The 72,089-nt window shown below is 41.4% G+C and overlaps 3 protein-coding genes across 3 annotated transcripts in view; 2 read left to right on the forward strand and 1 right to left on the reverse strand.

The window, feature by feature from the left end:
* Nucleotides 1–4,167: 4,167 nt before the first annotated feature.
* Nucleotides 4,168–32,118, forward strand: LOC308322230 (sodium- and chloride-dependent neutral and basic amino acid transporter B(0+)-like; the record flags this gene model as incomplete). Its single annotated transcript, XM_080773423.1, has 15 exons — nt 4,168–4,197; nt 26,380–26,524; nt 26,690–26,821; nt 26,983–27,147; nt 27,640–27,754; nt 28,291–28,423; nt 29,126–29,266; nt 29,350–29,489; nt 29,886–29,971; nt 30,177–30,302; nt 30,594–30,712; nt 30,830–30,929; nt 31,056–31,165; nt 31,567–31,734; nt 32,020–32,118. The coding sequence occupies 15 exons, from the start codon at nt 4,168–4,170 to the stop codon at nt 32,116–32,118; spliced, it is 1,809 nt and encodes a 602-aa protein (XP_080629549.1).
* A 12,306-nt stretch (nt 32,119–44,424) lies between these two features.
* LOC308322231 (integrin alpha-6-like) lies at nt 44,425–61,559 on the forward strand (the record flags this gene model as incomplete). The annotated part of the gene is made up of 25 exons (XM_080773424.1): nt 44,425–44,433; nt 47,519–47,524; nt 48,821–48,951; nt 49,471–49,592; nt 49,728–49,807; nt 50,146–50,416; nt 50,870–50,989; nt 51,583–51,796; nt 51,947–52,143; nt 52,909–52,997; nt 53,699–53,832; nt 54,366–54,449; nt 55,684–55,765; nt 55,983–56,104; nt 56,504–56,657; nt 57,317–57,400; nt 57,489–57,568; nt 57,668–57,742; nt 58,690–58,792; nt 59,873–60,049; nt 60,168–60,269; nt 60,437–60,547; nt 60,758–60,862; nt 61,130–61,255; nt 61,488–61,559. 25 exons carry the CDS (start codon nt 44,425–44,427, stop codon nt 61,557–61,559), a joined length of 2,850 nt encoding a protein of 949 aa, XP_080629550.1.
* Nucleotides 61,560–66,410: 4,851 nt separating this feature from the next.
* Nucleotides 66,411–72,089, reverse strand: part of gpc2 (glypican 2) — a gene marked incomplete at both ends in the record, with an annotated part of 11,122 nt that continues 5,443 nt past the window's right edge. Inside the window, 6 exons of the mRNA XM_080773427.1 lie at nt 66,411–66,691; nt 67,349–67,521; nt 68,210–68,346; nt 68,494–68,640; nt 69,544–69,674; nt 71,082–71,247. Of these exons, the coding sequence (XP_080629553.1) occupies nt 66,411–66,691; nt 67,349–67,521; nt 68,210–68,346; nt 68,494–68,640; nt 69,544–69,674; nt 71,082–71,247 (1,035 nt within the window). The remainder of the gene's footprint in view (nt 66,692–67,348; nt 67,522–68,209; nt 68,347–68,493; nt 68,641–69,543; nt 69,675–71,081; nt 71,248–72,089) is intronic.

Here is a 72,089-nt window from a genome sequence, read left to right on the forward strand (position 1 = left end):
GAACCGAGTTGATGGATGATGGAAGTTGGAGATCCATGCCCCACCCGGCTATGCAATACCCGTTGTACCCGTGTCAGACCCGTTCCACCCATCTGTGTCCTTTTTATGCCCATATATAGAGATATCTGTATCTGTCTCTCTGTGTCCCTTATATGGAGTTCTGTGTCAGGCATGCCCAAATATGGAGTGTTGTGATGTCAGAACAGGCCAGCTCCATATATGGAGCAAGGTGGTTCTGGACAACCGTGGGTCCGACTAACTCAACACCGGGCAGTGGGCACTGCACAAGATCTTTAATTCGAGTGTAAAATGAAACCAAATTTGGTTTAATGTTACTCTCTCAAGAGATAAATTATTGTTAAACATCTACATTACATAATTTACAAGAACACAATTAGAGCATGTAGATTAGAAGAATTGTTATTTCGATCAACGTTTGCCAACGTCTGATGTCCACATCAATACAGCATGGCATTTTGGACAAAATCTTATCTTATCCATTCTTTAGTTTTGGGTCTGTCTGAGGGGCTAAATGGCACAAATGCCGAATAAATAATGGACCTTGATATGAAAAGGGTTGAAAACAACGATTGAAAACTATATTGTGTCCAAGATAAAGTCACCTCAGGAGCCTGTCAGTCAAATACATTGTTCAAATTAATTGAGAAACCTGTGAACATTCCCATCTCAGAAGATTACACTTCTTGAGAAAGCATGGTGTTTCTTCTTTCTGTCGACGTCTGCTCTCGGCAGGTTAGCTTGAACAATTTCCAATTGAGATGTCTGCTCTTACACCTTCACTAAGACAGAGGGAACTAGCAGGGTTCAGGAGATGACTAATGAAAGTAAATTGGGCATCACAGTTCACACTGTGATGGTGTGGAGCAGACTGTGTGTGTGTGTGTGTGTGTGTGTGTGTGTGTGTGTGTGTGTGTGTGTGTGTGTGTGTGTGTGTGTGTGTGTGTGTGCGTTATGGCGTAATATTTGTTGAGTTTGTACTGTAAATAAATAATCTCATGCAAATTTAAAATATATGGCTATTTAAAATAGCCATATAGCAAGTAATTGAGAGGGGGGAACTTCAACTTGAGGTCACCCTGGAACACCACACAGGGTGACCCCATAATAAGGGCCTAACAACGAAACGAAATATGTCCCATTAATAACCATGTCTATGCTTTTGGCTGGGATTACAAATGCAGTTAGACTGCCAAAGTTATGCACTTTAAACCGACTGATTTTCTACAGATCAAATCACTGAGAAATTGGTACTGTATGGCCAGAAAAGGGCAAATAAAACAGCTTTATAGATTGCAAGAACAAGACATACTAGATGTTTCCAATACCTGAACAAGAACTACTGTAGAACAAGAAATGTATTTCAGGATGCCACTGTCTATCTTAACATATTAGTCAAATTATGGCTTTTAGATTATTACAGGGCAGCATTAGAGTTGGAATTAAGGGGGATTCATATTTACCAGACACCATTTGGAAAACAAATCCCAAAATTGGACCAAATGAGCACATTTCAGAGTCCTATCTCTGTTTTGTCTGTTATAAATGCAATTGTCTGAGCCATTATTTTGATTTGAATGAACTTGGCCAGTAAAATATAAAATGCCTGCACATTGCTGGCTTTGGGATAGTAGAGAACAATACATTGCTATGCTGTGCGACAGCCTCTGGAAAGCAGAAACGGGACATTGCCAGCCGTTTGCAGCAGGGAGAGGGAGTGTCACAGCCTATAGACAAATCCACAGAGGCCTTGCCCTGTAGGCAACCAGGGGCCTATTTCACGAATCTTGGATTAACTAATCCAGGATATAGGCCAAAGCCAGGCTTTTTAAATCCTGATCTTTACAGCCTGGTTTATTCCGTTCCACTAAAGCCAAGCGAGGCTCAGAATTGGCGGATTTGGCGAGCCGGGATCAGCAAGCCTGGCTTAATAGACAGTCTGGCTTGTTGTCTCTAGACCCCTTCTGTGGATCAAAGATTTACTGATCCTTCTTCTTCATGGGGTATTAAGGCAGTTTGCATCCTTAATAGTTGCATTACAGCCCCGTTCTGTATATCTCATTGTCTTTACTAATCTATTCAAGACCAACTGATACAAGGACTTAAGCTTCTAAAATAAATACTGCTGCTGTAATTAAAGAGAGAACATACTCTCAATAGTGGATAGACTGAATGATTAACTACCCCAAAAATATAGTTTACATTTTACCACTACTATTAACTTAAAACAGAATTCTTAATATTGTAAGCATAATGATATTGTCGCATTGTGATATTTGGCCATAACTCCCTCCTCTGAGGGAGCTACCTTTGGGGAAGGGGGTTGTTTTCCAGACAGGGGCCAGACTGGTGAGGGTCATAGGTTCATGGGTTAGCATGCCAAAGTTTGTTCTATTGCCATTGAGAATGCATTGGGCGTTTAAGTTACATAACTCCGAAACTACAAAACATTTCAAAGTAAAAAGTTCCAGCATGTGTTTCCACAGTAAGCTGAATTTTACAAAGTGTGAATGGAGTTTCTAGGTGAAAGTGATTTTTTGAAGTGCCACTATGTATCTGCCTATAAATGTCTCAAATTTGAAAGCACTATATTTCTAAAACTATGAAACATTTCAAAGATTCCTTTTCAGGCACACATGTCCACCGTAGGATGAACCTAAATAGGTTTGAATGGGGTTTCTAGGTGTAAGTATGTAGGACTAGTAGTGGGTGAAACGTTACAATATGTTGTAAAACAATGAGTAATGGTAATATTTAGTGGTTTTCACTTTTACAAAGAATAATATAATATAATAATTATTCTTAACCGTGCACTTGCACGACAGCAAACCTATTCATGGGGAACATTCACCAAAAGCAGCTGATCTACAAGCTCACAAGCTGTCATGATGTTGTGCAGCCTATATATTTTGGTTATTTGATTTTATATAGTGCTTAAATTAGTCCTTTAATGCAGACCGATACAAATAAGGCAACATAAACCCATAATAATTGAATACATCTGGAAAACATCATTGGTTTGTGATCAGTTTGACTGCTTAATGAACAGTAAAGACATCAGGATTAGGTTAAACCTGGCTGTTAGCCTGGTCCGGAGCAGGCTAAGTCCAAAGCATAAGTTCCCATGGTAACTTATGTAGCATCACTTTCATGAAACCGAATCAAGCCTCAACATATCCAGGTTAACTGGTTAAATTAATCTGGCAAGATCAACCAGCTTTCATGAAACCGGTTAAGCACTGATCCAGGATATATTAAGCCAGGATATATGTTAAAGCCCGGCTTAATCTCTAATCCAAGTTTCGTGAAATAGGCCCCAGGGAGCAACCAAAGTGGCCGCACCCAGGGCACCCCTCCGCCTATACAGGGAGTTGTGTCATGATCGAAAGAATGCAGGATGAGAAAATGTTTTGTACGACCTAGGAGTTGAAGGCCAGAAGGTGAATCACCCTGTTGAAGCACTATACCATGAGCGGAGGCAGATTTGAAAACTTCAGGTGGCAGTTCTTTCTTGACCTAAGTTTCACAGCAATCAGACATTCGTGATTTGTGGCATTTTGCGTGAAACCAGCCACATCATCATAGCCAATCGGAATGGAAAAGGATTAAGAAGAATCTGACGGACACGGCCTACTGGGAATGTGAAACGTTCCATGCGGATCGGTCCAGTGGTGCTTGTGGCTCTTCGTACAAAACGGGTCCTTCACGCAAAACATGAAAGCCAATCATAGCCAATTTGAATGTAATCTGAACAATCTGACCGATACTGTAGATCTTGATCAGAATGATCACATGACTACAGAGATTAAGGTGTACCAATTTAGGTGAGCAAACAAAACAAAAAAGCAAAATGGCAGAAAGTCTTGTCAGGTGGAAATGGGAAGTTGCCACATTGCGTCACTCATGATCCAAGGAATCCAGGGAATGCCTCGCCAGTCTGTGGCCATGCAGGCCTGGCGGATATACCGTAACAACACATCAGCACAGAGTATAAAACAAAACAAAGCACAGAGTCTAAGTACAGAACTTGGGTGAACTGTGACCGAGTGGTTGCGGAGTCTACAGTATATACCGTGTGTCTCTCTCCATTGTGGTGAGTGAGGTGAAGCTGTAGCATTGCTGTCTGCAGGTCTTATCTGGCTGTGAACCATGGAGCTCTGTGCTGCCGTCTCTGGCATGGTAAGGCCTGTCTCCCCAGATAAACACTGCAACAGGCGGCCTGCTGTGTGGACTGGCCACGGACCAGCAGGCCGCCTGTTTGCTGTGAGCTTTTTAATTATTTTCTTGACAGATACGTTTATAAACGTAGCTAGGCTATTGGGACCTACTGCATGTATGCCAACTACCCAATATAGAGAAAATCTCGCACACACACACACACACACACACACGCACACACACAGTACTCTCTTACACCCTTTACCACTGGCGAATCTTCGCACGCACATTCCCACCAACCAGGCCAAGGAAAATCTAGTTAGTATGACCCTACAGAAGGGCATCAAAGTGTCCACTGAGAAAACTAGTCCCTGAAGCATAGACGAAACGAGACAACAGACATATAGGCATTTAAATATCTGTGACACGGGTTATGAAAAACAGAGTTCCATTGCATAATGTGTAACGTTGTGTGTGAACACGTTTTCTTCATATACTGTACATGTACTGTATTTCTGAATTTCTTGATGTGAAGAAGCTCTCCTTTCCTTCTTGGTTCTTCTTTTGTTTTGTCATACATCACTGTTGCTCTAGGTCTCTTGTGTGTCTACTGTCTACAGGGCCTTATGGGAAATAGCTAGCAGTGTGTTGGACCGGGGAATCACAGAGGACCAGAAGGCATCTGTAATGTTCAGCCTGTCACTGACACTGCATACAGTAGACAGTATTTCTCTCATGAGACTCAGGTGCGGCCAGGAATAATATATAAACAGATGTTACAAACAGTATTGCAGAGGGATTGTATATGTTAAGTAGTTTCTACAATCTACACCACTGGCTTTGCTGTTATATTATAGATTACATCCATGCTCCGTCCATAACAGTTCAGTTCAGTATCATTGCTATTATGTTCATGGAGAACAGCAACAAAAATGCTTTCGAATTTCCTGACTCCAACTTGGTGGAACATTTTAAACTTGAAAACATATTACATGAGAACAAACAACATGACATCTCTGAGGTGAATTAATGTTGTTCTTGCACACCACCTGTCATATATGGAAACTTGTACACGTGTGTGGACATTGAGAGTCATTGGAACACATTACACCACCATTTAGACTATTATGCATTCTGCACCGCTTGAACTGTGATTTGTTTCATTTCTTATATTTGTTTTCATTTGTTTTGTGTGTGTCAGCACAATACACATTGTGGGTTTGTGTTTGTGCTTGTGTGGTAAGAAATTAACTTGGTCATGGTGGCCCGGCCTAGACTATAGCAGGCAGGAATAATTGTTGCTGAGCCAACTACAGCACTCTGGGAACAGTATAGTCATTTCGCTCCAGCAGGCCAGTTAATAGCTTTGGTGGATGCAGATTTTGGAAACCCATCAGTCAATTGGACCAAACAGATGAGCGGACAGCTCTCTACCATAACCACTGTATGCAAGGAAGCAGGAGAGAGGACTATATGGCACTGTGAACAACAGCATGCATACAGGCCATTCTGTCTCTGCATTGGGGAAGAGTGGGTGGGTATAGTGGGTGGACGGGAGGGAAATGAGGGGTGTCTATATCTATGTATCACAAATGTTGACATGAACAAGGACCCCACATGGGAGGGGATTTTTTTTTTTTAAACCCAAAATATTTATAAAAAAATTAAAATAGAATAACACTGTTTTCAGGAGTGCAAGGTATATTGCTGAAGCTTGGAACAGAAAGCAAAAAAGTAATAGTAGGCCTACGTGGGTACAACCTATATCCTAATGTGTTTAGTATTTTATTTATGTCAGTGGTTCCCAAAGTGGGGTCCGGGGACCCCCAGGGGTCCTTGAGGGAGTTCCAGGGGGTCCCCAGCTAAATGATAGTTTGGAACCAAATGGACACTGAGAGTGTACAAATGGAACCAAATGGACCCGTTAAGGTCTCAGGCTCTTAGGGTTAAATCATAACATTGATTTTACAATATAAATGTGGGGTCTCAGAGATAGAAATGCCATGAAATGGGGGTCCGTAGCCTAATGCATGTCAAACTGGGGGTTCTTGAAATTAAACGGGTTGAGAAGAGCCGTAAATATCTTCTCTTAAGGGGGTCTCTGGCATATCTTTTCAAATGGGGGTCCGCAGGCTAATTTGTGTCAATTTGGGGTCCTACAGTACATGAAAAGGTTTGGGAACCACTGGTTTATGTTCTTATTAAACAGAGATTTATCTAAGGTGTTCTTTGTTGGCTATTGCAACACTGATTCTGTCTGGCATCCAGTTTAAAAATGTCACAGTCCTGTCACACACAGTGGTGGAAAGTAACTCAGTATATTTACTTAAGTACTGTACTTAAGTACAAGCTGTGATTTCTGCATGTGGCAGGAATCATAATGGTGCTACTTTGCCTTGTAATGCAATGACCTTTGTGTAGTCCTTTGAGACACGTACTGTACGTCTCAGCTCGACTATTAGGCCACTTTGGTTTATTCAATTTTAATTAAAAGTTTTACTCAAATAACACATATATGTGGGCAATTATAATGCTATTGTGGAATTACATTTTTATTTTCACACTCATATTGCCATTTTAGCATTCTATAGCTCTATATAGTGCTGGGCATTATGAATTAGTATTCATGGTGTCTGCTATAGTGGATGAATTATTCATGCCCTGATTTAAGCTACTGCTGGGCTTAGTGTGGAGAGGAAATACTGCAGTAAAGTAAAAACATACCATATAAAGTACCAACAGTAAAAGCACTCAATATGCAGATTGTCCCGTTATATGATCATATAGCACTGACGAAGGTCTTAGGACCGAAACGTTTGCTTTTTAATTGCACTTTGAGCACAGAGCACTTTATGAGCATGATAAAATAAAATAAAAAATATTTTCTTAAGTCTCAGTCTAAGGAGTTTTACTTCTATTCTTTTTCTGTCAAAGTTTCCCTTATGTTATTGAGACTACCGTTACCGTAGTCAAGTTGGAAAAAAAGGACGAAAAAAGGCGCAACAATTTTCTCAGTGCTTCGTTGTTTTCAAATAGGAAAAGCATATTAGTTGAAAATAGAAGATCTATTGTACAAGCTCAGAATGCGTCGTATTGTGAGCTTGTAGATCGGCCATTTTCAAATGGCTGAAATTAGGGATGTCCTGATCAACTTTGCTCCCGGTCCGATTCTGATCATTTGATTTTAAGCATCTGCCAATAGATACCGATTTTTACAGATCCGATATTTATATTTTATATAGAACACGGTTATCCCATATCACAATAGTACAATATCCCAAATCACAGACAATTTCCAGTCTAATATCATGATATGGATATAATATTGATACTAGGGTAGGGATGTCATGTGGCATGTGTTTGGCTCCTGATCCAATTCCGATCATTTGAAAATGATGTGATCGGCCCTGATTTCCGATCACCCGATCCGATCGGGACATCCCTAGCCGAAATGTATAGGGTGGAGTGGTTACTTTTGTAATAATTAGGGATGCACCGAAAATTCGGCCACCAAAAATATTCGGCCGAAAAGGGCTAAAAGTTTATTTTCTGCCTATTCGGTTTCGGCTCAAATAGGCCGAAAAGATATCACCGAATAGTAGTAGTACTAGTGGTCCTAAAGTTGTGAATCGATATAATTCAACTAAACTGCGGGAAAAACACAGATGTACAAGCCCAAAGCGCTGTGCATTGCGACGGGTAGATAACTTGTAGATCTGCTACTTCCAGCGCAGGAAGGGCGCATGCTTATGACGCTCTTTGACTATGCATCAGCAGCCAGTGACGCTGCGACAGTCACAACACACGAGCAGCAGACGGGGTGCACGGACAGATCCTGCTGCGTTTACACGGGCAGACACAAAGACGAATGGGAATATCATTTGGAGCTTTAACAATGAATGATAGACTGTATCGTTGCGTCTGCCCGTGTTTAATGGTCAGGGTTTCCCCGTCCACAGCAGGCAGACCTGTCAAAACTATGCACTTCCAAAAAGTCAGAGACATGCCACCACCTACAGTATAAATTCAAACCCACCTCTAGAATATTGCTATCTCATTCCACTTGAATTAATTTTATTCCATAGTCCTAGTTTTTCTCTAATAAAGTTGTTTTTATTTGTTTTCTCATGTTCTCCTTGAAAAGTGTCTTTAAGTACTCAGAGAAGCATTATATAAATAATATTATTATCACTATTATTATTACTACTTGTTTTATTGCCTATGCTTATGTAGAAAAGAAAGCTCACTGCTCAGGTCAAATAGGCCTACTCAGGTCAAAACCTAACTATTATTCATTAAAATATGTTTTGTGGGTGGTGTCAGGTGGTATTGTCATTTGGTTCACTGAAGTTTCATGTCTTCTGTCATGTCTGTCATTATTTTACCATCTTACTGCACCCTAGCTCCTGCTAAATAAAAAGCTTTAGAATTATTCCCTGAAATGCATCGTTGAGATAATGTCTCTTTAGACCACTTCAGCGTTTTTGTTATTCTATGTGTTTACATCTGGGTGTCTGTGTATATAAATAGTAAATACACCTTCAGACATCTGTTGCTGGCACAGCGCTGTTGGTTCCTTGTGTTGGGTGAAAGCCTGACAGAGCTTCAATGTGTCAGTGGGGACTCATTAACTGAATAAATCATGTGTCACCATTTCATTGTCCAACAAAAGTTCCATGTAACAAATGAGTGGCAACTAAACAAAGGACCAAATGATCCCACCCAAACAATCCACTAGGCTAAAGATGGATTCAAGTGTGTATGTGGCCAACCATAGGACAATCAATTAAAGGACCACTTCACCACTTTTCAACCTATCTTCATATAATAGGTCCTCACTAATAAAATGATAAAATGGCACAAGGGCTGTGGGCAGTTCAGATTAGAAACCTGTCCACCAGTGACATCATCATTAGGCAGATATTTTTTTAAACAAATTTTTGTTATTTTTATTATCGTGAGAACGATAGCTTCCATTTTCACATTGCAACTTTTCAGGACTAGAAAGCCTGCAGTTTCTATTGGTTTGGATTCCCCATTGATGATATCACTGCATGGTGCCCACAGCCCTCCTATGAGACACAGACTTGAGATGAAAAAAATTGTGCCATTTTATCATGATTATTAGTGAGGACCTATTATATGAAGATAGGTTGAAAAGTGGTGAAGTGGTCCTTCAAGAGAGAGGGCTGGATTTACTAGATATATAAGATACTTGAACAGCCCGCCCATCTGACCTTTACCAGTACCATAAAGAAAGGCTATAGCCATCGATGGTGCTCATGAGCAGTCCTTAACCACACCAATAAACGTAGTAACGGTGCCTAACTTTAATTAAAAACCTATTAATCCACACCAAACCCATGCCTAACCCTAGCCAGCTGCAAGCCAGTCCAAAAACATGGCACTGATATTGATGGTTCAAAATCCACAACGTTATGAAAGAAATGGAGGCAAGGACAGCCATGATAGAAGGAAATGGCAGAGGGTCAGAGGCAAGTCATTTAATTAATTTTCTGAAATGGAAGTGTGTGTAGTGTCTTGTAAAGTGCACAGTGATGAGGTTTAAAGATGTTAAATGCACATTGGGATTGAGTTGATAAGTTAAATGTCACTCGTCAATCACATCCCAGTGTCTTGTTGGTTGAGGTCTGTATGATTTATGGTTGACATTTCCCTGCACACTGAATTTGACTTTTACTCGAGGCCAAGAAACTCATTTCTGATGAGACGTCAACCCTATTCAAGCACTGAACTTGAAGAGGCAGCTTCCACCAGCGATGTGGAATGTAAAGCTCTTATTGTGGGTTTAGCCAGAGGTTATTTAATAGTAGCCTACTCACGAGGAGAAGAGAGGAATTATTGGAAGTGGTGGAAAAAAGTACTCGGATTTTTTTTTTTACTTAAGTAGTCAATATTGAAATACTCTAGAAAGTACGGAAATTCTACATTTACTTGACTAAAGTAATGTATTGGCTTCAAAAGAACCAAAAGTACTCCCATTTAATGTTTTCAAATCACCAGTAACAACCACGTTCAGTTATAGCTAAAAGCCTGGGAACTGTTGTGACTCAATACGTGTGGTGACTGAATAAAATAATAAATGGTCAAACTTACAACTGGAATGGACCTGGATTCATTGCGTGCGCGTCATACAAGCGTCTATTTACTCTCATGTTTAGCTCCTCGCGTCGGCCTTTAAACCGCCGCAACAAAATGTATAATAAACTTTAGAAAAAAGCAGATCTACAAACTCACAATGTGCCGTGATGCATTGTATTGTGAGCTTGTAGATCGTCAATTTTAAAATGGGCGAAATGTATATACCAATAGGGCACTAAGGGCAGAAGTGGTTAATGTATTTGTATTTTTACTATTTGTGTTTTGTAATAATAATCCAAATCTACGAAGTAACTAAAGTTTTCAAATAAGTGTAGTGGAGTAAAATAACAATATTTGTCTGAGATGTAGTGGAGTAGAAGAGAAAGTACTGAAAATTGGAAATACTTGAGTAAAAAAATAATCTAAATTGTACTCAAGTACAGTACTTGAGTAACTGTACTTCGTTACTTTGCACCACTGATTATTGGGCATCTCTGACATTTTCCATGATCTGGGAATGTTGGAATGACATTGCTGATACAGACAATCATGACTGGAGAGGATAAATTACTCAATACAACATCACATTGCTAATGCAGATAATCCCAACTGCAGAGGATCAATTATTCCCAGTGATTCTCAATGTGGGATCGGCAATAGGCTATTAGTTGAACCAATTTAAACCAAGCCAATCTACAAGCTTGTGTCGTGACATGTTGTGAGCTTGTAAATCTGTAATAAAAAAAACACATCTTGTATGTGGGTCAGCCAAATCGCAGCAAATTAAAATACATACATCAATCTGGGGGGTCCTTGACATGAAAACATTTGAGGACTGCTGAATTTTACTGATCATTCTTGATGCAGAGTATAAACAATTTGGAGGCGATCAATCATTTTGATCATTCCCAACATCACGTACTGATGCAGCGAATCTGACTGGAGGGGATCAATTAGTCTCTCACAACCCTCTCACTCACTTAACAGACTTAGTTAGGCCTACTGCTTGTGACGTAACGTTCCGCCAGAGGGAATCGAACTAGCAACTGCTTCTGGCGGAATGCTCCATCTGATAAGCTTTATTATTGATATCAAACCGGATCGCTGATTTCTATTTTTTCATTATTATTTTGGCTTGGCCTTTTCTTCTTTAGCGATCCTCGACTGGGTTGCGCAACCACGCTGCCGTCAACCGACCGGACGCTGACAGGCTGACTAAAAAGCTGAATAACTCCTAATCTACGGAGCTCTCCATGGTTTGGATCTTTCTAGAGCAAGGATGGCTATATTTTAGCTCGCCAGCATTGACGTTATTTATTTAGCATTAAGATGGAAGCCCAAAACAGGATATGGGTCCTGCGTGTGCAGCCCTTAAATCGCCTTGGCAGTCTGAGGTTGGCTGTGCGTCCAGCAGGTGGCAGTATATGAGTTAAGAGATTCTTTATATTGTACCTCTGGTGTTTTCTATTTTTCCTCTTCTCCTCAATGAATGTTAATGATGCAGTCAAAGCTACGTATCAGAACTCTCTCTCTCTCGCTCTCTAAGCAGGGAGGTCGTGGCAAAGTAAATAGTAGATGAATTACATTCTCCTCATCTAGCCTGGCTTCTTTCTTTGGTCAAGACAAAGCTCTCTTATTACTCAGTCGTCCGCAGGCGCAGTGTCCTTGAGCAAACACAGAATACATTAACTGGGGTCCCTGGGTTGTTTATTAGGTCTCACTTCAACTGAATGCGTGTGTGTGTGTGTGTGTGTGTGTGTGTGTGTGTGTGTGTGTGTGTGTGTGTGTGTGCGAGCGAGAGAGATACTGTATACCCACCCGGAGGGACTATCTGTCACTCACGATTCAGTTCATCTGTCACGGTTCATTTCATCTGTCTAGTCAATCTTCCCTCTAGTGTCCAATGCACAGAAATGCATTCATTTTACAGATGAATCGAAACACTCATTTGTAATTCATGTAAAGTGCAATTGTACCCTGAAAAGCAACTGAAAAGACAATTCAGTCTTTTCAGTAGTCAGAGAGTGCACACTGAGTGTAGTATATTATTACACCAGCCACACGCTTATAAAGGTGAGTGGCACTGTGAAATGAGTGTTACGAGTCCCAGCATTTCACTTAAACGAAAAAGGTTGACATGCTTCAGATTAATAACAGGTTTGTAGGCATTGGAGCAGCAGGGAGAGAGGAGATTGAGATTGTATAAAAGGATGGAGGGGGGAGAGAGAGAGAGAGTTGAATTTAACAAATTTAATATTAAGTATTATGAAGAGCTTGTGAGTTGTGACTAAATAATAAGTACATTTGATCCAATGGAACACGTGGTCAGTAACAGTTTAGGACATGCACCTTTTATGTAACCTGACGCTGCCAGATCCAAAAAGCTTGCTACACAAATTTGTTTCACAGCTTATTGGGATCTGGGATCGCGGAAGCAAATTCGATGACGGGGCTGTTCCTTTTTTTCAAGATACATGGTAGATGATTGGATGGGAGCGTCTGTCTATCACCGTGTGGGCGTGCAAACACAACCAATCATATTGACGTGTCTATATAGCTTCACATCCGGTTTCGCACATAGCTCACGCTGATTGGTTCGGTACGAAGCAGATCTGACTCAGGGCTCAACTCCGTCAGAGATCCCAGATGAGTGTTGTGTTGGGGAATATGTTTCCCCAATACCGCCCTCATCTGGCAGCGTCAGGTTACCTTTTATGCCCATCAGTGACGATTTGCCGAGTTTGCCGATTTCAATTCAGGCAGACATTCCTATCCTGCGCTACTAACGGGTGCAAGATCGTAATAGGCAGAGTAAGCACGAGCTGTCTAGAGCATGAGCCGGCCATACAGGTCTGCCCATTTTCTACTCTGTGGCCTTTGGTTCTTTGAGATGAGATTCTGGTCAGTCCGTTTCATATTACTAGCCCCTCCCTCTCTCTCTCTATCGACTAATTGGACCTTGGATGAGGATCATGGCGTCTCTGTGGTGCTCCCGCGGCTCAGACTGAATTAAAATGGAGGAAGGGAGAAAGTGAAAAGTTCAGTGCTTCTGACGTGCACTCATTAATTGGTGAGCATGTGAGGTCAACCCTGTCTCCCAAGCCTAACGTTCTGTATTAACGTTTCCGACAACATTACATTATCAAGTAATGTTTTTCTCAGTGAAAACGTTGGGGCAAAATGTGCTGGGCTGGATTCATACCATCTCCATAATGCTTTCCTCTCAGGTTGTGACCGACATGGGAATGTTCCAGAGTGAGGGAAGTGATGCTAATGAATCTGCAGTGTTTCTGATGCATGACGATTATGGGATGCAGAAACTGACGCAGCGACGCTGAGTGTGCAGAATTGATGGTTTGGTTAAGTACCCAGTGGTGGAAAGTAAAATTTACTTAAGTATTGTACTTACTGTAAGTAAGTACTTTTACTTCTACTCCACTACATCTCAGAGGAAAATATTGTAGGCCTACTCCACTACTATTATTTGGAAACTTTAGTTACTTTGTAGATTTTGATTATTATTACAAAACACACTAACCACTTTAGCCCCATATATATTCCGGCCATTTGAAAATAGCAGATCTACAAGCTCACAATGCATTGCGATGCGAGGCATTGTGAGCTTAATCGGCTATTTTCAAAAGATTGTTGATACATTGTAAAACGGGACATTCTGCACAATGAGAACTTCTACTACAGTACTTTTTATCTTTATCCCACGATTTTGTAACCCATTTTTCACCCCTGTGTCAATGATCTAATGTGATCCTGGGCTCTACACACCCTCCGTCAACCTAGTCCCCATATATGGGGGACATGGGGAGTGCAACGACTTGAACTCATGCTCTTTCCGGCACCCCAGAGCTTCTATATTGAAGGAATCCCGGCATCGATTGTGTTAAAATGGACTTTGAAAGTTTGAAGTTACAATGGGAAGGGGACGGGGCAGCTAAAATCAATATCAAATATCTAAAACTGAATCAACTTAAAAACTGCCTGAGTAGATGATAAAATGACCAAAAGTTTTTGTTTAAGTTGTCAAAAAATTACTTTTTCCACACTGCTTAAAAAACCCTTGACCAGGGTCCCCCAGGGGTCTGTAGTTCCCCCCCGCCTTTTTCCTAAAAAAATACCAATCTACAAGCTTCTAGGATCTTGTTAATCTACAGTTTTTTGCCAAATGTTCACCTATTATAGCATCCCCCCCAAACAACGTGTGTCTCGGCTAAGTATTCTGTGCTGTTCATTGCTATCTGCTGAGAGCGTCCGAGTCTGATAGACACCGCTGTCAGCCGTGTGTTAATGTTTAGGCCTATTGTAAGCGATGCTTATGCACATTTGCTGCCAGGTAACATGAACAAATAGCAGCGCCCACTGTCTTGTCCTCATGGACTGCTTGTCCTTTCCGCAGAGAGGACTTAATTGTGGCATTATAAAGGGAACAATCATTTTCTCTTTCATTATCCTTGTGACTGTATTGATGGTATATTGTATCTGGTTTGAGTCGACTCAATTGACCTTGTGGCTGTGACTGATGGCGAGAAGCCCTTGCTGGTGACAGGGGTTTAGCTATAGAGGTTAAGAAAGAGCCTTTATTATTATTATTATATGCTCTGTATGAAAGCCATTATCATCAATATTCATGTTACTGGGGAAACTCTCCAGATAGACCATGCTAGGCTTATATTAGATTCAATCTAATTATCAGAATGCATTCATTGCCCCAGACTCACACATATTATCAATCTCTGCTCCTGATGAACAGGTCGGTGCCTTAATTGGTTATATTTGGTCCTCCCTCGCCGTGTGTGTGTAATTTATGTTATGCCCAAAACCCATGTGTGATTGATTCAGAATTTAACCTCTTTGTGCTTGCATGGTGCCTACCTTGCTCTGACATTATCTGCCATTTAACTATCAAAGTTGGGACACGAAGGACAGGAGTTGGACATGCACTAACTTGCACTAAATAGGGCCCCTATAGAGCGTTGCAGTCCCGCCCCCTCGAGAGACCCGGAAAAGAAATCCCGTTCATTTTCCTCATAGACTCATAGAAAGTATTTATTTAAAGACGTTTACGCCGTGGACAAAGCCAACTCTTGTCGTGATAAATCATGACAACAAACACAATTTTAGAATTAGAAAGTAGAAAAAAACGGCAGGTTACAACACTTTTTTTGTTGTTTTTCTTCTTTGTAATTATTTGTTTGGTCCAAAATATTGTGTGTGTTGTCATGATTTGTCACGACAAGAGTTGGCTTCATACGACGCTTAAAAGGTCTTTAAATAAATACGTTTTGAAATGTCTATACACACACACACACAGGAGGGGCTAGCGCTCATCAAAACTTTTAGCATTTTATCATGAGTGGGAACCAATTATATGAAGACTAGACCTGTGCCCGTCGGCCACCGCCCTACTTATTACCCAACAAATTAACAATGCAAGTTGGGAACCTGTAGTATGCAATACATATTGTCATAGCAACCGTCTGTCTGAGTCACATAATATGGAGATCTCTGTATCAGTCTGTCTGCCTGTGTCTGAAGAGTGCATTTGACTGTGAAAAGTGGACTGGTTAAGTAATAAAGTTCTGGACAACCGTGTGTCCGACTGACTCAAAGCTGGGCACTGCACTCCCTGTGGGGGTGTGTCATGGGTGGAAACTGTTACTTTTCAGGATTAAAATTTTAAAGTAGCTAAAGTGGCCTGGGCCCTGGCTCAGCACCCCATTTCGAGCTTGTGGACATGCTACTTTTTAGGCTTTTGAACAAAACAACAAAAAACACAACAAGTTAGAATATGGAGATTTCTGCAAGACAGCAACGATATGTTTCATTGCTCTGCTGACTCTGTCCGTGAAGCACCAGCAGCTCCATGGAGGTATACAGGAGGACACATTAAAGAGGAACTCTTTAAAGAGTTTCTCCTCCTGTTCCGCAGACCAACAGAACCGTGGCTCATCAGACAAGTCAGACTTGGTACTGGTGCTACCATATTTCACTCCTGGATGATACCAAATACCACCGCATGCACTTTAAACTGAGCATAACCTTTAAATATAATTTGTTACTGCCTCTTAGATCCTCTAGCTTGAATTTACAAAAGGAAACTGCAAACTCACACATAGGATAATTTAAGTGACAGAGTCACCGAGAGCCACATACAGTACTGTACACAATGTACGGTATACCTGTCACAACTCACCACCTTCATCAGCAGAAACAAAACAACATACAAACTGTAGATTTACCTCAGCATTCAATTCCAGAGCCAGAAACAGTCACTGAACATGTTTCATTGCCACCCAGTCATTGGGTCCCAAAATGACAGCAATAGCTTGAATCACATAATCACACACCGCATACAACACAAGCAGAAGCAGCAAAAAAAAGGGGCCAAAACAAAGAACAAGGAAAACAAGGAAAGGTTCCTACCTTGATCAGTTGTGTAATATAAGTGATGCACGATCAAACTCCTGGAAGCTCCTGGTGTCAATTGCAGTGACCAACCGACCTCATTCTCCTGGCTGCCAACTTCTCACTCCCAATTGGTAGCCACTAGCCACACATCCCATACAGATGGTGTAGCAGAGCTGACTGTAGCACATCAGTGGTCAGGGACTTGGCTTCAGGGTCCAGCACTCACAGCCGAATAGGAGAGAAGAAAGTTTTCTTGGCAAATACCACAAGGCAAACCTTATTGGCACACTCCGACACAACTCTGGTCAGGACAGGAGCACTGTGCCTTCTCTACATGGTCAAGCAGTTGCCATCTGTAATGAATAATCTAGCCTAAATCTAGGTCTGTTAACAGTAGTGAAGCCAAGTTCTTCCTCCGCTCCACCGACAGTCCAGGACTATAATGAAGAGGAATTTAGGAAGAGGGTGTGGGCTCCTGCAACACCCCTGCCACATTGTCAAACTCTGCAATGTTGTCATCTTTGGTCATCACCGTGGCTCCTGTAGGAAAGAAAGAAAGAAAAAAAGATTTCGCACCAGAAGATTTCGCCATTCATTTTTCCATAGACATTTCAAAAAGTATTTAAATACCTTTTAAAGCCTCGGACAGAGCCAACTCAAATCATGACAAACACATTTTTTTTGGGCCGGACAAATTAGAAAGAAGAAAAAATTAAGAAAATAAGTGTTGTAGTAGTGTTGTTTTCTTCCTTCTAATGATTTGTTCGGCCCAAAAAATTGTGTTTATTGTCACGATTTGTCATCATCCGAGTTGGCTTTGTCAGAGGCTTAAACGGTCTTTAAATAAATACTTTCTGAAACGTCTAAGGGAAAATTAATTGGAAATTCGCTTCCGGTGCCCTCGAAGGGGGCGGGACTGCGACACTATCCTCTCTGTTTATTGAAGTATTAGGATTTAGTAGTATTTTAACTTGCTTCCAACATACTATCAGGTCTGACTACAAAATCTACATTGTGCAGGGGGATGTAGTCTATAGGTGTATATGTGAAGATTTCTCAAAACTTAGTATTTTTACATTTGATGTTTTATGCATAGAGTAATTGTTATATAAACGTATACCGGTATACAAAACGTTTATCTCCATATTTCAATGTTATTTTTTATTTTCATAAATTATTGCCCCACTTTGTCATACAACAGTGTCTCAGAAAAGTAGCAAAAGAAGAAAACAGCCTATGAGCTTGTAAATCTGTTATTTCTGCTACATAATGTGCACACGTGTGTGCGCACACACACACACACACACACACACACTTTATAGGCAGTTAAGCTCTAGTACAGTACAGTATAGTTTAATGTCATTATCAATCAATGCTATGTTCCAAGCAGAGCTGAGCTAAGAGCTAAGCTAACTCACCTGTCCAGTCCTGCACCAATCAGTTGGAAAGAAAACTCCCAAGCAGTTTGTCATGATGATGATATAGTATAGTGTTGTCTCTTTCAACTGACACAAATGTGTTTTAACTGTTAGCAGTATGTTTAACTCCCTGACAATAGGCCTATACTGACAGTGACAACTATTGTCAACTTCCATGATGAATGCTACATACATAGGGAGGGAGTGTCTGGAAAATAACCTACATTGACACACACTCTCTAGGGAGTGTCTGACAATAATTATTTATAATAAATAACAACTAAGAGAAATACTTTGTTTTAACTGAGCAAAGTTTGTTCAATTCTAGGAAACAAAGAAAGTAAAATAAAATAGTCAAAAGTAAAATAAATAAATAAATAAATAAATAAATAAATAAATAAATAAATAAATAAATAAATAAATAAATAAATAAATAAATAAATAAATAAATAAATAAATAAATAAATAAATAAATAAATAAATAAAAATAAAATAGTCAAAAGTCAAAGTCAAATAAGACATACACTATATAAATAATCCATTAACTTTGGGGGTGCTTGACATGTAAAAGGTTTAAGAAACACTTGATTAATAAGTCTGTTGTCCTAAACTGTGTAGCCTATAGTCAGCGGCTTTGGTGCCCAAATGCTGATTATCAACACAGATCTGCTTTCCCATACTCGTGGGTGAGTGGAGAGTGGAGAGTTCTCTTATGTGGCCCGTACCAAAGATACTACTGTATGATCCCTTCAGCAGTAATATTGTTGGCTATCATCTTTTCTTTGTTGTATATAGTGGCCAGCTCTCTTGGGAGACAAATTTATTGTGAGTATTTGTTGTGATTCTGCCATTTCCCCCCCTTTCCAGAAATGACATAAAAAAACAATTGGAAGCAGTACAGCACCGACCATGACGGATTACCTGAGAGGTGCATCATGACACTGCATCTCACAATGGCAATGTGCCAGTGTCCACTGAGCATGCATTTTGCCCATTGTGACCTGAGGCCCATGATATGTTGACCCCGATCTCACAATATTTGGTTGGGATCCCCAGAAGCAATGATTTGAGTTTTTAAAAATTGCTTTAAGCTTGTATATCTGCTATTTTAGCTAAAATGACACATGCTTTCCCAGTTGTAATTCATTAAAACAACAGCTGGCTAACAGAACCTTTGATAATGGAGAAAAACCACATTTAGTTATTGACTTCATTTTGAATGTTATTGGCCACGCATGCAAATGAATGCATGGTTGCATTTCAGTGGGGATTTTATTACAGTGTTTATTAGAAATGACCTTTATTGCATGAGGGACATTCACTCTATATGAGGAATCTCCATAGCGTTTAATACGTTTAATAGCGTTTTATTATGTATATCATTCTGGATACGCAGGGTTTAACCATACATCTTTCCTTACACTAAGGTACATCGACCAGTTCCCCTGTAGTGAAAATGGAGCAAGATCCAGCAGGACAAAAGACTCACCATCTCTGGTTTACTTCCTGTATCTGTGTGAAGTATAACTTTTAGGAGACCAGAACCAGGTTAATTGGATTACAATGGAAGAGTGAACTTGAACGCAGCTTCTGAACCATTATTTAGCTCCATGCTCACTGAACTAAATATTGGACTCGAACGTCTCAAGCCACACAAGATTTCCAAGATTTTCATACAATTCTTCTTTTCAGAGGACGTCCCTCAGTGAATGAGAATGACTCTTTTTCGCCTGGAAATCATGAAAGCCTTCTTTTTGTCTGTCCCCAAGACATCTTTAGAATTTCCCTCATTGCTAATAGAGTATTCATAAGATGGACTACTGGTAACTTGGTAATTTTGCTTTAAAAGGGTATGTGTCACTGTGTGACTCATTATGGAAATTTGGTTTAAACATGGTCACTCACTCTCACAGACCCAAGTACATGTACTACAATTCCGAGGCCCCGAGTCCAAGCCACTGCTTTCTTCTAACTAACTAACTCTAATTTGGAGGAGGTCTAAAGGCCTCAGTGTTAGGGCTCAAAGGAAGTCGTGTATTTTTCTGTTTAGTGCACAGAGCAGAGTCTGTTGCATTGCATACATACCATTGTTGACAGATTCTGCAAGAGAAAGAAGAAACCCTGGTCTATGAAAACCTAAACAATCATATATTAATAATATATTAATATAAACAATAATATTATTTAAAAGCAACATTACAGGAAAAACAAGCCCAAAGTTGCTTATTATAAGTGAACATGGCAACACTGAAACATACATGATTTTTTTTTTCTGTTGTTGTCCAGAATCTGTTTAGTTGCCTTTTTTCCTCTCCTTGAACAATGGAAAGCAGTCAGCATTTACAGGGAAGTGATACATCATCAGTATAGCATTTCAAAAGAAAAGCAAAACCACTTTCCCTGGAACTCTTTAAATTGGTCTGTGTCTATATATTTCGACCACTGAAATCCATCTGTGAGATTGAGACCATAAAATGCTACATTTTGAAATCACAATTATAAACGTTATGAAGGAAAATAATTGAAATATAGCGCTCAACACACAGTAGCACTCAACATGCTGCATAACTAACCAATCAGCGAACTGGGACAATAGGACATTTACAGTTACCGAATATATACTGTGTGTGATGGTACTTCCTCTCAGGCTGCAAGTAAACAAATTGTTGTCATGTATTACGGAGTGTACCTCCTCAAACAAAACCCTCACCACCAATCAATTTAATGCATTTAAATTATGCTTACAGGGTCCTTCCATCTGTTCAGCGCTTCAGTTTGGAAGTATGCTTGTGATTTCATGGTGTACAGATGGCTGTGCTGTAGGGAAGGGCCGTCCCCTGGGGTTCTATAAACTTGTAGGGTTTTAGGTGACATGATTTTCTGTGGAGGCCGATGCTCTGGAGACAGACACTGACAACAGCTGACTTGACATCATGGCATTGAATGCCGCGATTACATGGGAAGGGGGGGTAATTGGATTCACAAATCAGCTGACAGATCCTGGTTTATGGTGACACTGAGCTTCAAGGGTCGTACGTCAAGCCCTGGTGGGGGGGGGGGGGGGGGGGGGGGGGGGGGGGTTGAGATGTGATGGGGAGCTGGAGAAAGTGGGATAGGGGATCATAGAAACTGTTTTAATCTTTAGAAAACAACACTTGGGTGCACGGTGGCACAGTTGGTACTGCTGTCGCCTCACAGCTAGAAGGTCCTGGGTTCGATTCCCGCTCGGGACGCTGTGGGTGCTGGCGGCGTGTTTCCTCCTCCACGTCATCAGTGCCCATACCCGAAGGCGGGGTTGGCGAAAGGGCCCTTCTGTGTGGAGTTTGCATGTACTCCCTGTGTCCCCTAGGGTAGGTACCCTCACAAAAAACATGCAGTAATCCTGGTCACTAAACTGCTTCCCCCTGGCCAGCCGGGGTGCCTGATGGAGGGGAAAGGAACTGGTTGGAATAACGTGTTCCTTCCACGCGCTACGTCCAACCAGGGAAACTCCCCCTGTCAGGTGTAAAGGAGCAACTTGGACACTCAGGCATGAAGGAAGCATGAGTTCAAGTCCGTTGCTCTCCCCTTGTCCCCCATATATGGGGACTAGGTTGGTGGAGGGTGTGTAGAGCCCAGGATCACATTAGATGATATTTGACACAGGGGTGAAAAATGGGTTACAAAATCGTGGGATAAAAAATATATATAAAAAAAATAAAACACTTCGGCAACCATAGGCTATCTTTACATAATTAAAACCTTTGTGTCAAGCCCTAGATTAAGCAATAACAAAAAAGCATGGCATACATCACATACATAAAAAGTAGTTATCATGAAACATGGGTAAGCTAAGAGCGTAACAGTGGAGTATCTATATAATGAAACTATATATATATATAAACTATGCATACTATACTATATTATACTATAATGTACTATAAAGTGCTATGACTACCGGTACATAAAATGCAATTATAGTGCTGTCTACGTAACATGCTATAAGTCTGTATATAAAATGCTATCTAAGTGTACATAAAGTGCTATCTAAGGGGCTATAGGGCAAGTCCTACGGGGCATGATGGAGTCTGAAAAGGTGGGTTTTCAGACTACGGCGGAAGATTGTGAGTGAGGCTGCAGTTCTGATTGCAATGGGAAGTGCATTCCATAGTTTTGGAGCCAGAAGGGAGAAGAGTTTGGGACGTGTGGAGTGTTGTCCCGGCGTTTTTAGTGAAGGTACTTCCAGCTTCCCTGCGTTGGCTGATCTGAGTGCGCGGGAGGGTTTGTAGGGTTCGATGTGAGGTATCGTCTCCGTACGGTCAGAAAGAAGTTGTTATCCAGCCCTACAGTATGAACACATAAAAGGACATGTATATAATCTACAGTTCAAGAGTTATAGGCCAAAACCTGAAGCAAAATGTTATAGCACCACCATGAGGCTGATTCGAAACATTTCGTATAGAGGTTCTTCCTTGACCTACTGGGAGTGTGTGAGCAAAGCTTCACACTGATGGGTCGCCGGTCCTGAATATATAATAGGAATAAAAGTAAAAATGTAGCCTAGTTCTTTTTTGACTGTGATGAACAGCTATTGGAGTCTGTCTCCTTTTGGCTCTCTTCTAATCTTCTTCTACGACCTGATAATGAATGGTGTTGTTGTGACAGAGGAGCCGGTGGTCCTTAATGGAGTGGATGCATTTGTTTACACAACTTCCTCCTTGCTCTGCTCTGCAGTGTCAAATTATAAAGCCTTCTCTCTGCTGTTAATTCCGCCCACATAAATGAATTAGAATAGAGCTGAAACTCCTGTAGGGGCATTCATTATTATGCTATTCCTAAAGTCTTTGATCAAAATGTATGCGGTTATGTAATGATCCATCCACCAGCTGTCTAAAAAGCCGGAATGACGTCGGGCATCAGCTTCTTCTGTCCGCGGCTGTGCGCTAAGGTGTGCCTGTTCTGTAATCAATCAGGTGTGTTTGGAAGAATGTGTTACCATTGTTTTGGCTTGGCATCTATTGGTATGCCCATATGCTGACCACGGATATGCTCTAAAAGTAGGAACAAATTGGGATTCTGAGTGGTAGAAGTTTGGGGACTCCAATCTTGGCTAGGACATAACATGTACAGATTGCAGCTTTGTCTTTTAAGTATAAGTCATATGAGACTTTGCTATCACTAATCTCTGGCAGGCCGAAAACATGTGCACGCACGCATGCACACGCGCGCGCCGCACGCACGCACACATACGCATGCATGCAAGCACACACACACACACACACACACACACACACACACACACACACACACGCACACACACAGAGTTGTAAACGCATGCATGCACAAATGTGTTTGTGAGGCCTTGGCTAATCTCACAAATACTAAACATTTCCAAAGTCCAGCCTGGGGCCAATCGTGGAAATGAGGGCAGATTTTATATGGCCCGCCATTGCCATGCAACTACAGTATTTATGGCCCGCCTGTTAAGGTTAACGTAATTATGGACGTAACCTCCTTGCTCATTCATGTTTTCATTTCCGTTCATTCTCAGGCCTTTAAGTTCAATCTAAAAAAAAGTTTACTCAACAAACCTGTGAACATGTATGTCTAATGCACTTTGACAGCGTAACTTGAAAGCAATACTGCACTTTATGTACAAGTTACCTTAGTTACAAATCTATATTGCCCTATAAAAATGCTGCTAAACGATATAGTAGTAGTATAGAATAGATGCACTTTACACCTTTGTACATTGTTCTTATATATGTATGTTTTTTTGCTTTGTTTCCTAATGTAATGTATTCCACTGTCTTGTGGTCTGTTTTGTTTTTATGTTTTGTGTGGGGAGTCCCCTGGGGACTGCAGTAAATTATCGTCTTTGCTAAATCCAGTGTATTTATGTTGCATTCAGATGCAATGTCCATAATTATGCAGGCAGTATCCCGTCTAAATAAACAAATAAAGTAAAAGTGATCCGAAGAATTAGGAATTGCGCAATATAATTTGTAAATGTATGCCGTGTTCCTGTTGTACTCATCCTCAAGAAGTGAAAGAATGGCTGTATTATTACTGATACAATTGATATCGCACTGATATCTGTTGTAAAGTGATGCATTACAACTACTGTACTACAGTATGAGTTTGTTATGGTCCAAAAAGTTGACAGGAGATTTTCACCTTCGATGAAAGTTTGCTAACGCAGACCATAGCAGTTGAGACAAATAAACATATCCAAAGTCCAAACTAATTATCCATAATGTATAAATCATAAATAAGGGGTCAGGGCAGATAGGCCTTTTTGGGGAGGGATCAGAATATACTTATTCATCTCAAATGCTATTGTGCATGTGCTGCCGTTAGGAATTGCTGCCGTTGGAATCCCATTGTCTTGCCTTTAAGGCAATTCTATTCAACATGTTGTATTTCTGTTTAGAGTATCAAAGTTTGTGAATACTTTATTGTGAAGATGTGTACCATTGCTTTTATTTTGAAAACTCTATTTAATGAGTCACTTCCTGTTAGCACCAGCATAGAGAAGGCAGACCTGCTCAGAGCTTGAAACTCATCTTACCCACTTGGCTTGGGAGCATTTTAGATGCAATGTCGTAAGTTGTGCTGGTGAATCCAGTTATTGTAACTTTCTGTGATATGTTTTGTGAATGTTTATTTGTAAGTTTGGAATTCTAAACAATGTTTGCTGCTGTCTGCAGAGCAGTGCAAGTGTATTTCATCTTGCTAATTACACTGCAGTGTGTATGTGGTTTAGCCACAGTGATTTTGCTAATTGCCTGGGTGTGCAATGCTGTCAATTTAGAACAGACACTGAATGTTTGTATTGTTTTATTATTTTACAGTTGTTACCATCAAGTCATCAAAGAAGTATGCAAGTAAACTGTAAATTCCAACCTTGATTCTGTCTTCATTGGCTGTGGTTTAGCTTGGTGTTAATTGACAGTCCATACACTGCTTGAGAACACTACACCCATTATTCTTCACATCATTCTTAGGGTGGCTACCATTTTACAAGACTTTTAAATTCCCAGTTCCTGTTCCCAGTCTGGTATAAAACATTCACACAAGGCATTAACCAACACCCTTAAGCCTTCACCCCCATTGCCCTGTGTCTTTTCATGCAAGTCGTCTCTGCCGGGTGGAAACATCATTATGTCCAACGTTTTTCAGGACCAAATTCAAATGTAGCAAAAATCTACATGCTGCGTAATTCAAGTTTGTAGATCTACTACTTTTGATGCTTTTATGTGACGCTGTAGTATGATCAAGTAGGCCGGGTGTTGATTTATGATAAAAACACAAAGTTTGAATATGGCAAAGTGCACATAATGCCAAAACATAATGTCATCACATGCACCACACCCCGGCTCCACTGTGCACCCCTTTCCAGTTTGAAGTGATTTGACTCACTGAATTCACCCGATTGTTTTTGTTTTCTTTCTGGTGGATAATTGTTTAATCCCCATCAGGTGTGTTACTGAGGTGTTTGGCCTGCCTGCAATCCACACATAATGCATCCCATGTTCTAATTAATCCGCTAACTGACAGGATTAACAGGCACCCCTCAATCAGATCTCCAGGCACCAATCAGCCAACTATACACGTACTCTCTGATAAGAACAATAAAGCGCTTAGTTTCAATATCAAATGACACTGATCATCCCCTAGTATTGCTACTTCAAAGTCATGCCATCTGGGTGAAGGGATGGTTTTCTGTGTGTAGTGGAGACCTCATTAATACAGTGTCTTGGTGTTGTGTCGTATGATGTTTTGTGCTATTTGGTTATGTGTCTCATTTTTGAGTTGTGCAATCACTCCTATAGACAGCTATGTGTTTCCTGGGTCTGTCTGTCTGTCCAAGCACGAAAAAAGCATTATAGCGTGTTCACCCGCAAGTGTCACTGTTGCACAGCCTAACACACAGACAGACACACACAGGCCAGGGAGGAGGGCCAGTACAGTACAGTACAGTACCACTCACTTCAGACTGGTCTGATTTTTGTTATTGTTTTTGAACAGACTGTGGAGACTAATATCCCTTTGGGGAAAATAAAGATTCTTATTATAACTACACAGCAAGCTTCCACAGGCTGCTCCCCGCCCTATAACAGATGTTCCTGTGCAGATGCTGACTCTAAAGAGTCTCTTTAATAAAGAGTCATGCACAGCAGAATGTGCAACTTCTATGTGACTAGGAATCTACAAGTGACAAGCATAACATGCATTTCAATACTCTGAACTTAAACATATGGGTCACCCATTCCCTCAGGACCCCCATGTTGACCATAAGGATGACGATAAACAACGTGAAAACTGGACGAATAAAAGGGAGTACATTCTCTCTATGATAGGATATGCCGTTGGCATTGGCAACGTCTGGCGTTTCCCCTATCTGGCTTACAAGAATGGCGGGGGTGAGTGTTCATCCCTATTTGTTCTATGTTCCCTGGGTTCTATGTTCCCCACTTACCTACCTTAGGGTAAGGCTTAGGTATAAGATATATATTTTTTTTCTTTTTGTAGGAACCTGAACCTAATTTGTTCCCTGCACCCCTTTCAAACCTCATTGTGACTGGCAGGTGCCTTTCTCATCCCCTATACTGTGATGTTGGTGGTGGCTGGTATTCCTCTATACTTCCTGGAGAGTGCCATTGGACAGTTCTGCAGTCAAGGCCCCATAAACATCTGGAGTGCAGTGCCATTATTCCAAGGTGGGCGTGCACACACACACACACACACACACACACACACACACACACTCACACTCTCTCACACACACACACACACACACACACACACACACACACACTCACACAATCACACACTCACACACTCACACACTAACCACTTTCCATTTCTTTCTCTGCTCTAGGTGTTGGAGTTGCCGAGGTTCTGGTGACCGCACTAGTGTCTATTTATTACAACGTGATCATAGCCTACAGCCTGTACTACATGTTTGCTTCATTCCAGTATCCTCTTCCGTGGAGTGAGTGCTTCAGCTCCTGGGCTGATGCCTTCTGCGGTACCGCACCTATAGGTTCGACTCAACTCTCATCATTTAGAACCCATTACGAGCTGAAATGACGCACTGTGAGCTTGTCTGCTAGAGTTTTCTGAAAAAAATATGTTGCTATATCTATATCAACCCTGTCTAACCCCAGCCTCAGTGTTCAACACTGATAGATATCAACATATCAACTTTTTTTTTAAAATGTTGTCTGTTTTAATGGACCCCTGGGACCCGATATTGATTGATTCATATCTATAGCTAAAATCTAAAATCACACAGATGATCCACGGTTTTAACAGGTTAGAAGTCCGGGTATAAAACATTTACAGTAGGTTGCAGCTTTGACTAAAAACTTTCAGGTTTACAATTATTCTAGCACGGTCCAATATTTTTTCTGCAGAAATTATGCCTTCACAAGAACGTTTTAAATGCATGCCTTTGTGTTTTTGTTGTGTGTACTTGATCAGAATCTGCTGTAACCTTGCTGTTGATCGCCTTTTTTCTATTCTTTTTTTTTAGATGTGTGCAATATGACTGGTCAGCCAGTGACCAACGGCACTCTGGAAAATAGCACCTGTCCAGCAGAGAGCATTGGCAGCATTCCAGCTCAGAGTCCCAGCGAGCAATACTGGGAGTAAGAAAAACCCTAACCCCATTACATGCAAGAAAGATACAGACAGTACGCCTATATATTCGCTGAGTATTGTCAATTTGTCCATTTGTAATTCTGGGAGTATACAAATATAACCAAATGGACCCCTACCTCCACTCTTAAGTACATAAAAATTGGCTTCAAAGTCATGCAAAATAAGCTGTAGTTTTGATGAGGGTGTAGCATAGAGCCATAGAAGACTGGTGTAGTTATTATGACATCCAGACTCTGATGACAATGTCATCAAACATCAGTGAAGGTCACCATAGTGTCATCAGTCAAGATGTTTACCTGCTCCCAGAAAAACTGCTCCCCTCAGGAAATGCCCAAAACAGGGCATTGCCTGTTTACAGCTCTTTAAATGAACACTGACTGACTAAGGATTGTGCTGTGCACCCTTTATGACAATAACAGTTAAGTCTCGCTCTCGCTCTCGCTCTCTCTCTCTCTCTCTCTCTCTCTCTCTCTCTCTCTCTCTCTCTCTCTCTCTCTCTCTCTCTCTCTCTCTCTCGCCTAAGTCGCGTAACCCTGCAACGATCCAGTGGTCTTGATGACACCGGGCCCATAGTCTGGCACCTGGCCCTCTGTCTGCTACTGGGTTGGATCCTGATCGCAGCAAGTCTCTTCAAAGGCATCAAGTCATCAGGCAAAGTATACAGCACATCTGCTATCTATCTGAGAAATAAGCATGCTGCGTCCTGTGAAAACGGGCCTGAAAGAAGCGACTAACACATGAGCACGTTAAACCTTTATACATCGGCTATTTGAAAATAGCTGATCTACATGCTCAGAGCACGTTGCTTGTAGACAACAAAAATCTTGGGGGGGGGAAATGTAGATTTGTTTTATATTTTTGAAACATTTTAACAACGTAAATCTGGTACGGGGGTCCCTAGCTGGCACAAAATGTTTTCAGATGGGGATATGCGGAAAATTACTTCCTTGACATGAAAATGTTTGAGAACCACTGGTTTAAACAACATTTAGGAAGCAAGCCCAAATATGCAAAGTTACACTTTAGAAACAACATTATAGATCTGTAAGCAAACTCATAATTGTCCAATTCCACACAGTCTGTGAGTTTGACGTGTGGAGTGAATACAGGTGGATAACCATGTGCTGCTGAGCTGCTGAGTTTATTAATTTGCTCATTGCAAGTATACCTTCCTTGTGCTGGAAACCTGAAAATGTATATTAAAAAAATTATGTAGGTCAATAACGTTGCAGGCTTTTGCACATTTCTCTTAAATTTGCCAGGCAGTGCAAAGTGCGTTTGGAACCTCTGTGCTAGTCTTTGCTGAGAGAACATCCATCACTTCACTGTATACATGTGCTTCTCCTCTCCACCACCAGGTGGTGTACTTCACAGCCACGTTTCCTTATGTGGTGCTGCTCATCCTGCTGATCAGAGGCGTGGCACTAGAGGGCGCCAGAGATGGGATCGAGTACTACATTGGTTCTCAGTCCAACATGACAAAACTTGGTGAAGCAGAGGTGATATAGGGCTGCAAATAGCCTTGTTCAAAAGTTGTCACCATGAAAATAGCGTTTAAAACTGCTATCTATTTGTATTGAAGGTGTGGAAAGATGCAGCGACCCAGATCTTCTACTCTCTGTCCATTGCATGGGGTGGAATCACAGCCCTGTCCTCCTACAATAAGTTCCATAACAACGTGTTTCAGGACACTCTGGTTGTAACCCTCACCAACTGTGGCAAGTACTATACTACTATACTAATAAAGAGCATGCCTATGTAGCAATATGGGCAGTATGTGGAATATGCTGTCCACCATGGCTGAGGGAAGTAGGGGTGCTGGGGGGTCCACTACAGTATGCTATGCTACGGCAGGGGTCTTCAATGTTTTTCAGGCCAAAGACCCCTTAGCTGAGAGAGAGATGACACAAGGGCCCCCACTGGCCCACTGTACCAAACTGTGTAGCAGATTAAACTTTTGCATTATTTCCAAAATGGTCTTCCTCAAGGAGGTATGAAATAGCCAATCGAATGTAGCAGATCATTACAAGTTATCCAAGGTGGTCATTTTGTCAGTAAAGAATGTTGGTAATAATAACGCCTGATTGTTTTTGTGTTTCATCTCCTCCAAGGAACCAGTGTGTTTGCAGGCTTTGCCATCTTTTCTATTTTGGGCCACATGGCTCACGTCTCTGGGAAGCATGTTTCTGAGGTTGCCCAAGCAGGTGAGTGAAATGTGGGGGGGGAAATGAAATCTTGTCTTCTCGGGGGTCCCTGGCACAAACACGCAGCCAAATACATATCGTTTTGGGAGTCCTTGGCATGAAAACATTTAGAGAACTATACTAATTTCGAATGCATTTTGTAGAATCGGCCTCAGGTCTTAATGGGTTAAAATGATGTCCTCATTCCAGCTGTATTTGTGTGCAGGATTTGGTCTGACATTCATTGCCGTACCAGAGGCTCTGGTCCATTTACCCATCTCTCCCCTGTGGTCCTTTCTCTTCTTCTTCATGCTGTTGACTCTCGGTCTGGACTCCCAGTTTGCCGGGATTGGTGAGTTTCACATTTGGCCAATGCATGGCTTCAGGTGGACATTTAGCCATCAGAAGTCATTGATCCATCCTTGTCTTTAGTGTGTAGAGAAGAGCAGTGGGTCCCAAACATTAGCTTGAGACCCAAACAATAAGTGTGATCTCTCCAGGAGACTCCTTCCGGGTGCTTCAAACACCAGTGAGCAACTTCCATTGAAATGAATAGTTGGGTAGCAGCTGTCCGCTCTCTAGGTTTATATAACTCTGTGGAAACAGTGGACTAGAGTCATTATGAATTGCTTCCTGTCGTCAGAGGTCATCGGAACCTGCCTGCAAGATGCCTACCCGGAATTCTTCAGATCCAGGCGCCCCCTAGTGACTGTGGTGACCTGTACTGTTCTCTTCTTTCTCGGCCTGCCATGTGTCACAAGGGTTAGTCCGTTTATAAGTGCCATTTTATGTCTCCCCATATATTGTCATTTTACCTAATACCATATACATTGTGCTGTTCACCTTTACCTTTTGTGTGCTTGTGTGTGCGTGTGACAGGCAGGAATATACTGGGTGACGATCATGGACAGTTTTATCGCTACCTGGGTTCTTCTAGTGGCTGGCCTCTTGGAGATCATTGGCTTCTTCTACATATATGGTACTGTTCATGTGAACAGAGGTTGAAGAGATGTATAATAAAAAAGGTGTGAGTGGAGGTTGCACTCAGTGTGTGTTTGTGTGTGTGTGCGTGCGTGTGTCCGTGTCCGTGCGTTATGCTGTCCAGGTGGTAACCGTTTGATTGAAGACATAGAAATGATGATAGGGAAGAAGAGCTTCTGGTTCTGGCTGTGGTGGAGAGCTTGCTGGTTTGTCATCACCCCCGGCATCATCCTGGTGAGTAGAGTACATGTAGTATGTCTCTAGTCCCTTTATATTACTGTGTCGTTGTCTGGCAAAACCTTTTGTATTTGTGCCCTACTACTACTACAGCCTCACACAAAAGCATCTGTACATCTTTAGATTTTTGGACATTTTCCACCCAATGTTTTTAGTTGCATTCTATTATACCACAGCACCACAAAATAACTTATCATAGTGCATTATCCCTTATTTAAGTGTCATTGTACTGTAGCACAATTTGTCCTTCCTGACGGAGGTCCTCAGGGATTGAAGCAAAGACTGAGGGCTGTATTTTGCGTGTCTTAAGTACCAGGTCCCGAGTCTCTAAGAGCATGATGGTCTTAGCATGACATCTGTCTGTTAATGCTGCTCTCTTTTTTCTGATCTGTCCACAGGCCATCCTGATTTGGTCTCTGTCACCGTTCGTTCCTCCTACCTATGGAGACGTGGAGTTCCCAGCCTGGGGCCTGGCGCTAGGCTGGTGCATGGCTCTGTTCTGCATCATCTGGATTCCCATCGTCGCCATCTATAAACTGCTCAAAGCAGAGGGCAGCCTGTGGAAGGTGAGTTGTGTCGTTGGTGATTGTTTCTGTGCAAAATGTAATTATACAAAAGGGATGTACTGCAGTGGTTCTCAAAGTGGATGTCTGAGGACCCCCATGGGGGGGCAAAATGTGTTTAATATAGCGTCACAATCATTTTAACCACTTTATACTTTGGCTATTCACAAATAGCAGACATACAAGCTGATAGCGTATCACTTCGTGCCGCACTTGTAGGTCTGCTATTTTTTAGATATGTGTGCCAGTGTTCCCTGACCTCCAACCTGTGTCGCCCTGCTCCCACAGCGGGTGAAGTTTTTGTGCTCTCCGTCTGACGACTGGCATCCCTACCTGGACGTCCATCGCGGTGAACGCTACCAGAAGTACAGCCTACTAACGCAGTAGTCATTGCGAACACAAGTTTCTTCTGTGTGTGTGTGTGTGTGTGTGTGTGTGTGTGTGTGTGTGTGTGTGTGTGTGTGTGTGTGTGTGTGTGTGTGTGTGTGTGTGTGTGTGTGTGTGTGTGTGTTCTCTTTGAAAACAAGATATTTAATACAAGTTTTATAGGTTGATGTCTTTGTGTCCATCTCATTTGTTGATTCATGATGAAAAGATAATCAATTGTATAATGTATTGTAGATTTTAATGTTGGTACAGTATATTGTTTCAAGCAATGATGATCAACACTAAAATGGAATCAGAGCCCTTTATCTTTTCAGTAAAATGTATATGCTATAATGCAACTTATGCAAGTCTATTACTGCTATGGGAACCGCTCCATGCATAACAGTTAAATATAGCATTCACTGGTGAAAATACAGTAAGGGATGGGTTGTGTTTGAGGCACAAAAATAAAATCATTCATTCATGCATGCAAGAGCAGTAGGAATACTTCAAGGACATTCTGACATTCAGTGCACGTTTTTTACATGCTGTGATCCAGTCACTTTTTACAGCAATGATCAGGACCGACTAGATCACAGGTTTTTACTGTTTCAACAGTGGTTCTCAAAGAGCTTGTAGATCTATATTTGTGCGAATCTTACGTTTTTTTTAAACTAAAATCTTTGCTTCTGGAGGTCCCTGGCAAAAACAAATGTTTGAGATGGGGGGGTCCACAGCAAAATACATCATTTTGGGGGTCCTTGACATGAAAAGGTTTGAGAATTATACTGTATTGTATATAACATGCATACCGGCAGGTAGGGGTCCAAACTGGCACAGAGATAGAGGAATAATGAAATAAAAATGTGGGGTTAAAAGCTGACCGCAAAGGAATAGTTACATGTGAAAACGCAGGTAATATGAGAGGAGACTGCAGAACTAGATGCCAGCTTAGCTTTATTCAACCCTTGAAACTGAGTTTCAAAACAGATATTTAGCATAATTTGATGATTTATTTTCCCCGACTAGGGGATGGAAAGAAATAAAGAGAAAGCATGTCCTTTATTGGTAGAGACAGTCACATTAATACAGTCTGTTTGCTGAACCATGCGCTTCCCGAAGAGTTCCATGTTCCAACGACCAGTGATGGATGAAGTACTCACATTTTTGACATAAGTAAAAGTATCAATACTATACACTGCAGAAATATTCTGTAGAGTACAAGAGTATTGGCGTCAAAATGAATTTAAGTACCAAAAGTAAACTATCTACAAGCTCATAACGCGTTGCATTGTCTATAATGGTTAATGTAGTGGTTAATGTATGTTTTGTACTAATATTTAAAATCTACAAAGTAAGTAACTAAAGCAGACAGCGGGAGTTTCATAGCTGTTTTAATGACTGGTAGTCTCTTCAGGTGGTCTATGTACCTTGCCTTGCTGAGCTCATATCTTCCACTGGTGTTTCTATTCATCCTTGACAACTTTGCAATTAGAACTGCAGACTATCCCAATCTTCTGTCGTAATCTTAATTTTAAAGACTGCTTACTGTACATCGCTTTTAAGAACGTTTTGCTCAATGCCAAAATTGTAAATTGATACAGAGATGCATGTCTGCACTGCCAGAAGTATGTTTTAATTGGTATTTTTGTACAGCATGCTATCAAGGGTTTTCATGTAATTCATCCTTCTGTCCACTCTGGCTATATTATTTTAGTCCACTGAGCATCAGCCTTTATACTTGGAGCAGCTACCTCCACCTCCTATTGAGCCACCTTGAGGGGTGTAATGATGTGATGTAATTAAAAAATAAGTGTTTTTCCACAACACATCGTATGCTTACAGATCTGGGGGCAGAGTATTAGAACCAGCATACCGGTACTCTATCTCTGGATGCTCGGGGCATGGAGACAAGGGATCTGTTTAATCTATGATTAAAAGGACAGATCTTAAAAGATCTACAAACTGAGACTGGATTGTTCTCATTGGTGTTTGTTGATCAACCTCTACACTCATTGTGAAATGAATAAGAATGTTGCCTGCTTTGCACAGCAGTAGTCATGCGGTAGCATGAACGATAAAACTCTATAGCGCAGGCAGGGGTCTTCAACAAGTTTCGGGTCAAGGACCCCTGCAGCTGAGCTGTGAGAGAAGAAGCTACATACTGTATGTAGTTTTTCCCCTGTGTTGCTGGTTCACAGTCTGTTCGAGCTGGATGAATCAAACCAGGCAAACATATCCTAATCAATGCTGATTGACTGTCAGGTTGCAATGGGTGTAGTGGGGGGGGGGGGAGCGAACGTTGGATTTTTCCAACTGAGCGAAGATAAGCTATTTATACTCCATGAAGCACAGACAACAAAATGACAGTAGATCAGTAGAACAGCGATTCCCAAGCCTTTTAGATCAAGACCCAAGATAGAAATGTGACCCAAACTACTGAAAATAGCGGATCTACATCAGAGGTCTTGATGTTGTGTGTCTGTTGGTTGGTGGTTTGTCTCCAGTCTCAGTCAGATCAGGTCCTCCATGCTCTCTGGAGACTTTTGATGGAGCACCAACTTCATTAGCAGACATGTGGATGTAGCTTCGTTAAGGAAGCATAATGGATACATTCATCTCATTACACCTGACCTGACACCTTATTGGACACGTGGGACATCTGCAGATTCTGCACATACACACACACACACACACACACACACACACACACACACACACACACACACACACACACACACACACACACACACGATAAGAAAATGTAATCCTTGCTCCATTGTTGGCTTTCTGTCATACAGTTGATGTGCATGAAAGACAATGCAGAGTACTGTGTAGTCGTGACTTTGCCCTGGTAAAAATGGAGGCGCCTAATAAAACAAGGTAATGATTATGTATTTCCCCATAATTTATTTATCAGGGCTTTTCCTTTTTCATTAGGTCTTTTAACAGAGACACACCGATGCATACTGCACACACTGACTAGGACGGTAGGACCCCCCAGATTGAGGACAGATTGATGTATATTGCTTAAAATAGCTTAACTAGCTTAAAATATGTACCAGCCAGGGACCCCCATTTAGGAAGATTTGTGTTAATTTTCTTTTCATCAAAGTGTCTAAGGACTGTGACACATTGTGAGCTTGTAGATTGGCCATTTTTAGTAGTCGATATAAACTAAAGGCATTTTATAGTTTGAGATCTTCAAAAATAACAGATCTACGACCTTATAGCATGTCAAATAACGATAACGTGCTATGAGCTTGTATATCTGCTATTGTTTGAAGTCCAATAACTCCCACTTTGAGAAGCACTGCAATAGAAACTAAGGTGACATTCACACCAGAAAGCTTTACTGCGATTAAAACGAATCCTGCTGCACATTGTCAGAAAGTGTGCTTCGTTTGGCAGGTGTGAAACATCATTCGAAACCTAATGCGCATCAAAGAACCGCACAGTTGGAGACAGAGAAGGCATATTTTACACAGCGCAAGGATGATGGTCGAAATGAGGACGAGTACATTAATCAATTGCTTAAGGAAACACATAAAAACACTGCAGTGTCGCCTACAGAATATTCTGTCTGTCTGTGCGTAAACATGGAGTGCTGTCACTGTGTGGGGACTGGGGAGTATAGGGAATTTCATCTCGATAAACTTGTAAACATTTTAGCACTGCTGTCTGTTCTCAGTGCGCTCAACGCAGAGAGGTCCAGTCCCCGACGCCACGACACATGCACGTTATGAGTATAATTTTAACACCAGATTTCACTGTGTAGGCTAGTTTATGAATGGAACACATTGATAAAGGTCCCCCCTGCTGCGTTTCCAATTGCTACGAATGACAGTGTGAAGGCAAACCGCAGCAAATTAAATATGCAAGAATCCCAACTTCTCCACCCATTCGCATCGAGTCTACCTAAGTATTAGGTGGGAATGTGACACCACTGGACCTGACAGAGAACTTCCACATCAACTCAAACTCAAGGAAAGACATTCACACACGACCCAGTTCTTATGTCTTGAGCCAACCGTTAGCCAACCTAGTTCATCTGGTCCTCACAGGTGATGACACTCATCACGCTCATCAAGGCTACAGGGAAAGGAGAGTGAGGGGACCCGTTTTCCGCGCCACTAAGGGAGGGACTTTCCCACGAAAGGAGGGGCTGAAAGGAGTGCCGCGGCTTGTGATTGGGTGAGACGGGCCGTCAGTGGGGTAGGGAGTGCTCCGCTGTGTTCATTGTAGGGGGGGCGGGGGTGAGGATTTACTACTCTCCGCCATATTGGGTCGCAACTTGAACAGGGCTGAGTCGTCTCAAGCGAACTTGAGCCACGTGAGACACCACCGAGCTAAAGCGAGCGAGTTGCCCCTTTGATGCACATGCCTGCCCATCTCACACAAAAGCATCTAAAGTAGCAGGTGCACAAGATCGTTTCAAGCTTGTAGATCTGCTTCTACTATTGCTGTTTTTGAATTTGAATCCTGAAAAGTAACAAGTTTGGACATATGAGGTTTACACCTGACAGAGACATGAAGATACAGTTGAAATATATGAACTGCTCCTTTCTGATGTAATGATATTATCACAAAGTTGACAAAAATCATCCGACTCTACAAACTTTGTGGAGGTTCCAAAGTAGAGAGAAGGCTGGCTCGTTCAACTCCATCATTTACTACTTGGCTAGAGAGTGGAGGCCTGTGAGTTATTTTCACCCTGCAGAGTGCAGACACAACATGCTCTGGAAGGACGATAAATAATTAGTTATGAGATGTTTCTCTCTTCATGCATCTGCCCGAGGACCATAGCTGCCATTGGAAAAAATCCAAGCTGAAAGAGGGTCATTTTTCTGCAGCGTTTATTTTTTATTAATCTGAAAAATGTTCTTTCGTTTCAGACCCCCCTGCTTCCCCCTCCATGATAAGCCAAGGCTTGTGGAGAGAGTGCCATCTTTGGATTTTTCTTTTCAAGATCAAGATCAAATGCAGATTTCACAGATCTCGCCCAAGCAGCATTTTGTTTGTGTCATAAAAGGAAAGTGAAAATAGGTCTCTATTTTCTCAAAATAGCCTGCAGCAGAGAAGATGAGCTGGTTGGACAGCAATTCACAGCCATAGCCTACAACAGCTGTAATTATATCTATATGTTCTTCTTATCCTGAATCCTATACTACTAATAATAATAATGAATTGCATTTTTATAGCGCTTTTCCAAGTGCTCAAAGCGCTTTACAATGGTTCATTCATTCATACATTGGGAGGTGAAGCAGCGAACAGTCGACGCCAGCGTCCTCACTTCCCACATTCACACACCAATGGTGGCGAGCTCACACCGACCAACTCATTGGAGGCAATGTAGGATTCAGTGTCTTGCCCAAGGACACTTCGACATGTGGACAGAAGGAGCCGGGATTCGAACCACCGACCAAGGGATCATTGGACGACCTGCTCTACCTCCTGAGCCACAGCCTACTATCATGTTGTCTCTGTTTACTTGATAGTGGGGTTTTTTTGAGGGGCGCTAGCCCATCCTATACCCAGCTGTTGGTGTGTGTGCACAAACTTTGTCCTACACAAACATTAATATGCCATTGATGAATGGACAATTTTGAGTGTTTGTGTAAACACAAACATTGCGTAACACCGTTGCATAATATTGATGACGAAGGTGAGGACGCAAATTGTGATTGGCCGGAATGAGATGATGTATGATGATGTACGATAAGATGTTCTTTTTAGTAGAGAACAGCACTGGAGTACCTAATCTACCTATACTTAGTTCAGTTAGATAACTCACAAAGAGATTGGACCAATACTGTATATTATTATAGAATATGGCTCCGATACATTTTTCCCCCTGCTCAGGACAATTATCAGGGAGAAAGATATACAATAATGTATAGGTGTCTGGCCTGCCAACGTATGAAATGACAGATATGACAGATACTTTCCGGTTTTAATGTGTTAATTTTCTTGTTTTTGTTTGGTAAGGTTCTATAATTGATTTCAGACAGGTGGTGAAAGCCAACAGAGTTAGCACTGGGATGTTTATTTGAATTTATTTGTAACCACTGTGGTCAATTGACATTTCATTATCTTTACTTTGCATCAGGGAGCAGGGTGGCTGTCCAGACTTTTATGCTGGAAAGTACTTAAACAGAGCACAGGAAGTAGTTTCTGTGACAAAGAATCATCCTACTACCCTCTTGTGCCAAATTTGGTTTGGTTTCTTGAAGTACCCTACTCAGGCACTGTTTTGACTGGCTTCGAGATAAACAACTACTTTCCCACAGTGATATACAGACACATAAAACAAATCGACAGCCGCATGCACTGCCGACACGATACCTAAATTAGCATCCAGTCCATGAATGATGAGCTCATTAATTCAGTCAAATTGGATACAACCTCGTGGAGTCTGCATGCATACGGCAAACAGTGAATCGTTTTTATTTATGCCGATCGAGCTCTGACCATATTTTTAATTAAAAATCTTCAATGACATGTGATCTAATTAAAATGAGCTAATGAGCATTGTCCACTGTAGATAGATGCTGATCTAGATGCAGTTCCTCAGTCCAGCGCGGCGGCAGCAGCTCGGCGATGACAACAACCCCCCGTCTCTTTGAAGTGTCAGTTCATGTACATTGTGAAGGCCGCAGGGTATTCTAACATGATGATGTTTGGATCTACACAGCGGTGGCTTTGTTAACAGCCTTTTAACATTCCTCTGCATGTAACAACCCGAGGGCTGAGTTCACCCTCAGGTGTGTTGTTGGTAATAAGGGTCGTTAGTTTTCCTTCATTGTGGAATGTGGACGTCAAATATCAGCGTCAAATCTTCCTCCTTCAGAGGCTGGCCTCTTCCACGTGGGACCATAGACAATGGCATGGCTTTGTGACACTGAGCTGGACTAATGACGACGATACACGAAAGCAGAAGCCATCACTGCTGCTTAACAATGCTAATTAAATCAACACACCAAAACCAGTGGTGGAAAGTACAATTACTAAGTGCTGTGCTTAAAGGACCACTTCACCACTTTTCAAACTATCTTCATATAATAGGTCGTTGCTAATAATCATGATAAAATGGCACAATTCTTTGTCTCATAGGAGGGCTGTGGGCAGTTCAGAAACCCGTCCACCAGTGATGTCATTGTTAGGCAGATTTCCTTTTTAAACTAGATGTTTTTACAAAAAAAATGTGATTGTTATTATCGTGAGATCGATGGCTGCCATTTTCGCATTGCAACTTTTCAGGACTAGAAAGCCTGCAGTTTCTTTTAGCTTGGATTCCCCATCGATGATGTCACTGGTGGACGGGTTTCTGAACTGCCCTCCTATGAGACACAGATCGAGTAGAAAAAAATTGTGACATTTTATCATGATTATTATTGAGGAGTGAGGACCTATGAAGATAGGTTGAAAAGTGGTGAAGTGGTCCTTTAAGTACATTTTTGACATAGGACTACTTTTACTTTCATGGAGTATTTCCAAATTTCAAAACTTTTACTTCTATTCCAATACAAATACAAATTTCAAACTTGGTAGATTTGAATTATTATTACAAAACATCCATTAACCACTTCAGCCCTATAGCCTATAAATTTCAGCCATTTGAAAAAAGCCCATCTACAAGCACACAGTCACAAGGCACAATGTGTCGCATGATTCGCAACCGTAATACAATCAGTTTTCTGTTTGGATGTATGGGCTGTCAATGACAAATAATGGCACCCTGCCATTAACTTAATGGCAAGATGGCCACGGTCTGCATAAGGTCTATGAAGGAAGATTTGTGTTAATTTTATTTTCATCAAAGTGTCTAAGTAATGTGACACATTGTGAACTTGTAGATCGGAATTGTTTTAGTAGCCGATATAAACTAAAAAGGACAGGTATTTACTTGCGCATGCAAGGCGCGAGTTGGCATCTCGAGATTCTCAACAGAGTGCATTTCTAGTTTTAGTTTGAGATCTTTAAAAATAGCAGATCTACGTAACCTCATAACACACTATGAGCTTGTATGCATGTCTGCTATTTTTTTGAAGCCCACTAACCCACACTTTGCAAACCACTGCACTAGAAACTAAATCACCACTGCATGAACCTGCTACATCTCATGGAAAGACACAAATTCACACAGCAATCCAGAGCTTTTATAGTGTCTTGAGCTCGTTAGCCAATCTAGTTCATCTGGTCCTCACAGGTGATGACACTCAGGCTCATCAAGGCTTCTTCAGGCCAGAGGAGAGTGGCAATAAGAGAGGCAGTGAGAAAGGTGACAACTGGTCCGTGTGTAGAACAAATGTCCATGGACATTAGTCAGTCACAAGACTTGGCAAATTAAAGATTTCTTTACATATTCTGTATTTCTTTACATAGATTACATAACACCATCATGTTTTGATCATAAGACCTAATTACTGAATGTCGTTCTGCAAGTTTTCTGCGCTGACACTTTATTAATCTAACAAATAATTTAATGTTTGGTGACGAAATTGGTGCTGTGATTGCCTGGAAGGTGTGCCATTCTGGGCTGTGATTGGCTGAGCATCGCATAACGGGTATGCCATAGGCCCTATGGGATAGGGGACACCCATTACATACAGTATAAGTGGCAGATAGAGTGGGGGTGAGAGATAGAATAGGTCATATCCCCGAACAAGTATAGACTAAAGTAGAAATTCACTCTGTTGAGCTGCCAACTTGCGCTTTGCACACATTGTGCGCGAGCAGAGCGCGCAACCTACTGCTGACTCCTTAACTTACTGTCCGCCCCTCTTTAAAATATAAAAAATAAAGACGAAAGCCATAAACGAACATTTAAAACTTACACCAATAGAAAACTTAATTATTTTCCTACAACTGTTTAAAATAAATACTTTAGAGAATTAATAGGTTCTTAATTGCACTTAATATACTTTCATGTGTTGCATATAATTATCTATACAAAAAGATACTGCAATGCTAGCATGTCAGTCAGGCAAATCAAGCAGGCATATGTACACAAGGCTTCAATATAATATAACTGTCTATATAGAAGTTAGCTCATAATCACAAACTTCTGCGCATACTCCCCTTTCAGGAGCTGCAAGTGGCTTTGCTGTGGGAGCATTCGAGTTCAACGCACTTCTACTACTGTAGCTCCCCTCCGAGTCCCCTTCCTTCCCAGCTGTCTCTGTCCCTTATACTAAACTTGGGTGCGGGATTTAATTGGCAAAATGGGTAAATAGAAACAGACAGTATCAGCATCCATGGACTTTTTAACCTATGTCAAATCAATATAATTTGCCATAAGCAGACTCCAATCAAGTTATTGAAACATCTGAATCATGTCTACTAGACTTGTACGTGCCCGTCCGTCACTGGCCTACTTGGGAACAATGCAACTTGGGAACCTAACATATCAACTTGCCATAGTACCCGTTTTAACTATCTGTCTGTGTCCCTTTTGTGCCCATACCAGATATCTGTAGTAAATGTGATTGTTATTATCGTGAGATCGATGGCTGCCATTTTCGCATTGCAACTTTTCAGGACTAGAAAGCCTGCAGTTTCTTTTAGCTTGGATTCCCCATCGATGATGTCACTGGTGGACGGGTTTCTGAACTGCCCTCCTATGAGACACAGATCGAGTAGAAAAAAATTGTGACATTTTATCATGATTATTATTGAGGAGTGAGGACCTATGAAGATAGGTTGAAAAGTGGTGAAGTGGTCCTTTAAGTACATTTTTGACATAGGACTACTTTTACTTTCATGGAGTATTTCCAAATTTCAAAACTTTTACTTCTATTCCAATACAAATACAAATTTCAAACTTGGTAGATTTGAATTATTATTACAAAACATCCATTAACCACTTCAGCCCTATAGCCTATAAATTTCAGCCATTTGAAAAAAGCCCATCTACAAGCACACAGTCACAAGGCACAATGTGTCGCATGATTCGCAACCGTAATACAATCAGTTTTCTGTTTGGATGTATGGGCTGTCAATGACAAATAATGGCACCCTGCCATTAACTTAATGGCAAGATGGCCACGGTCTGCATAAGGTCTATGAAGGAAGATTTGTGTTAATTTTATTTTCATCAAAGTGTCTAAGTAATGTGACACATTGTGAACTTGTAGATCGGAATTGTTTTAGTAGCCGATATAAACTAAAAAGGACAGGTATTTACTTGCGCATGCAAGGCGCGAGTTGGCATCTCGAGATTCTCAACAGAGTGCATTTCTAGTTTTAGTTTGAGATCTTTAAAAATAGCAGATCTACGTAACCTCATAACACACTATGAGCTTGTATGCATGTCTGCTATTTTTTTGAAGCCCACTAACCCACACTTTGCAAACCACTGCACTAGAAACTAAATCACCACTGCATGAACCTGCTACATCTCATGGAAAGACACAAATTCACACAGCAATCCAGAGCTTTTATAGTGTCTTGAGCTCGTTAGCCAATCTAGTTCATCTGGTCCTCACAGGTGATGACACTCAGGCTCATCAAGGCTTCTTCAGGCCAGAGGAGAGTGGCAATAAGAGAGGCAGTGAGAAAGGTGACAACTGGTCCGTGTGTAGAACAAATGTCCATGGACATTAGTCAGTCACAAGACTTGGCAAATTAAAGATTTCTTTACATATTCTGTATTTCTTTACATAGATTACATAACACCATCATGTTTTGATCATAAGACCTAATTACTGAATGTCGTTCTGCAAGTTTTCTGCGCTGACACTTTATTAATCTAACAAATAATTTAATGTTTGGTGACGAAATTGGTGCTGTGATTGCCTGGAAGGTGTGCCATTCTGGGCTGTGATTGGCTGAGCATCGCATAACGGGTATGCCATAGGCCCTATGGGATAGGGGACACCCATTACATACAGTATAAGTGGCAGATAGAGTGGGGGTGAGAGATAGAATAGGTCATATCCCCGAACAAGTATAGACTAAAGTAGAAATTCACTCTGTTGAGCTGCCAACTTGCGCTTTGCACACATTGTGCGCGAGCAGAGCGCGCAACCTACTGCTGACTCCTTAACTTACTGTCCGCCCCTCTTTAAAATATAAAAAATAAAGACGAAAGCCATAAACGAACATTTAAAACTTACACCAATAGAAAACTTAATTATTTTCCTACAACTGTTTAAAATAAATACTTTAGAGAATTAATAGGTTCTTAATTGCACTTAATATACTTTCATGTGTTGCATATAATTATCTATACAAAAAGATACTGCAATGCTAGCATGTCAGTCAGGCAAATCAAGCAGGCATATGTACACAAGGCTTCAATATAATATAACTGTCTATATAGAAGTTAGCTCATAATCACAAACTTCTGCGCATACTCCCCTTTCAGGAGCTGCAAGTGGCTTTGCTGTGGGAGCATTCGAGTTCAACGCACTTCTACTACTGTAGCTCCCCTCCGAGTCCCCTTCCTTCCCAGCTGTCTCTGTCCCTTATACTAAACTTGGGTGCGGGATTTAATTGGCAAAATGGGTAAATAGAAACAGACAGTATCAGCATCCATGGACTTTTTAACCTATGTCAAATCAATATAATTTGCCATAAGCAGACTCCAATCAAGTTATTGAAACATCTGAATCATGTCTACTAGACTTGTACGTGCCCGTCCGTCACTGGCCTACTTGGGAACAATGCAACTTGGGAACCTAACATATCAACTTGCCATAGTACCCGTTTTAACTATCTGTCTGTGTCCCTTTTGTGCCCATACCAGATATCTGTAGTAAATGTGATTGTTATTATCGTGAGATCGATGGCTGCCATTTTCGCATTGCAACTTTTCAGGACTAGAAAGCCTGCAGTTTCTTTTAGCTTGGATTCCCCATCGATGATGTCACTGGTGGACGGGTTTCTGAACTGCCCACAGCCCTCCTATAAGACACAGATCGAGTAGAAAAAAATTGTGACATTTTATCATGATTATTATTGAGGAGTGAGGACCTATGAAGATAGGTTGAAAAGTGGTGAAGTGGTCCTTTAAGTACATTTTTGACATAGGACTACTTTTACTTTCATGGAGTATTTCCAAATTTCAAAACTTTTACTTCTATTCCAATACAAATACAAATTTCAAACTTGGTAGATTTGAATTATTATTACAAAACATCCATTAACCACTTCAGCCCTATAGCCTATACATTTCAGCCATTTGAAAAAAGCCCATCTACAAGCACACAGTCACAAGGCACAATGTGTCGCATGATTCGCAACCGTAATACAATCAGTTTTCTGTTTGGATGTATGGGCTGTCAATGACAAATACTGGCACCCTGCCATTAACTTAATGGCAAGATGGCCACGGTCTGCATAAGGTCTATGAAGGAAGATTTGTGTTAATTTTATTTTCATCAAAGTGTCTAAGTAATGTGACACATTGTGAACTTGTAGATCAGAATTGTTTTAGTAGCCGATATAAACTAAAAAGGACAGGTATTTACTTGCGCATGCAAGGCGCGAGTTGGCATCTCGAGATTCTCAACAGAGTGCATTTCTAGTTTTAGTTTGAGATCTTTAAAAATAGCAGATCTACGTAACCTCATAACACACTATGAGCTTGTATGCATGTCTGCTATTTTTTTGAAGCCCACTAACCCACACTTTGCAAACCACTGCACTAGAAACTAAATCACCACTGCATGAACCTGCTACATCTCATGGAAAGACACAAATTCACACAGCAATCCAGAGCTTTTATAGTGTCTTGAGCTCGTTAGCCAATCTAGTTCATCTGGTCCTCACAGGTGATGACACTCAGGCTCATCAAGGCTTCTTCAGGCCAGAGGAGAGTGGCAATAAGAGAGGCAGTGAGAAAGGTGACAACTGGTCCGTGTGTAGAACAAATGTCCATGGACATTAGTCAGTCACAAGACTTGGCAAATTAAAGATTTCTTTACATATTCTGTATTTCTTTACATAGATTACATAACACCATCATGTTTTGATCATAAGACCTAATTACTGAATGTCGTTCTGCAAGTTTTCTGCGCTGACACTTTATTAATCTAACAAATAATTTAATGTTTGGTGACGAAATTGGTGCTGTGATTGCCTGGAAGGTGTGCCATTCTGGGCTGTGATTGGCTGAGCATCGCATAACGGGTATGCCATAGGCCCTATGGGATAGGGGACACCCATTACATACAGTATAAGTGGCAGATAGAGTGGGGGTGAGAGATAGAATAGGTCATATCCCCGAACAAGTATAGACTAAAGTAGAAATTCACTCTGTTGAGCTGCCAACTTGCGCTTTGCACACATTGTGCGCGAGCAGAGCGCGCAACCTACTGCTGACTCCTTAACTTACTGTCCGCCCCTCTTTAAAATATAAAAAATAAAGACGAAAGCCATAAACGAACATTTAAAACTTACACCAATAGAAAACTTAATTATTTTCCTACAACTGTTTAAAATAAATACTTTAGAGAATTAATAGGTTCTTAATTGCACTTAATATACTTTCATGTGTTGCATATAATTATCTATACAAAAAGATACTGCAATGCTAGCATGTCAGTCAGGCAAATCAAGCAGGCATATGTACACAAGGCTTCAATATAATATAACTGTCTATATAGAAGTTAGCTCATAATCACAAACTTCTGCGCATACTCCCCTTTCAGGAGCTGCAAGTGGCTTTGCTGTGGGAGCATTCGAGTTCAACGCACTTCTACTACTGTAGCTCCCCTCCGAGTCCCCTTCCTTCCCAGCTGTCTCTGTCCCTTATACTAAACTTGGGTGCGGGATTTAATTGGCAAAATGGGTAAATAGAAACAGACAGTATCAGCATCCATGGACTTTTTAACCTATGTCAAATCAATATAATTTGCCATAAGCAGACTCCAATCAAGTTATTGAAACATCTGAATCATGTCTACTAGACTTGTACGTGCCCGTCCGTCACTGGCCTACTTGGGAACAATGCAACTTGGGAACCTAACATATCAACTTGCCATAGTACCCGTTTTAACTATCTGTCTGTGTCCCTTTTGTGCCCATACCAGATATCTGTAGTATGCAATATCTGTTGTCATAGCACCTATTTTTATTTTACTGTCTGTCTGTGTCCCACATGGAGATCTCTACAAACATACTACATATATAGTTACGTCATCAGCCAATCCCTGATTGGCCGAGCGACGCCACCAACATACAGAGCCAATCCAATCGGTCGAGGGGGCCACCAACATACGCAAATGCCAACTTGCGCTCTGATTGGCCGATCAGCGACGCCACCAAAAGACACAATCCCTGATTGGCCGAAGGGACCACCAAAAGTTCACAATCCCTGATTGGCCGAGGCAGTCACCGACATACGCAACCGAAAACAGTACTTGCGCCGCTCTGCTCGCGCAAGTAACTAGACAGTAGACACTACTGTTCCTGAAGAGTGAGGGCTCGATAGCTCCCTACTTGATGATGATGTATTGACCCACATGAGGTCCCTGCTCTGTCTAACTATTCCCACGTCACGGCCCAGCAACAAAACGGGCCTGGGAATAAACATGTACGAAAACAATAGTGGGCTCGCTAGTAGGCCCATTTACTTGATTATCTAGTGTCTGTCAGTCAGACATTTTGTGATCGATCAAAATTCAATTAGCAAACCTTTTACCAACGATGGTGTCACGCATGCAGACCTCTACGCTCACAACAGTGGCATCCGCGATGCGATGTGAACTTTTATATCAACTGTTCTCTGTGCGCAATACTGTTACGCTTTGAAGTATAAATGTCTCCTAGGGTGCACCTCACGAGCCAACACACAAGAGAGGAGGTTGAATGAACTGAAACCAGCGCTCCCCAAAACAACAGCTCTGTTGGGAATTGATTACATGAAACAGTCACCTGTTAATTGGTCTATACAACGTGCACAGGTCTCCGCCAGGTCACGTAACCTATGTTATTGTGGCCTCCTGGAACCTGGTGGCGCTAATATGCGATGCAATGTGAAAAGGGTGGCATTTCTTCTTCTGCATTTTACGGCAATAGTTCATGATTTGAGAAATGTGTTTTGCAAAAATCGGCCTGCTGGTGGCGCTATAACAGGAAAAGGGTGGCATTTCGGCCTTGTGGGAAATTGTGCACGCACAATTTCAATGATTTGATCACTCCTGATTTGACAACAACATTACAACATTCATCTAAATCAAACTAATATAGTGTAGGCCTACATGTGTGTTCATGTTTACAGCAGTAAAGCTCTGACTCTGTTGATTTGTTTTTTAACAGACATTGTAGTCCTCATGTGGACAAAAGGTATGCAAGCATTATGAACAAACACAAAAGGTTAAAATATGGAGATACTGTAAGAGGTTTCTTCTACAACTCGATATAATATGACCTTTTTTCTCAGAGATGTGTATTGTGTACTCTTGTATTCTTGCAGTACGCGGTATAGTTTGCATGTCAAGAAAGGAAGAAAGGCCATGTACTGTAGCAGATCAGAGACATAGGCTGCGGTTGGACAACTAAGCCACCGAGGCAGTTAACATTAACAACCATGCATACACTGAATGTTGTGATGTATAACAGGATGTGTAGCTCGCTTGCAGAGGCCCAGAATGGATATATTTTAGTCAGGAGTGGTTATACTGTCTAACTGCGTTAGTTTCGGTTCCCAGGGCAGGGCAGGAAAATACCCCACACGTAACTGTTTGTTCCTCACAGACAGTGGGCTCTAAGCAAGTACCTGTGCAGTATTCATAAAAAATATTGTATTTGCTGTGTGCAGGCATGCATGTGTGCACATGGTTGTGTGCATAACAGTCTCCTTCAAAAATGTGTCTAAAATTGACCAATAAACAAAAGATATTGCGCACACACGCACACGCACGCACGCACGCACGCACGCACGCACACACACACACACACACACACACACACACACACACACACACACACACACACACACACACACACACACACACACACACACACACACACACACACACACACACACACACACACACACTAAATGCCATATATATGTCCTAGCATCTGTTATGTCAGTGTGCTAATTCTATCAGATCAATACTTTGGTGCCATCTAGTGAAACAATTACATACCACATCCTTGTATAATATATATTATTATATTGTTCTTACTTCTCTTTTCATTGCCGTGAATGATGGTCATTTCATCTGAGGCTGCCTGTCTGCCTAACTGGCCGTTTCTAGCTGGCACACCTGAACCTGACCATCTAGGAAACACTGGGGAAGAGGAAGTGTTGCCCATCATTCCCCCCCAATCTCAAATGTTTACAAATGTATACAGAGCTCATAAACGCCCAATTTCCGTGTTCACAGCCACCTACTTTGCCAGAGGAACAGATTGCTTTGGATAACCATGCATGATTCAGCGCACTCCAATCAAACGTCTGTTAGGGCCAGATGGGTGTGTCTCAGTCAGGCCTCCATCTCCTGAAAGGGAAGGGAGGTAAATATTAACTAGGGATATCAAATCATAAAGTTGAACTGTGTTGCTTGTAGTCAACTAGTCACCCAGAGATACATTTCTTCACCACCACACCCTGTTTGTGTGCTTCTATTATAGTAGGCACCTGCTCTGGACACTCCCTCTGTGCTTCTTAGAGAACAAGCACCACCATACGCCTATTTTAAGTTGTAACAACATGGTGATACACTGGCAGAAAGTCCTTGTGTGTCTGTGGTGTGTTTGCGAGATCCAGAGGCGTCATGTTGGAGCTTTCAACATGGACACAGTCACCCAGAATGTGCTGAAGAGGAATGGGGATCCAGGAAGCCTGTTTGGGTTTTCTCTCGCCCTGCATCAGCAACTGAACCCAGTCAACAAGAAACTGTGAGTTGTACTGCTTCGAAGTGAATACAAAAAAATAATTATCTGCTCGCTCTGCTATTGCCGATGTCATTGAAGTAGTAATCATATTGAATGGGGGGCTGACAGGAACATCTCTTCAAAAAGAAAGGCTGTTAATCCGGGGGCGGCTGTGGCTCAGGAGGTAGAGCAGATCGTCCAATGATACATGGGTCAGAGGTTCGAATCCCGGCTCCTCCTGTCCACATGTCGAAGTGTCCTTGGGCAAGACACTGAACCCCACCTTGATTGGTGTGTGAATGTGGGAAGTGAGGACGCTGGCATCGACTGTTCGCCGCTTCACCTCCCAATGTATGAATGAATGGACCATTGCTTTGAGTAAGCATGTAGTGCATAGAAAATCGCTATAAAAATGCAATCCATTATTATTATTATAAATCCTATTACATACACTGCCTTGTGACATCTTTCCACCCAGAAAAGAGAGTTAAAAGCTGTAAAGCATGCCAACATCTCACCAACCCACATTTGACTTCTCTGCAGGTTGCTGGTTGGGGCCCCACAGTCAAGGCATCAAAACCAAGGAAATGTCACTGGTGTTGTCTATCAGTGTGGACTGAACGCCAAAACCGAACGCTGTCAACCCATTGAGTTTGAAAATGATGGTCTGTTTGCATATAAATGATCAAATGCGCATGTTTCTTTTTTAACTCACTGTGGTGCTACTGTGGCGCTACTGTGTAACTGTGATTAGGCATTGTCGACTTGGATATATAATGTATGTGTGTTTCTCCCTCAAGAGTTTCTGGAGAGTAAATACATAAATAATCAGTGGATGGGAGTTAGGGTGACCAGCCAAGGTCCTGGGAAAAGTGTAATGGTAAGTAGCACTTTCATGGATTCATTATTATTCATTAATTCATTCATATATCACAGGACAATTGTAAGGTCCCCATGGTTTCGAGCCTTGTAATCCGTACTCTTGACTGAGTTGCATTTGGATATCGATCTAGATAAGAGCATTCATTAGATAGATACTCTACCTAGATATGAAGCCTGATTTATACCTGGTTGCAAACAGGAGTCTTGTACCGAAAATAGCAGATCTACAGATCTTGCTGATTGGATATTTTCAGTAAGTATAACTCAGGCTTTAGGTTGATTGAACAAACAAGTTATCCCTTTTTCCCAACAATGTTGCCTATTCTCCCCCCACAGACCTGTGGACATCGATACCAGCAGTGGAGTCCCAGCCCAACCCTTTACATTCCCCGTCTGGTGACTGGCCAGTGCTACATCTTAGGAGAGGACCTCCGCGTAGGACAGGCAAAGCGGACATGGAGGAGGGTGGTGTGTGATGCTGAACACCTCAACAGGCGTCAGAAGGACCACGAGTGGTTTGCATTCTGCCAGCAGGGTCACGGGGCATCCTTTGCCAAGGACAATAGAACGGTGTTGTTTGGCGCACCAGGGGCTTACCAGTGGAAAGGTACAGTTGTGGGAAGCTTAATAGGAGTGTAAAGGTTTCTGGTTATTATTTTGCATGATGTCCACTTGGTCTTGGACCATACAGTATATACTCTTCCGAGTCCCCCAGGTGTCTATATATTTGGTGGGGAATATAGCGTGAACCTTCACATGTGTTACACTTTCCATGTGATGCTCCTCACTGTCAAGTGGAAAGGAGTAACTGGTGTATCAGAGGAGCACCCGAGAGGAGGCATGGGGTTGTTTACACTCTACACTACATGCCCCCAGTGCAGTTTCTTTGATTTTCTTGACCTTTTCTTTCTATGTGGATCCAAACAAAGATCCAAGATTTAGATTGTAAACCAATAGTTTCTCCCTAGAGACCAGGCATATTTTGGAGGCTTTGAAAGTTAGGATAATAAAGATGACTGAGGTAGTTATCACCAGTTATATCGTTTTACCCTCAAAACAGGAATTGTAAGAATGGAACTTCTGGACAACCTGGCGGTTTCCAATGAAGAACCTCGAGAGACTGGTGATATGGACCGATTTGAGCCCAGACTCATCCCTCTGCAGAACAACAGCTATCTGGGTCAGTTTCATTCTGTTGTCACACAAATTGGTTTGCAATGAGACTTAAAACCCCATGATGTGTTCCGAAAACAAACCTGGTGACAAGGGGGTTGGGCCTTCGCAAGTAGGGCTCCCAGGCTTTGGAACAGCCTGCCTCCGGACCTTAGATTTGTTAGCTCCTTAACTATTTTTAAAACCAAATTAAAGAAGACCCACTTTTATATTTAAACTCATAATGATCTATGTATTTTTTTTTTCATTTCCACTGTGTAATCATGTGTATCATCATGATTCACTGTTGTTTTTATATTGTTAAGCAATGTGACATTGCCTAAAAAGGTGCTATATAAATAAAGTTTATTGTTATATTATTATTATTATTATTATTAAAAAACACAAGCCAACCATTGTCAGGTTTAAAACTTAAGCACTTTTTAAATTGCTTTATGCCTGTTTTACATAGTTGCATGCGGATACTGTGCTCCGAAAATAGTTGATCAACAAGCTCACAATGCATCATGCTGTGGCATGTTGTGAACTAGAACTAGTAGATCAGCAACATCTATGCCCAACTGAATATAACTCAGGCTTTATTTGCATCTCTTTACCCAGGATTCTCCACAGACTCTGGGATGGCTCTCATTAGGCAGGGGGAGCTCACCATAGTCTCAGGAGCTCCGCGCGGAGGATACAGTGGCCAGGTGACCTTTCTGAAGACGGACCCTCTGGCTGAGAGAAGTCTGTCAGTGGAGCTGGTTCTGTCTGGTCCAGGTCTAGCCTCCTCCTTTGGATATGACATAGCAGTGGTGGATCTCAACGGAGATGGGTAGGAGCTTCTTCTCACTATGATGTTGATGTATGTAAAGACATTATTTCAATGAATAAAAATATGATTTGTTCCTGAAACATTACATTACCTACTGTACATCACTGTGTGAATGTTACCGTTGTTGTTCCTCTATGCTTCCCTCTGCAGGTGGGAGGACCTGGCTGTGGGAGCGCCTGAGTTCTTTGTCAAAGATGGTGAGATTGGAGGGGCCGTCTACGTCTATATCAACAACAAAGGGAAAGACTGGGACCAGCTCCATCCCATACAGCTCACTGGACAAAAAGACTCCATGTTTGGCCATGCAGTGGAAAACATAGGAGATGCCAATCAAGATGGTTACCAAGGTTTTTACATTTCTATATTATTGCTATATGTGCATTCATAACTTAGTTAAATCAGTGGTTCTCAAAGTGGGTTCCAGACTGTATGCAGTATATTTACACAGTACATTGGCTATTTTAAATAGCCTGTTGAGAGCTTGTAGATATGCTATATATATTTAAAAAGAACAATGAAACACGTGTTCCCCCACCCCCATACTAACCTGACGCTGCCAGATCCAAGAAGCTTGCTACACAAATTTGTTTCACAGCTTATTGAAGCTGTGTTGGGGAACATGGTTACCCAATACCGCCCCCATCTGGCAGCGTCAGGTTACCCCCATACAACACAAGTGTTGTATGGGGGAACCTGCATAGAGAATTATCTGATAGTGGTCTGCGGCCAATAGAGGGTATGCGCATGCATAAAGTGAGTGTCAAATCCAGTGTCAAAGTGAGTGTCAAAGTGAGTTTAATGTTGTTTAATGCAATCAGATAGGACTTTTCTGTTTGGATGTTATGGGCTGTCAAGGCCAGAAAGTAGTTTTTTGCCACTCAGTAGGCGTTCACGCATAACTTCCGGGTATGGTGATGATGTCATGTGCATATACCCTGGATTACATATTTCTGTAACTCCTTGACAAGAACAGGCTTGAGAACCACACTGACATATGACATTTAATTATCCAAATTAGCGACAGTCTTATAGGTCTGTGTGTGTGTGTGTGTGCGCGCGCATGTGCGTGTTTGTGTCATGTGAGCTTGGATATTAATAATATCTCTTAACAGATATTGCAGTGGGAGCACCGTATGAGGGTTCTGGTCGAGTGTACCTCTATTATGGCTCTTCAGGTGGCATCAATACAAAGCCAGCACAGGTGAGGATGATGTGTCAGAATGCCCAGGTGAGGAAGGTTGACCACTTTCAATCCCCAACCTGGATCGGAAAATTGAGCGGCAAGGACGGAGTTCTCCGTTCAATCAATTAGTAACGCCCAGCGGTCAGGACGGAGATTGATAAAAGGACGGAGATTTATTGATATCAAAACCGATCTCATCGCTCCACAGGATAGGAGCGTCTGTTGCGCAACATTTAGTCTCGCGTTACCAGACTGTTGACTCTCGCAATTTCCAAATGCTTACGTGTGTTAAGGGAAGGTGAGATGGTGATGCCCTCAAATCTATCAATAACACCCACCAGGCACTTCCCCAGTTGTGAGTGTGAATTTGAAAAAGTGAAAATGGTGTCTAAATATTACAATATGAATATTATGTTATTATTACAATACATCATGCCAATTCATGTCATGTCCCAGTCTAGGAGTGTCTGAGACACAACAAACATTTTACCGCCTTCCCACACTCCCAAATAGCCACCCAAACATATCATTCAAAAGAAATAAGTATTTATTTTCCAAAATAGTAATTACAGTGAATAAAGTGAGGAACATAAAGTTGGTTTCATAAATAAGATTTGTGTGATAACTGAGGATGACACGAGAATATGGTCTTTGTCTAAACTTTCATCTACAGAACTCCATTGAAGTCTTCTTTGTTGTACATGTGTACTGTACTTTAGGTCCTCTCTCCAGGCCAAGGTTCTAATGGAGTAACTCTATTTGGATATTCTCTGTCTGGAAACCTGGACGTGGATGACAATCACTACCCAGATCTGGCTGTTGGGTCACTCTCAGATTCTGTCTTTGTTTACAGGTAATTTTACCCTTGTTGAATTATCTCACTGTCGAGTTGTTGATATACCAGTATTATTAGGACCAGTTCCAGTTTTTGGGTGGAAGGAATTAAGGCATCATTTATTTATTTCTCGTTTTACTTAATCACTTTGTGTCATGCACTGAACAATCATTCTACAATAGAGATCATTTGAGAGAATAGAGATTATAAATCCTGTTTTAACCATTAAGGTTTACTGAAGTGTGCATTTTGGTATTGAATGTATCAATTACATTACAAATGCTATTAAAATCTCCATTTCCCCAAAGCATTGGTCATCCATGCATGCCAATTTCACTTCACTGTCAGCAATGATGATGCTGCAAAGGCCTTTCTTTTCATACCCTACCAGCTTTAATATGAAAAAGTAGTGAATGATGTCTGTAGCAAGCTCATGGAGCTCCTCAAAAGGGGAACATGGATGACAAAATAATGGTCCAAAACATACATTCCTTTCAGAACGGCTGTCACTACAACGCCACTACAGTATAACTCATCTTTCTCTCCTGCAGGGCACGGCCAGTGGTCAGTGTCACCACTGACCTGACGCTAACTCCAAGTCAAGTTGACATGGATCACTGTGATAAACACAGATGGTGAGATGTGCCTTAACATAACAAATCAGCAATGTGCATCGTTTAAGTCTTTTGTTTGTGACGAAACATAATCCATGCACATCCACATTCAATTCTAGCTTTCCCCGTCCAGATTTAGACACCTAGAATGAGACAAACGTCAGGTGAAAGTCATTAACTTCCTAAACTTGTTTATTAATCCTGCATGTTTTGGTGTGCATTCGTACAGCCATTTCACAGCGCGGGCATGCTTTGCCTTCACCACACATCCAGCATCCTTCAATCCTAAACTGAGTAAGTTCTCACACTATCCTTTTTTTCTTGGTTCAGAACCCCTTTCATCTCAATTCCAGGTTGGCTCTGCCTCTGAACCATTGATTTTGCTATACGTTTTATAACCTTGTCAATTCAAATCAAGATTGTTCAGTTCCCCACTCCCCAGTCTACAGGAGCCTTGTGGAATCTTCTCAAACAAATAAAGGGGAAGTTTTTGCAAATTTAAACTTGCTGCCCTTATTCTTGGGCATGTCATTATAGGTGAACATTTTAAAATGTTCACCTATACACTCCTATCCACACCTATACACAAAAGTATAGCCTAGGTCTTATTCGATGCACGTCAAATTTAGAATTAAACTAATCTAGTAATAAATGCTCTATTTAAACAAATTTATAAAAAACTAATCTAGTAATAAATGCTCTATTTAATAAAATATAAGTCAGTCCAGAGCTTCAGTACGTTAACTCAGACATGTTACTAGCAGTAGCAGTAATGACGTATATGTTTCCTCTCTAGCTCTCAACTTTTCCTTTGAGTCGGACGCTGAGAGGAGGAAACAGAGACTTCCTCCTAGGGTGGAGATCACCAGCCCATCCAGAGGACTTGTAGATCTATCAGGGCAGGGCAAAGGAAACTGTACAGAGATCAATCTCAGGCTCCAGGTACTGTGGTCCCTTCTTACCATGTTGTGTGGTTTTGAACATGGGAGCCACTAGGGGGTGCCAGGGTATCCTGGCACCTCCTCATATCAGGAACTGCACACACATTGTATACATACACTGGCTTCCCAACACGTACACAAAATGAGCAAATCTAATAGAACATGAAGTCTTGACATGAATGACAATCAGTGTATTGTGTATTTCATTCATTTTGAATACTTTCTGTACTATACTTGACTCTGCTGTAGAGAGAGATCCAGGACAGACTACACAGTATTCCTGTCTCCGTCTCTGTGTCCTTGTTGAGTTCCAGTTACACTACCGGGCAGACTAGTGACCTACCCCACATCACCCCTGTCCTCAACCACTTCCAGCTGAATAAGAATATATCTGAGGTGTGTCTATGTTCATGCGTGCGTATGTTTTCAGTTTGGGACACATGGATAAGTTATGTTTGAGGTGTGTGTGTGTGTGTGTGTGTGTGTGTGTGTGTGTGTGTGTGTGTGTGTGTGTGTGTGTGTGTGTGTGTGTGTGTGTGTGTGTGTGTGTGTGTGTGTGTGTGCACACACATGCATACAAATACTATATTTACTGTACTGGTTTCATTCTCAGATAGTGTTCATAAACAAAGGCTGTGGCAGCGACGACATCTGCCAGAGCAACTTAGAGCTGCAGCACAAGTTCTGCTCTAGACAAACACAACACAAGCAAGATGTTTTCAAGTCGTTGCACAGGTCAGACGAAAAAACTGTTCACTGAATGGACGCATATATAAACGTCTACATTTTGGATTTAATGTGTTATTTATTTGTATTTATTTGTTTTTTTTAAATACGGTATAGATACTGTAGCATTTAAACAATACACTGTCTACTGCCAAAGTAAAGATTTGATATATAATCCTCATCCTCTGTTTTATTTAACCATTTAAATGATTTTACTTCAGTTGATCGCCAAGGGGTCTATACTTACCCTTATTTTACCATCTCTTTCATGTGCTATTTCTGCCAAATTATGACATGCCCTGGGCCTAAATTGTTATAATACGATTCATGTAGTTAACTCTTAAAAAAATTATGTATGGGCCTACCCTTGTGGGTCCATTTTTACACTAGTGATGTCACTGTGTGTAGTGAGAATGGCATGGCTGTCATAACTCCCTCTGATGAGGACATTGCCTTGGAGATCACTGTGACCAACAGAGAGGGAGATGATGCTCACCAGAGTCACCTCATCATCTCACTGCCCGACTCACTGCTATATTCTTCCTTTAACAGTAAGGCATCCGTAAGTAATCAGCCCTTTATATATTATAATAACAGCTGATTTATGTGGGACAACAAAAGTAGCTCAAAGTGCTTTACCAATTGCACTAAAGATATTATTAAAACATAGAAACATACAAGTACAATCAAATCATATTAAACCATACCAGCCACAGAACAAATATAATAAAAACTAAATACAATAAACCGGGGGCTAACGGCTAAGTGAGACGTTTTCAACGACAAAGACATCTAAAAACATCTAACCATACTCTGTGTGCCTCTCTAATGTCTTTAGGCAGGGTGGTCCATATTTTATGAGCATCATTTATATAAAAGCAGCACTCACCATTTTCTTCTGGGTGCCCTTGGGCATACTGAGAAAGCCCACTGTGTAGAGGATCTCATCTATAACAGAATACAGATTGACCATTTCAATGTCATGGTGGTTTCAATCTGGAGCCAGCTAGCTACCCTGCTGGCCTGGGATCAAACCAACCTGAAGCCTGATTTTATATTTTGTTGTGCAGCATTGGCAGGGGTCATACCTACTGTATGCTGTACAGTAATTTAATAGCCAATCTACAAGCTCACACGTGTGTGTGTGTGTGTGTGTGTGTGTGTGTGTGTGTGTGTGTGTGTGTGTGTGTGTGTGTGTGTGTGTGTGTGTTGTGCCAACAGGAAACAGAAATTAGATGTACAGCTAATGAAAAGGGAACATTAGTAGACTGTGAACTGGGAAACCCATTCAAAAGGAATGCTGAAGTGAGTATTGTATTTTAACGTGTACTGTACGTGCACGTGCGTGCCAGTCACTATATGCAATGCATTATTGATATTTGCTTCCATTTAGGTCACGTTTTATGTGATACTATCAACAACCCGCATCTCACTGAGTACAACACACATTAATGTTACCCTAAAACTTGAAACGTAAGTAGGTACTGTATAACTGACAAGACTTGAAACCTAAACATATTAATGACCTGGGGGTTTGTAATTCTAATAAAGTCTTATTTTCATGTGATGTAGGACAAGTGTACAGAGTATAAAACCAATTGAGGCATTTGCTAAAGTTGTATTCGAGCTACAACTTCAAGTATTTGGGTAAGTATAGTATAGCTAAACACCATCCATGGCTTGAAAGTCTGGCAACATTTAGCTTTAAAGCTATAATCTGGCCTGGGGCTTAATTCAATGAATGAAATGTTACTGTAACCAATCTGTATACCATGGTATAGTTTGTTGATCCAATATAACGGTTCAATTAGGAGATTGTGTGCACGGCCTACCTGTATTTAGGCCAGCTGGATCAAGACAGGAATCAAGCAAAAAAAGTTAAAACATCCACACACTGGGTTAAAAGCTCTCAAACAATTGTTTCAAGGGTGCAACGATCAACCATGTGGGTTGTCATTGGCTAATGACAATATATAGCACCTGTGCTGTAAATCAGAAGAAAAGCAACCTAGTTGATAATCCAATCACAGGGGAGTTCAGTTCAAGCTGTCTCTCCAATGCCTGCACAGAAAATAGATTATAATCAATGGCAAATAAATCATCAATATAATAAGTAGTATGTTACGGAAAAGCTATAATATAAATATTTAAAATAAAAAATGGTGATATGGGTTTACAAAGATACTAGTACTAGAATGTGCCGCATGGGTGGAGCTTCTTTTCCATCCACCAGCTGTCTAAAAACCCTGAAATGACGCAAAAGACAGCTTCTTCTGTCCACGCATGGAATCTTAGTTGTGCCCATGCAGACCTCTATGATGCAGACCCTAAGAAGACCAGTTATAGGCCAGAATAAATATTATGTCTATGAGGGAATAAAAGTAAACTAAATAACATAAATAACAGGTGTCTGGTTGGACACAATTGGTTGATAAATGACAAAGTCAATCAAGTTATTATAAATAGATTGCGCACCGGATTGGAAACTACAGCTTTACCGTGTGTGTGTGTGTGTGTGTGTGTGTGTGTGTGCGCATGCCTGTGTACGTGCGTACGTACGTGCGTGCGTGCGTGCGTGCGTGCGTCTGTCTCAGGCTTGCTTCCCCCTCTCAGGTGTCTTTTGGGGAGGACATCATGGGTGAGAGTGCCATAAAGACAGATGATGATATTGGAACCCTGGTGCAGTATGAATTCAGGGTGAGATTGGAGCACTACCGACTGTGCCACCGTGCCAAAAATAAAATAAAATAAAAACATTTTTGAATACCGGTAGTTTAATATAGCCAATCTACGTCGACACACTGTGAGCTTGTAGAAAGCATGGACGAAAATAGAGCCCTAAATCTCTCTACAAGCTTGTAGAGCAGCTATTTTTGTCTTATTTCCCCCCAAGAATAGGGATGATGGGGTTCAAGTGGTAAAGTCAATTATAAACGTATTTTCAGCCTGTCCTATAATGCAGTGGTTCCCAAACTTTTTCATGTCAAGGACCCCCAAAATTATACTCATTAGCCTGCGGAACCCCCATTTGAAAATCTATGCCAAGGACCCACCATAAGAGAAGATGTTTTACGGCTCTAGCAGTGATTCTTAACCAGTTTAATTTCAAGGGCCCCATGGTTTGACCTGAATTTAGGCTACGGTTCCCTATGGCATTTCTATCTCTGGTACCCTAAGAGACCCATATAGAGTCCATTTGGTTCCTAATTATCATTTAGCTGGGGACCCCCTGGAACTCTCTCAAGGACTCCCAGGGGTCCCTGGACCCCTGCTATAATGGAAATGGATATTCTATGTGACATACTGTATCTCAGAGTTTTACGTATTGAGTAATATTATAATGTTATCACTTTGTCCTCCTCAATAGCAAAAACAGTGGCCATGACATTTCTGTGCTGTTGTGGGTACACAGCTAAGGGTTTATTTAACTCAGAATCAAATCACAACTCCAGATGTTTTTCTATGTAGGTTGTTAACAACATATGGAGATCGCAAATTGAATCACTTTTTCACGGAAACCAACCACAGACAGACCACATTTTTCTCAAAGTGGGGTCCACCAGGGACCTTCAGGGTTCCTTAGGGGGGTCCAAATGGACCCTTGCAGGTGGCATGTATACCTCTGCTTTGAGAGTGTACAAATGGACCCGCATTTGTACACTGTCACTGTTATGGGGGTTCTTGAAATTAAAAGGTTTGAGAACCACTTGTTTTATAGTAGCCTACACATAGAGATGTAAAGCAATGCTGCCTTGATCTTCTTCCCTTTCCTACCAGATAACAAATTTGGGCCGGCCGTTGAAATCTTTTGCCAATGCGTCACTTAACATCCTCTGGCCCAAAGAGACCTCCACAGGCAAGTGGCTGCTCTACCTGGTTCAGATCAGCAGTAAGGGAATTCAGCCAGTCTCCTGCTCACCTGTGAAAGAAATAAATCCATTAAAAGACATAAAGGTGCTAATTAAGCTCTCATTTTATTTCTCCTATAACTTTGAGTGGAACATGAAAGCTGTGTAAAATTGTGTAATTGTAAAATTTACTTTTTTTTTTAAATGTTATTGTTTCTATCAAGGGATGGCATGAGACATTGAGGAGAAAGCGTGAAGCGGAACTCGAAGATTTCTTCTCTGATGGCATCCCATTCCTTTCCAAAAAAAGGACATACAAAATATTGGTGAGTGCTATTTGTTACTATTATAACCGGCAAGCTTACAACACACACACACACACACACACACACACACACACACACACACACACACACACACACACACACACACACACACACACACACACACACACACACACACACACACACACACACTTATGATTCTCTCTCAGACATGCTCAGATGAGGTGAAATGTGTGGAGATACGTTGCCCTCTGCAAGGCTTGGACAGTACTGCAGTTGTATATCTCCGCTCTCGCCTCTGGAACAGCACACTGGCAGAGGTACTTCTTTTTTTTAAACACTGTACTCCCAATCTCCATAGCTTTTACTTTGTATCACCATTCAACAGTGACCCCATTTTCTACATGGCCCTGTAATTGAACTGAAATTCAATTTTAACCTTGAGGCTCACTGAACATCTATATTTTTTAAGTAAAATGGACTGAAGTAAAAATACTTGAGTTAACTCTTGAGTTCTCTTTTCTGGACAGGACTACAGTTCTCTGAACTATCTAGACATTGTAGTGGATGCCAGCCTTAGCCTCACTGACTCCCCACCCAATATTGGACTGAAACCACAGAAACCAGTAACCCAGGTAAGGCACAAGGCTTCGTTTATACTTTTGGCCAATCACAGAGAACCTGTACATGCATATACTGTAGGTACCATTCAATGTCTTTCTACCTTTTAAAGATTTATATTTAATTATTGATCATTTAATTACACATAATATGTATACATTTACTGATAATAAATATAACTTATATGTAAATAAACTAACACAAGATTATGTGTAGCAGTTCAGGTGACTGTTCAGACTTTACAGCTCCATCCCACATTATTACTGATAATATATTTCTAGGTGAGGCTGACTGTGTTCCCTGAGAAGAAGCACATATACTTCACCAAGGTGGCCTGGTGGATCATTTTCCTCACGGTCATCACATCACTCCTGCTATTGGTCGCACTTGGCTTCCTGCTTTGGAAGGTATCCAAGCATGGCACAAAAACTTAAATCAATCAATCAACCATCATCATGTTTTACTGAAATCTGCTGTCTGCCCGCTGTTACATGAATGTAGCAGGGGTGCAAATTAAGTGCAGTATTTGATTTGGTTTGAAATGGTCTGGACTATTATGACACCATGTAAACTATCTCAACACATACATTCGATTCTCCAACTGTGATGACGTCTGTTTTCTGCCCATGTTCTTCCCAGTGTGGCTGCATCAACTGCCCAGAACATGCCAAGAAGCGTGATGAAAATGTAAACACACAGCAGGCACCATAAGGCCTGACAAGAAATGTCATTGAGGAAAGCTGAAGGAATATTTTTGAGACCTGCAGCGCTCCTGTAGCCAAGCTTGAACAAAGGACGAAGAAAGGTGCAGCAGTTTCCCCAGTGCTTCAAGAAATGTCATTGGCCATATCTGGTGACACAGTGGGCTGCATGTGGCGAATGCCATGCACGGGTAACATCATACCATTGGTTTGAATGCAACTATTGAACTGTGTTGAACATTTGCCTTTGCTTGACCGCTTGAGTTTTGTTTTGTGTGATTTATACTTTTTCATAGTTTGCTCTGTGGTGTTGGGGTGGGGTTGCAGGTTATTGGGTAAAGTACTTTTTAAATGATTAAATTGTGGTGTGTGTGTGTGTGTCGGACAATAGTCTTTCATAATTTAGGTCTTCTACACTGTAGAAGACCACAAACATTTAGAGTTTAGCGTGAACTAAACATGTTTGACATTGTGGTAAACCTCAGTTGCTCCTGTGTTGTTTACTCATGTGCATATTTTAACCATCAGTCTCATTAAATCCTAGTGGAAAGAAAATAATTTGCTGAACCACAACCTTTGTTTTTAATGTAGAAGAAAGTCTGATGATTTAATACCAAAAAACTGTTACAATTTAAAAAAAAGAATTGTGCTTTTCATTACCATGATACAATGTGCTTATAGTGGGATTGGAAGAGATCAAAGTGGTTGTACTGAAGCGTTGATTCTCCGCCGCTCTTCTTAGTAGGATAGGCCTACATGTAGTCATTCAAAGTTTCTCTTTATCCTGGATCAGATCTTTTGGCAGGCTGCTGTTGGATTCTCACCCAGTGGTGGAGAAACGCAGCAGGATAATTAATGCTCAGTTGATTTATGCTCCGGCATACGACGATGTCTGGCATCGGCCAAATATACCCCATCTACACACTGCGGATGGAATGAGTTATGAGCTTGTAGATCATCTATTGTCAGTGCATGTCATGTCACCATTGTATGACTAAGTGTAGTGTAGTTTTTTGCCGTCTTTTGTGGAAGAGTGACATTAGAATTGCCATCTCATACATTCATGTGACTTAAAAAGTTTCATTCGAAATGTTACCATCCATCATTTACAAATATTTGGCATTGACTACTTCTGATTGGTTCTGGCTCAGCCATCATACGCGATTAAAATACAAAATTCAGACAATATTTTTTGTAGCTTTTACATATGAAACAACTAGTATCAGTGGATGCCATCTTTCATATTTCCCATCATGGAAACGGAAAGGCTAGTGATTTAGAATGAAACTTTCCACCAGCTATTCTACTTCGGACAAACATGTAAAGTAGAGCTGTTACAGACCTAAGAATGCATGCTCATTCAACAACAAATGCCCTTGCGTCACATTTATACATTTTCATTGGATTCTCCATTGGTTTGTTTCTTGCTCATGCGAACCTCTTGACTGTAGCACTTCTTGTCAGTCCCTTTTCCAACAACTTCAGCTGTGTTCTTGCCTTCTTTTTCTTTTCCACATTTCTTTATTCCTTAGCATGTGTCTTTCTCCAACACAAATGGAAAATTAAGAGCCTATACAGCTCCTCATTTTCTTCCTCCTTGATAGCCACCTCACATTGCTATATTCACAATCATTTGATTCAACCCATCCTTCCACCACACTCCATGAGTGCAGCGACGGCTCCCGAAAATTGTGACTGGGGGGGTTATGGGGAGGGGGCTTAGGGTGGGGCTAAAATCACCCTTCCACCACCCCCGCCTAACCCAACACCCAACCCACCGGTACCGTCCCTGCATGAGCGCGGCCAACAACATAAATTAAGTACAAAAGTTTAAGTTGTGAACAGTTACAAAAAAAGACCCCAACACAGTCTCAGTTTACACAACATAGACGAATAATACAAAACCATCAAACACTTGCACACTCACCCCTACACGTATGCACACAAAACATGCGCACGCACACACACACACACACACACACACACACACACACACACACACACGTGTGCGGCTGCACACGCGCGCACACACACACACACACACACACACACACACACACAAACACACGCGCGCACACACACACACACACACACACACACACACACACACACACACACACACACACACGACTAACAATCCATGGTATACAATTATTCAAAATACCTGTGGAATAAAAAATATAGCTGGTTATGTGGCCTGATATTATAACTAGTTTTCATGTGATTGAGTCAATAACATTCAAATGGCATGAACAAATAAAATAATTCTTCAAATTGTTTTTTCTTTAACAGAAAATTATTTAAAGACTAACCAGCAGAAAAACTTCAGGGCTGTGTTACGTACTCCATTCAGAGGATAAGAACACTTTCATCAAACCTTGCCTTTAAAAATAAATACAATCAAATATTACAGAAATATAAATTAACTAGACAACCTCGGAGAGGTCGCAATTTTAAAAAATTGCAGAGTGTGGTTGCCGCAGTGGCTTACATATATATACCCCTCCCACTGATATTGCCAGCCTGTTACAGTTTCAAGTCACACCTTAGATCGTGTGTAAGTAATTCGGAGGGGATTTAACCCCCGAAATTCTGGTTTTCCGACAAACGGTTACATTTATCGCGTTTGCGGCGCCCCCTATGGATGAAAATGGAATTGCTTTTGGAACTCGGTTGAACGAACCACCCCGGACATGTGATTCAAATTTTGGATGGATTGGACATTCCGTTCGTGATTTATGGCACTCTTCGTGATATAGGCCCCTCCTACTGACTTCGGAAGACGATTACGGCCGAACGATACGCACTACCGAAAATCTGCGTTTCTGTTTTAATCGGATGGGTCCAGAGATCACGTGTACATATTTTTGTGAGATTTGGACAAAATCTGTAGGAGGAAAAGCAAAAAGTGTGTTTTGGACAAAATTCAAAATGGCGGAAAATCCATCATGGCGGAAATGGGCGTGGCCTATATGGGGAGATGCGTCATGACCCAAGGAATCCAGGGAAAAAATAATTTTGATTTTACGACATACGGTTCAAGAGTTATGAGCCAAAAGGTAAAGTGGGCTGTTATAGCGCCACCATGAGGCCGACCTAAAAAATTATAATTTTAATTAATTTTAGTGATAATTAGGAAATATTCCTCCAAGTTTTGTAACTATAATGCTGACAGTCGCAGAGGAAAAAATACTTGAATGTGATTTTTTGCATTTTTCCATTGAAGTCAATGGGATAATTTAATTCACTAATAAATTCATATCAATTAAACTATACAACATTTCTCTTAGCAAAGTACACGCACACGATTCCCGATTTTTCCGGTCAATTTGACATATGGCTCAAGTGCGTACAGTCAAAACTGAGGGAGGGGTAGTGCGTCAAAATAAAGACTAGTGGAAGAAAAATAATAAGTGGAATAATAATAAAGTGTTACAATTACAAGAGTCTGGTTGCCCTGTTGGGCAACCACACTAATTAAAGGCTTTGTCAATATATTACATGGATCAGTCAGATGTCATACATGGACAATCCAAGAGAGGGCATCGTACGTATATGTACATTCCAAATAAATGGCCATCCGCACCAAACACGATAACTCAATTATAATAATTATGTTGTCTGGTGTTGACTCTCACTCTTATCAAAAGGTGCCAGCCAACGGATGAAACAATAAATAATAAGAGTATAGCCGCACACTCATAGCTGCCGATGCAAATTTTGTGGACACAGTCAGAGACAGAATAGTGATGTTTCGGAGAGACTAAGCTGCCTCCTTCAGTGACTCTCTACCATCCACTACCAATGTTTGTTTTTAAACAATATATTTATGGTTATTGTTTCATTATCGTGCTTAGTGGGGACAGCCCATAAGGCTTCCACGTGGTTTCAGAGGTCTCAATGTTTGAGACATGTACAGCAATTTTCCATGAATATTGTGATTGAAACATAAGGTTGCAATGCATGTTTTTGTCTACATAATATAATTTGTGAATGGGGCCCTCCCCATGCTGTTACTTGAGTCATTTTAAATCAAATGAAAACTGTTCATAAGAGATCATAAGAGACTTTGATTTGATTCTCTTTTCACACATTTTGTGAACTCTAAAAGAAAGAAACTATGCTCGCATGTATTGCATTTCACATTCCAATCACTATATGTAGAAAAGCAATGCAATGTGAATTTGATCAATGTGGCGCAGCCTGTTGCTTGGGTTGGGGGCGGGGCTGCATTTTACTTACTAATGACAAAGGACACATCCTTGACTCTGTCTTTGGGGTCTCCTTGGAGCCTCATGAACTCCTGTTCCCACACTTTGAAAGTGTGAAATTATTCTCTAATTATACAACAGGTCGTTTCGAGGAAGCAATCTGATTGGTTGAAACAGCTTCTAGCCGTTCCTTAAACCAGCGCAAAGGAACACCATTAAAAACAAAGATTTCAGCTGTGCTTTTCTCCCAGAGTGCAGCAGACTAGTTTCTTGGGACATTTGTGGTCGTATAGTGACTACATCTTAAAAAAAGAAGTCTGCGATTAATTAATTATTATTATATATTTTCTTAACAATCATTTAATTTAATGGATGGCAGTATTATCCCCTGTGGCTTGTAAAGGAGGGGAAAATAAACTATCCAATTTTAATATTGTATGCAGTGAGTGAGCTGGTTGTCAGTTCAGTTATTGCTAACCCATAAATGTGTCTTTAATTAGCTTGTCAATATTTTGACTTTCATCTGCTGGCGTGACCAAATAGACTTATTTTTAGAAATCATGTGCTTATACCAAACAAGACCCAAATAAATCCTCCTCCACCTCTTCACCTTCAATCAACTCTTCTCAACTCCGAGTTGCAGGAAGCAGCTATCTCCACACGGGGGCAGCAATGACCATGACGGACGAAGGCAACAGCATGGAAATCACAGACAATGCCAGGCGGCTGCTGGACGATTTAGCTCGTCCGTGGCCATTGTTCCTGTTCCACTTGGAGCTGTTTCTTTCTCTAACACGAGGGGGCTTGCCAGGGTTGGTGGCTGGTGTTCTTGGGGGTTTGTTGTAAGGCGGGGAGTAGGGCCCGTAGCCTGGCCAATCATCGTTGTACCGCTCACCTTGGTCTAGGCCCCCTGAGCCGCTCCCTTCCTCACCTGGAATGACAATTAAAGAGGCCTAAGACTGCGTTGTGTACACAAGTTAGACACAAATGTTACTTGTACATCGTCACTGCCAACAAGAGTCTACATTGAGGGTCAACAATAGTGGTAGTTTCTCTTTGTGGTAATTCAATAAATGGCGGTTGGAGTAAGAAATAGAATGTATGAACACAGTGAGATATGAGAGCGACCAAGAAGAGAGACAGGCCAAGGAAAGGAAACTCCCTCCATCATAAAAGTTCCTTTAAACATTAGAATGTACCTCCCTGCACCATTCAGTACACATAATATGCATGCAAGATTACAAATAACTTGAGTACCCAACTTTATTGTACTTTTTCAACAGAGGGCAGTGATAATCCAAATATATATAAATATTATATTATTAATATACATGCTGTCTGCTCGTTATCAATGGCTTCTCAGTGTTTTCACCCTTTACCTGTACTATTGTCAACTGTATTTTCTATTTTAAATTACCATCTTGAATCAGTGACGAGACGTGTCAGCCAGATCAGAAACAGTTGATGACTGTGTAATGCATGACATATCTCCTGCTGCCAAATGTATACATACAAAACAAATTTAAATTGTTGTAGTTGGGTGCATGTGCACATTTGTGTGTAATAGTCAGGTAGAAGAGCAACTAACTGTCTATGAAGTCGGTGTCCTGGCCGGCCTGTGCATGTCTCAGTTTGTTGGTGACCACCCTCAGCTCCATGATGAGTTGCCTGGTCCTGACGTCCGGCCGGGCAATGTCCACCTCCACCTCCGGGTTGTTAATCTGACTCACCAGCCCGTCGCCCGTCACGTCAGGGAGGTACCTGGAGACACACATAGCCTTATTAAATGCATACATGAGTGATTCTCAACATTTTTCTTTTCAAGGACCCCCAGTTTGCATAAGCATTAGACTTTGATTTGATTCAATACCATTTTGTTTTTAAATCTCTGGGACCCCAATCTACACTGCAAAATCACAAAAGTGTTAATTTAAGATGAGTTACAGAGCCATTATGGGTCCATTTTGACTCTGCTGGTCCCTGCTTCAACTTTGGAAAACAGTAGCATGCATGATGTACAGATAATGCAACATTATTTAATTATGCTCCATTTCTCACTCAGATTGATTGATTGACTGAAATACCTTATTAGCAGTTTGCAAAAAAAGCAGACAAAAGTACAGTTCATTACAAGGTTTGGCACACGCAAATGAATGCAAAATGTACAAACTGAATTCTGAAAACTGAATCTAATTCATGCGGTCCTGTTGTTTACTTACACACCCACACAAGCGAACGTCCTCAAACACTTCCATGTGCAATGCTGTTACCCAAGAGCTCTCTCGCTCCCAGCTCTCTCCTAAGCACTCATGGGTGAATGTCAAATAAACCGCATTTCTCTCCACCCGTTTATATCCTCGCACCTTTACTTGTCCCCACCCCAACCCGTATTGCCTCTCCTCCTAATATTCTCTCACACACGCATTCACACACATGCGTGCACACAAACCTCCCACGCGTCTGGCCATTCCAGCAGCGCTCCTCGTTGGTGATATCGGCGGCCATCTTGTCGTCATTACAGATGGTGTGTGGGAGGGACACCCAGAAGCCTCGCATAGGCCGCAGTCGCTCCTTCAGCTCTGTGACCTGGAGAATGGAGGCGGGATGAAGGAAGGATGAACTGCTGTTGATGACTCACAGAGGCTTATTAAATCACTTTCTTGCTGTGTTTGCGGGAGTGTGAATGCGTTGGTGCCAAGAATGTAGAAAGAAATGACTCTCTCCTCCACCCACCAGTCGATCCAGGTTAGTTCCAGCGGCCGTGGTTGGTTTTTCCTCAGGACTGTAGGTGTGGAAGGGCCTCCTGTTGGTGCCAGGCTCTTTGGGGGACCGCTTTGACCGTCCCGGAGCTGGCCGGGGGCTTCCACAGCCTTGGAACACCTGGAGGGAACAACAATAGTGGAAAAATATATAATGGACATCGGGGTGGTTCACCACCGTGAAAACTGTGGCTCGAATCCTCCACAGTGAATCCGGCGTGTATTCAAACAAACAAACAGAATTCGCTGGGTAAGGACAGTATGTTCCTTCCTATAATAAAATGTTAGGGATATTTTGGCGATTTTGGTTGATTGGAACATGGACAGTGATTATTGTCGTCATGGATTTTGTTATGTACGGTATTCCACATGAATTTCAATAGCTAATTAAAGTAGGGGTACACGATTATGAAATTATGACCGATATCCGATCTCCGATTATTTGCAGGGTCATATCTGCTGATACCGATTCTGACCGATTTTATACAGAGGACCACAATGGAAACAAGTCTAGGCCCTAGGGGCTTGGCCCAAAGCCTGTTAATAAAGTATTCAATCAATCAATAAATAGCCTATACTCTTTTCCAAGTGTCTGTTTTCACAACTGAATGACTACTGAATGAGATGAGTACACAAATTAAATGTAGAAAAAGAAAAGGCTTTTGTTCTAGACTAGACTTTTGATATTTTTTACATTTAAAAAAATGTAGCTGGTGAAAAACGATGAAATAATCTTTGTATTTTTAGACCGTTCCGATACCGATATGGCCAATTCCGATTATGCTACCGATTAATCGTGCATCCCTAAATTAAAGACATTATTCCAACCTAAAGTCTTATACTGTAGCTGAGTGCAGTACAATTAAAATACTGATACATCTATATTTATTACAGTTAAATTAAATGTTTACATACATCTACAAGCATCCATTTTGTCTGTTTCCTCATCCACCCTCCCATGACACCCCATCGCCCCCCTCCCTTTTTTCTCTCTCACTCCAACCATTCATCTATTCATCCTTGCCTTTGTAGAGATGGTGACGCTGTTCTCCTGCATGTGCATGATAGCTTCGGACACCTTGACAGAGATGGAGTCTGCAGCCAGCTCAATGTTGAAGGGCCCCTCCAGCTTCTCTGACACCTGGTATAATGCATCTGAGGGAGAGATAGAGGAAAATGTTGAGGGGTGAGGAGAAGAGGAGGCAGAGCAGAGGTAGAAAGAGAGACGTTTCTCTAGTTTGTTTGCAGTGCAGTATAATAAAGCACAGAGAGACAAAGTATACAGTTAAATCCATACATTTAAAATACACAAGATTTATGTCTTACCCAGGATTCAAAAAGCTAAATAAATGTCTACTGCCGAGCTAGGCCAGAAAGCCTGTTTGGGCAGTGCAGGATATGTATTACGCTTTGAGCTTCATGCAATACCTTTTGTCAATGAGTAGTGGTCCATACGTGACCAAATAACCACCCTGTAAGAGCAGGAAGACAACCTCTAACCACCACAGTGTGTGTAGGTCTGGTCTGTCTGTTTAAGCACTGATTGTCTGTTTGTACCATGACCCACACACAAGGAAGGAGGGGTAATTACAACCCAGGGTCAATTGGTCACACCCACCCACCCCCACACACACACACACACACACACACACACACACACACACACACACACACACACACACACACACACACACACACCTTTCTGTGTATCGTCCAATTTTATAAACAGCTATAGTGTGTAGTGTCTGAACACAAACATAAAATGCCATTGACAATGGATGGAGAATTTACGTCATATGTGTCTGAGCAAATCGGCTGAGTATGTCGGTGGCCACCCTTGGCCAATAAGGGACCTAACGTATACAGAATGATGCTAAATAATGCAGTGAAAGACAACTTATGAAAATATCTTACTGCAATGAACAGAGAGAGAGACAACGAGAGAGGTGGAAAACAGAGAGAATGAAAGCAATGGAGAGCAGGATGAGTGGTGGAGGGAGGAAGGGGGGCTCATTGGAAATGGAGCCAGTGGTGTATGAGGAGGAGGAGGGAGCATTGTGGAGGCAGAGAGGACATGGAGGAAGGCTGAGCTGTTTGATGAAAGCGCGGAGCAAACGCAGGAAGACGGATCAATTGTAAAGGAGGAGGGAGGCATGAATGTTTAATGAACGGCCAAATCATTAGGGGAAGGAGGACAGACACCAAACGGAGCACACGGAGAATGAAAGAGACAGCACCAAAGGGGGTGCTAGTTTCATGTGTAGCAGGGCTCCACACTAACTTTTTTTCACCACTGTGCAAAAGTGAATGTAATCCGTCCCCAAATTATTTAAGTTATTAATTAATTATCATTATTATTTGTTATTTCTAGTGAAATATGCTTGGAAGTCCTTTAAAACGATAAATTACTTTTCTTGTAACCACCGCGCTCTGACTTCTGGTGCGCTATACACTTCGATCAACATCAAGAAAATAAAGGTACTGCGTCGCACACAGTAGCAAGAGTGAATTTGAACTTTTTTATAATTTTTTATGACAGTTTGTGACGGCCTGATCACTTACCAATAAAGTTATTCCATTCAGTGTCAAGGTCAGCCTGATTGGCTAGGCAGCCCTTCATGACATTGAGGCAGAGGCCGTGACAGGGGCGCAGGGTGGGCATGCCCCGGCACAGGGGACAGTACCACTGTCGCATCAGTGCACGCACACACTCTGAGCCTGCAGTCAACTGGAATAACAAATGTGTGAAATAATGAACAGATGACTAAAATGCAATTAAAGACATTTGGTGACATCGTGACCTGTGGTAGCTACGTTCGCTGTTAGGACGGCGAATCCAATAATTCCGTTTGAAACAAAAACAGGGACGTACTGCTTCAAAACGAATGCTGCAGGGCCCTACCGCTGAGGTTATTTTGGAAGCAAATGTCAGGGGGCAGACATTCAAATTGTAATTTACATAATATGTTGTCAATAACAATGGTTCTGGCAAAGAATAACTAAGGCCTATCGTGTGAAGAGCCAGTAAACAGCAATCAATCAATCAATACATTATTTAAAAACTGCCAAATCACATGACAATTTGTCTCGACAAAAGAGCAGGACAGTGGTTCTCAAAAATCCAGGGACCCTCAGGGTCCCTTGACCTTTTAATGCTTGATATTAAAAGGTTTGAAAACCACCAACATTCCCCCATGAGCAAGCACTTGGCGGCAGTGGTATAGGAAAATCATATGGATGATAGATCTCGGCATCCACAAGGGAACAGCTTGGCTCCAATGTGGCCAATGTGACGTCTATGATGTATCTGTAATATATGACTCTAAATTTGGGCAAGGTTTCAGCTCGATCCAAGCCCCTTTGACTTCCGTTATAAAATGTACATTAGATCAAAATTCAGAAAGTATAAAACTTTGGAAGTGCACTTCTTTGGCATACTGGAAGTGTGCCTATACAAAGTTTGGTTATGATCATTGTCGCGGCTTGTGAGATTTCCCCTGGACGCACGCACGCACGGATGCACGCACACACGCACGCACGGGAAGATGGATTTATCTGTATTGTCAGGGA

The sequence above is a fragment of the Protomyctophum bolini genome, assembly GCF_963924005.1.
Source record: "Protomyctophum bolini genome assembly, chromosome: 10".
NCBI lineage: Eukaryota > Metazoa > Chordata > Actinopteri > Myctophiformes > Myctophidae > Protomyctophum > Protomyctophum bolini.